The 62059-nt window shown below is 37.7% G+C and overlaps 1 protein-coding gene across 1 annotated transcript; it reads right to left on the reverse strand.

The window, feature by feature from the left end:
* Positions 1-5109: 5109 nt before the first annotated feature.
* On the reverse strand, positions 5110-35196 carry LOC132139467 (rho-related BTB domain-containing protein 1-like). The gene is made up of 11 exons (XM_059547825.1): positions 35000-35196; positions 24902-25103; positions 24226-24329; positions 20519-20704; positions 19365-20166; positions 19021-19240; positions 17502-17620; positions 7902-8052; positions 7449-7537; positions 7121-7226; positions 5110-6767 (listed from the first exon to the last, which is right to left on the reverse strand). The coding sequence occupies exons 1-11, from the start codon at positions 35026-35028 to the stop codon at positions 6586-6588; spliced, it is 2190 nt and encodes a 729-aa protein (XP_059403808.1). The 5' UTR covers positions 35029-35196; the 3' UTR covers positions 5110-6585.
* Positions 35197-62059: the final 26863 nt, after the last annotated feature.

A 62059-nucleotide genomic window follows, 5' to 3' on the forward strand; every position in this document is an offset into this window, starting at 1 on the left:
TTATGATTAACAGTTAACATTTCATTTTAAAAAACAGACGCGCACAAATAAATAAGTTCAAAGAGTTCAGTTAAGTTTTATTAAAAGCCAAGCAAACATTAATATACTGAAACAGATAACCTTTCCAAACCCTTTTTTCAGCTCCATTTTGTACAAATCACAGTTGTTCAAAAATATTACAAACAATTCAGGAAAAAAATTGTTTTTTTATATCTTTTATTTTTTTTTTAGCAAGAGCAGCAAAACATTCTGATTTTGTATTTTGAAAGCCCTTAGTAGTGTGTATGGTGTGTGTGCTTTTTCTAAGAAAAATAATAATACAATACTCAAATTAAGAAGTTAAAAGTGGGAAAAACAGCTTTAAATAGTCATAGATTCAAAAGAGGAAGAGAGGTCAAGGGAAGGCCCAGCAGTCAATGACACCCGCCTCAGCTCAAGACAGAAAATGGCAAGGACCATTTAAACAGATCACCTCACCACAAGCACAAGTTTGTCAAAGGGCATACAAGTGCTCCACTATAATTGACAGATGTTGTTCAGAAAAGTAATACGGCCCTTTTCTTTCATGGATATGAAGGTGGATTTCAAAGCACAGAAAGGAAGTCGGTTGTAGAGCCCCTCTGTTGAAACACAGAAACTAACAAGGGCTTGAAGTGGTCTCTGCCTATGACCTGAGGTCAGATTGTTAATTTTACAAGCCTTAAGATGTGGTTAACCATTCCAGTTTAATACAAATGTTGAAAAAAGTTAAAAAATAAAATAAAAAATAACATTTAAAAAAAAAAAAATCACCACAATAACTGCTCTCTGGTATTAGTATTTTACAAAAATACACATAAACCAAAATCATATACCATAAAAGAATGTTGTGTTACATATTTCCCTTGTCATACACCAATTTATGTTACCTTTAAAAAAGAAAATAATAAAATAAAATAAACCCCTGACCTTCAGTTGACTGTAGAGGGCGCAAGTTTGCTTCTGACACTCTGTTAATGTTCATGTGTTTACATTCACTCTCAATCCAAACAAGTATGATCACTGTTCACAACTAGCACAGGTTTCCACTCAGCTCAGCACAATTCAAGAGGGATGAAAACATCCAAATATTTAGAGGGAAAAGCATACAAATATTTCACATCACTTAAAAAACAAAGGGTATTGCTACAACCCGAATTCCGGAAAAGTTGGGACGTTTTTTAAATTTTAATAAAATGAAAACTAAAAGACTTTCAAATCACATGAGCCAATATTTTATTCACAATAGAACATATATAACATAGCAAATGTTTAAACTGAGAAAGTTTACAATTTTATGCACAAAATGAGCTCATTTCAATTTTGATTTCTGCTACAGGTCTCAAAATAGTTGGGACGGGGCATGTTTACCATGGTGTAGCATCTCCTTTTCTTTTCAAAACAGTTTGAAGACGTCTGGGCATTGAGGCTATGAGTTGCTGGAGTTTTGCTGTTGGAATTTGGTCCCATTCTTGCCTTATATAGATTTCCAGCTGCTGAAGAGTTCGTGGTCGTCTTTGACGTATTTTTCGTTTAATGATGCGCCAAATGTTCTCTATAGGTGAAAGATCTGGACTGCAGGCAGGCCAGGTTAGCAACCGGACTCTTCTACGACGAAGCCATGCTGTTGTTATAGCTGCAGTATGTGGTTTTGCATTGTCCTGCTGAAATAAACAAGGCCTTCCCTGAAATAGACGTTGTTTGGAGGGAAGCATATGTTGCTCTAAAACCTTTATATACCTTTCAGCATTCACAGAGCCTTCCAAAACATGCAAGCTGCCCATACCGTATGCACTTATGCACCCCCATACCATCAGAGATGCTGGCTTTTGAACTGAACGCTGATAACATGCTGGAAGGTCTCCCTCCTCTTTAGCCCGGAGGACACGGCGTCCGTGATTTCCAACAAGAATGTCAAATTTGGACTCGTCTGAACATAAAACACTATTCCACTTTGAAATAGTCCATTTTAAATGAGCCTTGGCCCACAGGACACGACGGCGCTTCTGGACCATGTTCACATATGGCTTCCTTTTTGCATGATAGAGCTTTAGTTGGCATCTGCTGATGGCACGGCGGATTGTGTTTACCGACAGTGGTTTCTGAAAGTATTCCTGGGCCCATTTAGTAATGTCATTGACACAATCATGCCGATGAGTGATGCAGTGTCGTCTGAGAGCCCGAAGACCACGGGCATCCAATAAAGGTCTCCGGCCTTGTCCCTTACGCACAGGGATTTCTCCAGTTTCTCTGAATCTTTTGATGATGTTATGCACTGTAGATGATGAGATTTGCAAAGCCTTTGCAATTTGACGTTGAGGAACATTGTTTTTAAAGTTTTCCACAATTTTTTTACGCAGTCTTTCACAGATTGGAGAGCCTCTGCCCATCTTTACTTCTGAGAGACTCTGCTTCTCTAAGACACAGCTTTTATAGCTAATCATGTTACAGACCTGATATCAATTAACTTAATTAATCACTAGATGTTCTCCCAGCTGAATCTTTTCAAAACTGCTTGCTTATTTAGTCATTTGTTGCCCCCGTGCCAACTTTTTTGAGACCTGTAGCAGGCATTAAATTTTAAATGAGCTAATTAAGTGGATAAAAGAGTAAAATTTCTCAGTTTAAACATTTGCTACGTTATCTATGTTCTATTGTGAATAAAATATTGGCTCATGTGATTTGAAATTCCTTTAGTTTTCACTTTATTAAAATTTAAAAAACGTCCCAACTTTTCCGGAATTCGGGTTGTACATGCTGTCCACGTGCATGCAGAAAGAGCAATACAGTGGTCTGCTGGCTGTCAGCTGAAGTGTGTGGTGTAATGTGTGTTTGTTAATTAAAGCACTACAATTACCTTGATCAAAACTAAAGGCAGTGACCTCTCTTCAGTGAGAAGAGATTAAAGGCACAGTAACACAACAATAGACCGCAATTCTCAAGTGCTCTCCCAGTTCTTAGACTGGGTTTCTAATGCTGTACTGTTATTAAATAAACAGAACTACAACCACAATGTGTCATTAATAATGAATATGATAAACATTTAGAATAACATTAAGTATATGTAAGGGTTTTGGATTAACTTTTTGAACTTAGGGCAGATTTTTGCATTTTTTCCAACAATGTGACGAAAGTGCATGATAATTCCTTAGTAATGAAAGCTACTGTTATTCATAATTACATATGCGTTAGAGCTTAGACCATTCCCATGCACATCTTACCTGCAAACGTGCAGTGATAAATACTTTACAGTTGGTTGCTAAAGACTACTGTTAAATTGAAAGAAAATCCTCAAAAAATATAATTTGTATCCAATTTTAAGGTAAAGTGCATATTTAGCAGTTATACTGTTAGCAGGGATCTTTTGTGTTGTTACTCACTGCCTCTGACTTTAAATGAATCGTTCATGCAAATATGAACATTCTATCATATACTCACATTTTAAAACTTATATGACCTTTTTTACTTCTGTGGAACATGAAAAAAAAGATATTCTGAAGAATGTTTTTTTCCATGCAATAAAGTTGAGTTGGATGCCATCGACTTCAATTATCTAGACTAAACACTTAAAGCATTTTTCAAAATAACTCCTTTGGTGTCCCGCAAAAGAAATAAATTCATACACGTTTCAAACACAATGCGGGAGAGCAAATGACAGAATTTGTATTTGGGGTGAACAATCCTTTTAAGGACTAATGGACATTTCTAATACTGTTTATTTGAAATCTACGAAACTACCTAATTTCTACAGAAAAACATGGATCACATGTCCTTGAAGTTAATGAAGGCATATTCGATTAAATTTGAGCTGCCAACATAAAAGTCTTATAGTAAGTAATAGGGATTTTTTTTTCATGTAAACACAAAATTTGCATGGCAAAAAGGAGCACCGTTTTAATGGAGGAAACCATTCCATGCTACAAAATGTTTTAAAAAGCCATAGTTTAGAAACCACATCTAAAATAAAAGTGCAAAAGCAAATAATCAAAGAACAAAAAGTGCTAACAAGCCTGAATTCACCACGGCAACAACGCTTTCTAATTCCATCCCAACAAGCATGCTGATGTTTGTAGTGTTCACAAATCACTCATCTGGGGTACACAATGGCCTAACTCAGAGAGGAAAGCTGTGATTAAATACATAATTCATTGCAGAGCCAGTCTGCAAATACACAGCAAGGTCATACAGTACATTACATATTTTTCTAATTATTGAGCCTTATTGAGGCATAGTGTGGCATCTATAAACATTCATTTATTTGTCTGCCCCTATAAATAAAGCATCTTAATTGGAAGTACCTACAAGTGAATGTCAAGACGGTAGCACACAAACGAGTGTCTGCTCTCTGCATTTATTTATTATTTGTGTGCAGATAGGCCTGTCTGAGCACATGGGCTCTGTATGTCTATTTTAGTAGCTGTTGATGATTTCAGCTCGTCTGGTGCGAAAAGCAGGGTGCAGCCTTGAGGAAGTGAAATCAGAAAGCCAGAAATAGAAAAAGGGTGGCATGGAAAACTTAAAATGTCTCTGATTTCTCATCCACCTCCAAAGTAGCTGTTAGAAACACTTTTGTTAAAAGGCACGAAACAGGCAAAACAAACATGCTTCACCGAGAAATACTTGAATGTAGAAGGGAAAGTGTAACAATGGTAAATAGGCACTCATGTTTTCAGGTGGAAGGCAGTCAAGACCAGACTCAAGCAAACGAATGCTAACACTCCACAGCGCATGCACATCTGAAAGGAGGAACCATGCTGAGAGTGGGTATGTTAGCATATCACTGTCAGTTTAACCACAAAAAATGTTTCAAAGTACAAAGCTTGAAATTGAAAGCTATTCAATTGATATAGAAGGATACACTTTTGATTTACAGCCTATGTTGGGATATTTTGTTATTAAGATTGTCAGAGCAGGTGAACTTGAATAAAGCGGCGGTCACGCTACACTTTTCTTTCCATTTACTTCCATTCATATGCATATAAATGCTGAACTGGAAGTCTTACATTTCACTGCATAAATATACAGTAGATTGTATATTTTTACATTTTGATTTTATTATTATTCGTTTGAATAATTTGTTGAATACTTTGTACTATGTTGAAAAAACAAATAACACCAGAGCGTGAGATCACATCACAACTGTTGCAGTGCTCAAAGTCCGAAACCGCCTCTTAAGGAGATGATGGGTGAGTGGTTGAACGCTGTGACATTTAGCAAGTTAATCCTGAGCACTGATTTTATCTGCATGTGTAAAGTGCAAAGGGAAGCATCACATTGCAACATATCAAACACTACAGGAAGTGGATCGATAGTTTCTCCCTCAGTTTGGCTAACTGCAGAGGTAGAGGAGCAGAGGAATAACAGAGATGAGTGGCGGAGGAATAAAAAAACATTGCAACCTACTTTTTGGTTTGCCAATAGCTAAGACTGAAGAAGTGCTACAAAAACAAGTGCATTTCACAAGGGTGTGAAGATCTGCAACAGGACCAACTAACAAAAGAGTAGCTAATACTTAAGCACTATAAACTTAGAAGGCATGGGCGCCCCTCAGTGGAGGAAGTGAAAGGCAAGCAAGTCAAAGAGCTTGCTAAAGGTCAAATCACAAAACTCAATCGACAGAATGTCATATAACAGCTGTGATTGTTATTACTCTCCTGGCAGTGGTAAAAATAGCCCTAATTTCATAGTTTACTTGCTGTCAAGTTTTTGTTTCTGCAGATTTTGGTAAGGCGTTTGTGTTTGAATGTGTTGTCTGTCTGTGTGTCTGTCTCTAGTGCTGTCCTAGAGTTTTTAAGTGAGTGACAGACCTGAACTACACACCCCTTCTGTTCTACCACATGAGCAAAATTTAGAAAGAGGAAAAGCAATCTGAAAAACAGTTATTCAGTAAGCAACACAATTGGTATTCCGAGCCAATATGGGACAATGGAAGCTGTTTTTCAACTGTTTTTAGTGAGCATGAAGGCAGGGGCAATAACCCCTTTATTCTAACAATTTTTTTTTCATGTATATCCCTGCCGCCATTTTAGTTGCTAGTTGTATTCAAAGCTAAGCTATGTTTCAGCTTGTAGGCATTGAACATGACGGTTTTCCCAAAAATAGGTCTCACAGAAAAAAGGTCAACACAGCAGCACCATGCAGCATCTGTGTGCCCGGGCGCCAGCGCTCAGACGGGGTGCTGGTGTGAGTGTGTGTGTGTGGTCTCGTTTAATAATAACAGTCTTTACAGGCGAAAGCAGGTCACTGCAATGATGCTGTTCCCTATGTGATGCTGCTGCGAGACCTGTTGCATTCGCAAAGTAGAACATGTAACACTGAGATAGAGAGAGATTTGAGACTTTCTCCAAACCTTCTCCCATTTAATGACGCTCTCGCGATGGGCAGTCCACTAAGGCCCAACGTGGGTAGGGAAGGGTAAAGCGCAGAAGCAAAGAGGACCCCGGACTCGCTTCCAGTAGTCAGGACAGATGCACAGAAACAGGGCTCCCCAGGCTTGGCTACACGCCTCTGGACTGAGATGAGGATGAGGAGTACAGGAGGGTTGAAAGGATGAATGGAGGCAGACCCTCAGGAAATGTGGGGTGCTGAAGAGGATGGATGTCTCCAGAAACACCAGCTCCGTTTAGTGTGCTGTTTGCGTAAGATCTGCTCCTCACGCTCTCGCTCTTTTTGAGAACGGAGGTAGCGGTCTTCATCCTTCAGGAACCACACAGGGGGCCAGCGATGCTTCTCAAAGTGTTTCTGGTTTTCTGGATGAACAAATAACAAGATCAAGGAAATACACTGGAATTTTCTCGCTTTAATAAACACTTTAAAATAAACGTTTTCTATTTTAATATATTTTCAAATGTAATTCATGTCATCATTATCAACAGAATTACTATCAACTTTGTAATCAGTCAATATTTTTTCGTGGAAACTGTGATACATTTTATAGGACCCCAGAGAAAGTTCAAAAGAACTGCATTAATTTAAACTAAATATCTTTTGTAACATTATAAATTTACTGTCACTTCTGATCAATTTAATGCATCCTTGCCGATTTTATTTTATTTATACATAATTTAAGTCAAATAAATAAATGAATAAAAAAAACCCTTACCAGGAGACATCATCTTCATGTCTTTAGGGAATTTTCGACAAACGCTGTTGTAGTTGGTGCAGATGTGATGCAGACACCAGGCAGAAAGCTGTCTGGCATTGTGGAACTACAGCAGACAGAAAGCAGAATTGGCACAGCGTGATTTCTCTCAATGAGGCTCATTTGAAAAGAAAAGTCTGTTCATCCTTTGAACTAGAATGAAGTAGGCTATGAATGAATGGTAATTCTGTAATGTGCTCCATTGGTAATATTGCTATTTCATTACTTGGTGTGAGTGTCCTCTGCATTCTATTAAAGGCTTTGTTTGCTTCATCTTTATTAATGTTACCTGAGCCATCTCCAGATAGGCCAGCACATGCCCATCAATGTCCACCCCTTTAACGGACAACTGCAATAGCTCCTCAACAGCATGTTGCTCTGTAGAACATGGCAAAACACCATACAGCGAGTGTTAATACGTCAGCCATGGAGCTTAATGGTTAACTATTTGCAAAATACTCCATAACAACAAAATCATCAACAGTGAAAAATGTCTTACCTTCACTGGTGTATTTTAACAAATACAACATGCTGTAGTTTAGCTGTAGATAATATTTATTTGGTTTATTTATTTTTCCAAATTGTTGGCCAGTGCCACATCTAGTAGCTTTGATGAGTTTAAATACTATCATTTGTAATATTAACCAACATTTTTGTCCATGGCAGCTAGACTGACCATAGAATTATTCAGCCATTATATGCAGTCTGCCTTCAGGTAAACATAGAGCCTTTATTAAACTACCTGTTAGAGCTACAAGGCGAGGAAGACAGAGGCGGTTGGCTAATATTATAAGGTCCATTGGCTCCAGTTCAGGACAAGGTGTTAACACACCACAGTAAAGAAACTCCAGAACGCCTCTCATGCAGGCACAAGTGGTGTTGGGGATAGAGACCTAAAAAGAGAAACGGAGAAAGAAAAAGACATGGTGCTTAGCAAAAAAACAGCCTAAATGCTTCAAGTTCACAGTAAATAACAAAAGCCCACGTTGAGAAAAGTTTATGTGAACAGATTTCATAACCCATGCTGAGAAATGTTTATTCATAGCTCATCTCCAGGATATGGAAACTGGAGAGGCAGATTGATCCAGGGATGAAACAATCTGCTCAGTAGCTCTCCCCTATTGAGAACTGCATGGTCCTGGCCACTGACCATTAGAGGAGGCCTTCGTGTTGACATGGCAGGACCCAAAGTGGCCAAGGAAGCAGTTAGAAAGGGATGTATGTGTCTAGGAAGGCTTGTGGAGGAAGGGGCCTGGGAGAGCGATAGAAGGGCGAGGGCAGCGGCCTCCACAAGGGGTCTTTCATCCTTCATGAGATTAAAGCACTGTGTGAAATCGTTGACAGTTTCAGCTTAAAGCTGTGGAAAAATAACTCTGTGGGCTTGTCGCTACGGGAAACCTGGCCTCTGCATAAACAAGAGCCAACAAGCCAGCCTACAAGAGAGACTGTCATCATCTAACAGTGATCACAAAATGCTTTACAGAACAAATACACAACATTCAGGAAGACTCAGTTCCCATATATCGATATGTCATATTTTGTCAGTGTATGCATAGAAGGATACTTATGTACATATTCAAAACAACCACTTGGTTCACCAATTTATGGTGTTTATAACATCGAAATAAAACTTTTTTTTACAAAATAAAAATACTGTATTCTTCTGCTTTTAATGAATGGATGTATATCATGTTAGTCCAAGCACACATTATCTTTCAAAAGTAAGGGGAAGTACGTTTTATTTAGGTAACATTTTCATTCAGCAAAGAAACATTAAATTGATCAAAATTGACAGTAAAGACATTTAAATGACAAACAAATTAAATTATATTTCAAATAAATGCTATTTTTAGCTTTGTATTCATCAAAGAATCCTTAACAATAATCATGTTTTTCACAAAACTATTAAGCAACACAACTATTTTCAACTTTGATATTAGAAGAAGTGATTCTTGAGCACCAAATCAGCATATTAAAATTATTTCTGGATCATGTGACACTGGAGCAATGGCTGCGGAAAATTCAGCTTTGCCATCACAGAAATAAATTACATTCGAAAATACATTAAATTGTATTTGTATATTTTAAACTCTAATAATATTTCATTATATCAGCGTAATATTAGCTTCTTTTTGGTGAACATAAGAGGTTTCTTTCAAAAACATTAAAAAATCTTACTGACCCCACACTTTTCAACAGTAGTGCATTTCACAAATACAACCCACTTTTATCATCCTTTGCAGAAAGTAGCAATTTTACCGCCACTGTACCATTATGGTGAATTTAGGAGCATACTTGACACTGGGAGATCCCTGGAGGCCACATGACATAATTTGCCCACATCCAACACCATTCATAACCAAAATCACATAAACCCAAGCTTAAAGGTAGAAGAGCTGTTGTTTTGACTCTGCTTTGGCTGGAGGGTAGAGAGCAAACAAAAGCATGCTTATTCTTTCAGTTCCAAGGAATGGCCAAGGAATTAGGGGAGAGCTTTCAGCAGGGAAACAAAGAGAAAAGTACAGAGTCTGTAAATCAATCCATGGCAACCGTCTCCTTATGCTGTGGCCATGCTCAGACTAAGCCGTTTTTCCTCTGTGAATTAGGACAGGACACAGTGAATTTAATTGCCTCTAACTTTACCCTGTTTGAGGGCTGAATGCTTATAGCATCCTAGAAACCACTAGCACTGGTGTCTTTATCTTGTGAAGGGGTAATCACACAATATAAATGGGGCTCATCATGAGTAACATGATTTTTATAATGCTTCAAATAATATTGATTACATACATCCAATTCAGGAATGACTAGACATTTCCACTTACCCTAAAGTGGACTGACCTTCTGCTTCTAGCTTATTAAGTCATGGGTTAAACTGATTTCAAACCACAAAAACTATCATAACAAAATATGTATGACTTTTGCCACACAAGTAGGAGTTTGTGGGAACAAGGGCCACAAGGTGACACAGATTCTATAGGTCAGAGATGATACATTGGGGGGTTGGGGGGGGGGGCACAAGATGACACTCAGCGGTACTTCAGAAGCCTAGCAGTGCCCTTCACCTGTCTTTCTCAAAGCCAATTAACAGAATGTCCGTGTAAATAGGACTGTTCATTATGGCTAAAGGGTTGCCCCCTGAATATATTTGCTCATGTTGAAATGATGTGATTCACAATATTTCACGCCATGTCAGAGAGAATTCTCACACTCACTGGTTACCGTCTCTGTAGATATGCAAGTAGTGTAGTGTTGCTTGATGATGCAGGGATCACAATGGAACAAACTTATTATTGGAGGATCAATACCTGTTCAACCAAAGAAGCAGAAAAGCTCTGAAGCCAGAAGATGACGGAGAAAATGGTGTCTGATTTGCTTCTTTTTCTTTTTCATGCTGCTCCACGTTGATAGATGACATTGAAGCATCTAACACCACTGAGGTATCAGTACTTCAAGTATATAAAGGACAGCAATACTCATGCTAGATAAAGAACTACTGAATGCACCATTAAATGTAACCTTTAACAAATTGCAAAATGATTATTAATTTTCATACTGAGAAGAAGAACTGAGAAAACCAATGCAATGACCATGAGAAGAAAATGGGGTCAATACCCAAGACAATGTGTGCTATGGAGGAAGTACTGTAGTCGCTTATCAAAAGCAACCATACTTTTTCTCAACAACAACTGCAATGCACATCGCAACCATGGCCTCCACCTTAATCGTCTCAGTTTTCACTTCATCTTTGTATCAAAGGGAAAATGTGACAGCTTCTCACATTTGAGCTTCCGCTCAGTCTTGCACCAATCACACTCAGGTGTCAGAATTCTTTTCAGCAACATCATATTCTGAGCATCTCTCGTATGTTCAGACACTTCCTTCCTTAAAAAGCAGCATGTTCAAAACAACAGAGAAAAAACAGACTTTCTGAAGTGTACTTACATTGAGTTTCATACAACATTAAAAGACCTATAAATAACATTAAAATACAGAAGCAGTGTAGATGTCTTTTGGATTTTTAAAGTTGTCTTCAGTAATAAGTATATGCTGCCTAACCTCAAAAACCTTGAGAGATATTTCTGCACAGGACTAGAATAGTAAAGCTTACATGTGGTAGATCAATCAAGGACAACTCTTGACTCACAAGAGTCACAAACTGATGCAACAATAATGTGCAGCTATACACAAGAAACATTTCAGAGTACAGACTGAAAATCCACTCATGGGTGAACGATCAGCTTTTCTCAGCTGAATGATACTTTATAAATATTTGCCACCCTGAGGTCTTGCAAGGACTTTATATCTGGTTATACAACACCTTCTGTGCCGACTGCCGCATAAACAGTAACAAGGGCTCACTCTATTCACAACCTCATTCTAAAAATAGTATTCACTACAACCAGTCACTACACTGAAAACAACAATTTTTGGTTGCTATGAGTTGACAACCAACAACACATCTCTCTCTCCTAGTGAAGTCCTACTGAGATTCCTACTGAAAACACACTAAAACTTCTTGCATTAAAGGGCATTTATTATGCAAAATTCACTTTTATGTGTTGTTTCAACATAAATGTGTGTTGCCAGTGTGTGTACACAACCACCCCTATAATGATAAAAATCCACCTGCTCCTTTTTTTAATTCCCATAAATCATAAGCAGTGTCTCAGAACAAGCCATTTGCAGAATCTGTAAAAAGAAACATCAAGTATTCTGTGAGGACCAGCAGTCTGCAAAGCATATATCCCGAATAGATGTGCCTTTAGACCAGGCCAATAAAGAAGCAATAGCCCTCGTCGTATAGGCTATGATGTTGAGAGGGCCTCCCTGACCCTGGCTTGCATAAGCTGACATGATAACATCCACTATCCCGTAAACGTCACATGAAAGCTCCACAGGTCCTTGCTCTGGTGCCATAACAAGCCATTCGCTTGAGACAGCAGGTCCCTCCAGAGGGGGATTCACCAAGGTGGAGCCACCAGCATCTCCCTGAGGTGCAGAAACCAGGGTTGATCCGGCCAGTTAGGGGCAAAGAGGATCACTGATGCTCTCACTTCCCTGATTTTGCATAGCACCAGAGGCAAAATCTTCACCGGAGGGAACATATTAAGTCTGGCTCTCAGTCAGTGCGACGTCAGAGTGTCTCCCATCAGCGGGAAGTGAGACAGCAAAAAGAACAACAGTCAGTGTGTGTTCAAGCTTGTCATGAACAGATCCACCTTTGTCCTCCAGAAGTGGTCCCAAATCATTCGAATCAAACTAGGATGCAGCCTTCATTCCCCGAGAGGCATTCCGTTGCTCGAAATCATGTCCCCTCCGTGGTTTAGGAGACCGGGAATATGACTGCTCTGATGGAGAGTAGATAATAATAAAAATAATACAAAATAATAAAAGAATCGCAGTCTGCTTGAAAAAGGCTCTGGAGTGCTCGTCGCTTCTGCCATTTATGTACGAAACCACAGACATATTGTTGGGGCGAATCAGCACATGTCACTGTTCCAGCTGTGGCAGAAAAGGGACCAGGGCTAAGGACACTGCTTTCAGTTCCAAACGGTTTATGCAGCACCTGCTCTGAAACTCTTACCAAAGGCCTGGAGTCGGTACACCTCACATACTGCTCCCTAGCCTGAGTTTGATGTATCTGTTGTAACCATGTGTGTGCTGTCACCAGTCCCACCAGTACTTTTCATGACCCACATGTTTGTCAGTATTTGCATTAATTTGCATAATTAACAACAATTGGCAAGTTTATTGTACTAGCGTTAACCTAAAAGTTTTCAGGATTTTGGGGGAAGGGGGAAACGTTCCCACCGCGAATGCTTCACAATGTAGAGTGAATGCTCGAAAGGGAATGCAGAATTTCAGCACGATAGACATGATAATCAAAACCAAACAAAGTATCTGAGTATCCGAGGTGTTAAGGCACAGCCCTATCCTGTAACAGTATCCTTTAACAGTAATGACAGTGCCTCAAAGATAGTTACTGTACTATTGAACATAAACATTAGTTACTGTACTATTGAACATATACATTATTTCAGTGTCAACCAAAACAGACATTAAAGGGATACTCAAAATATCAAAAAATGATTAGTCCATATAAGTCACTCTGAGTCCATATAATTTAAGTGGAAGAGATTCTCAAAGTTGACACAAAATGCGCAAAACAAACACAAAAGTAAACTATAAGACCCCAGTTGTGTGTGGGAAAAATACTAATACTAGTGAAGGGTGATGTAAGCACAGTGTTAAATTTCTTCAAGTAGTGATAATCCTCTGTGCTTCCATGGTGTCACACAAAACTATAGTTATGCTTCAGAAGATACTGATTCATCAGTTGGGGTCTTATGGACTTAGCGTTGCATTTTTTTCTGTGTGGTTTGTGAAGTGTCAGCTTTGAGGGTCCAATCCACTTGCATTATATACATGTAGACCCAAAAAGATGGATTATTTTATAATAATTATTTTTTAGCTCCCTGTAATGCTTGTAATGTAATACATGGTGATCCTGTTCACTGGCAGGCCTGGACACCGATAACCCAGCCAGTTGTCTCTCTACCTCTGGTGTTGGTTGGCTTGGTCCCGAGTTCCTGCCCTTAGAGAGCTTGTCTTTCTAGAACTTGAGCTGACAGCCGGTAGCCCAAGGAAATCAGAGAGCGCGCATGGGATAGACCTGGATAGAGTTTTGTTTATGTGAGATGGGCCTCAGAAAGGAATACAGCAAAACCTTACCTTTGACACCCGACTTAATAGTTTTGGATGAAAAAGACATGAGTTAAATTTGAAACTGTGATATGTAGGGATGCACCGGTTGACCGGCCATAAATCGGAACCGGACGGTTTTTGCTTAAAATACGTCATCAGCAATCAGCCGTTTTTTTGTCTTTTTCCGGATGATTTTTCCGGAAGTGCGCCCGCGTGCACGGACTATATTGTTATCATTTGCTATCATGTCATTTGTGTGGAAGTATTTCGAAATCTGTGTGCAGGACACGGGCCACCGTTCAGCACAGGCAGTGCACAGCTACATGTCTGAGGCACAGATAGCAGGAAGTGAACAGCCGTTGGTGTACTGGCACACAAATAAGAGCCCCTTTCCCTTAAAATTAAATTGACATAATTTGATTTAAAATTCACCTGCTGTAGCACACTGAAAAAAAGTGTTTCATTCATCCAATTAAAAAAATTTAGGGTAATGATTCACATCTATATTTTTTTTTTTACTTAAAAAAAAAATAGATATGAATCATTACCCTATTTTTTTTTAATTGGATGAATGAAACACTTTGCATCTTTGTTTTATTCACACCAACATTATTTGATTTTGACATTTTGGAATAATTTATTTATGAAGCATACTTTTATTTAGTTTCACTGGTAAAGACCTTTTTTAAATTTTAAGCCAAATTTAAAAACTAAAACAAATTCTGAATGCTGATTAAGAAACATCTTATTGAATGTGTGTTGATTGTGTTGTTTGGACTGTAGAACTATGCAGTTGTTGCCTTTAATTTCACATGGTTACAGTTAATGTTTTTATTTAAGGCCAGTTCTATGTAGCTTCAACCAAATCCAAAAACAAAAGCTAAATGCTGATGTCTGTACCAGTGATGCGCGGGTTGATCCAAAATGAGCGGGTGCCTGCGGTCACCCGCGGTTACGAGTCATCCAAAAATATTTTTAATGATATTTTTATCTCGGTCTCGGTCGGTCGGGTCCTTTGAAATAAAAATGCCAATTAAACCTTTGTCATTTATATAGTACTAGACACATTTTTGAAATACATAGGCCTACACTTTATTGGCTGAATAACCCGTGCGAAGATGACGCACGAGCTCAGTCCGTGCGTAGAGATGGAGGCGGCGAAGAAGACTGCATGGGGAGCAACGTCGCTGTTTTTGGTAAAACATGATTTTGACGACTTCATTAAGTTTTGTTAAAGAGAACTATTTTTAAAAGATTTTCGTTTTGTATAAATTGTATCTTGATTTTGATCAATGTTTTATCAATCAGTTGCCCGTATTTAATAAATAAGAAGCAAATATATATCCTAGGAGACAATGTAATAAGGCGCCGGCACGATCACTTGCATTGCATGTGAACTAAACTCAGCGTGTGCCTCAGATTTGAGAAATATAGGCTATATATTACAGAAAGCTTGAAATGTCTTCTTTTAAACGAAAATATTCAAACCAAAATAAATGGGCTACTCTCTGATGATGTAATCCATATGAAATGTGCATTTCTCTCTGGCGTGGCGAGTCTGCATTGTCAACTTCATCTTAGCAGCGACACAGAAAACACCAGTTTATTACTAAACAATGAAATGACTCCTTGCATATTTTCGAACCAGCAGGCCATTCTGGGTTGAGCGAGACCCCACGGAATGAGCGAGCAGATCGGGATATTCAGAAATGCGCTCTTTTTACAAATAGACATAGCCAGACTAGACTATTTTAGTACAAATTATGAGCTTACTGACGATTCTTGACAAAATTATAATATATTAAGTTTTTTATTTTTTTTTTGCCTAGTTAGTTTTGCCTACGGTCCTATGGCCCAATGATGCTACGATGAGCAGAGCATTTACTGCTTTTTAAAAATGCGTGTCAGGAAGCGGGTCGGGTACAATATTTTATTAAAATAATTTTGCGGTCCGAGTTGCGGGCGGGTTAGTTTAAAACGTCGGTCGGGTACGGGTTATTAATACATTGACCCGCGCATCACTGGTCTGTACCATCTATTGAATGTAGGCTACTTACTGTGCAGTTACTGCCGTTAATTTCAGATGGTTACGGTCATTGTTTTCAATAGCCAAAAGCCAGTTTGACCTATTAAATACCAAATAAACATCTTGTTTATGTATGCTTTGCTTCTATCTTGTTTGTTGCGTCAAGAAAAAAAATCGGAAATCGGTATCGGAATCAGCCAGTTTGCTTGTAAAAAAATCAGTATCGGAATTGGCCATGAAAAATCATGATCGGTGCATAACTAGTGATATGTTCGAATAATTCCATAGAACACAAGTGCAACTTAATCAAAAACTGTGAGGAATGGTTATCGTGGGCTTAGAGCCCAATAATCTAAAAGTTTACACACAAAGACTTCCTGTTCACTTTAGCATGACTGTGCTGAAGAAAAGAATAGAGGAAGTGCCCAGTCTAACACACTTCCTGTCACTGCAAACGAAGTAATGCACCAAAACACCCACACAAAGGCATGTGTTTTGGTATGAGCAAGTGCATAATCTAAAGACACAGTAGTTCACAGTAGTTCATGGATGATATATCGACTGCAACATCAACTTACATGGCAATGAAAAACTACCTTGTCTGGGGAAATATATTAATATACATTCAAATAACTTAGGTAATTAAAATAGATTACATAATGTCAATACTAGACCAAATCCTTAATTTGGTCTACAACTTTAATCACTGCAAATACATCTTTCTAGACCCCTTCTAGCTTGCTTCTCTTGAACATGGGAGCACAGACACAAAGCAGATATATCTCAGCTTGTGTTCCCGCTGGCACAGGTCCTCCTCTAACGTCTCAGCATCAGTCTGCCTGGAGCGCTCCCCTTAGAGCCCTGTTTAGTACTTTGCGGCTGTAAATTCATCTATATGGATTAGATGGTCTCCTGTCGCAGCTGCATTAATGTGGGTCAGGCTGTCAAAGAGGTGGCCTACTTTTTAACTACCTGTGCCACTTTTTTAGTTGGATCTGTCAGAGCTCCAGGGTAAGAAGGATCAAGGTGATGGAGACTAATTTGAAACTTTGAGAAATGTGGAATAGTTTTTAGTTAGCTTCAATCAAAAAGTAGTCTACCAAAAACTTCAATAAAAAGATGCTTGGTTTGGAAGCTACCTTATGCATCGCTACACTATTGACAATGGACAATTTTAGCCATTTCAATTTTGTCAAAATTTAAGAAGTGCATTTTGTCTTTAAAAAAAGGTCAGTGCAGTAAGACAAAATACACTTCTTACATTTTGACAAAATTGAAATGGCTAAAATTGTCCAATGTCAATCATCTAAATTTAAACACACAGTAGTTAATGGATCGTATATAGACAGCTGCGTCGCTTATCATGGTAATGAAATAAGAAAAATACAGACAGAAAAAAATAACCTACCTGATCTACCTTGTCCAGGAAAATATATTAATATAAAAAAAACTCTAACATGATGTCAAACCCAAATGACAGACTACTGATGTCAAATGTAGTCTGCTATAAACTTTGGTACCTAGTCGATACTAAGAGAATAGAGCCAATAGAAAGATGCTTGGTTTGGGAGCTATATGCATTGCTACAGATGGATAGATCTTGCTCACCTCCTCAGTGTAGCTCTCCATGAAGAATCCACGAAACATGGCTGCCATCCAATCACAGCTTGAGATGAGCAGTGGCTTGTGGGCTGGCAGATATCCATCGTCCAATCGAAACACCACATCTAAAACCAGGAAAAGAGCACACATCTCGGCGTGTGTCACAGAGTCGAGGCTACAGAGCTACAGAGGGGCAGACGGACGAACACAAAGAGACAGACGAAGAGACAGACAGACACACACACACACACACACAGACCAATAATAAATAGAAAGATTAACTAAGGATAAGGATAAGGATAAGAAGAAAAATGTGAAGGGAGGGCCAGACTGGGACCATATAGGGAGTGAATATATTTTAGCAGCAAATTCTTTAGAGACTGACATTTATGACTCCACGTGTTCAATGTCGCTCACTAATTATGTTAAACAACTGATGATGTTGAATAGGTCTTTTTTAGCAGTATACTGTGGTTATCAGAAAGGCATGATGACAAAAAAGCACCTATTAAATTCAATGCAGATTTTAACTCTATGGGGGAAGCAAATAGATCTCTAAGGATCCGGTTCATAAACTTCTGCATACCCATAGGGAATGTACAAGTAGTCTTCAGGCCACTATGGAGATGAAAAACGTTCTGGTTTTCAAACATGAGAGAAGCACCTTCATGGTTGGGTAATGAGATTATGACAATTGCAGATGATGCAATGAAATAAACAGGTGTAAGTGGAGAGTGCAGGAGTTTTGAAAAAAGGTTAATTATGACAAACATGCAAACAGCACGTGACAACAACAAGACATGACAACAACAGGGAGAAAGTGACAGAAAACCACAAAACAGAAAAGCAAACACATCCACAATATGCAAATATTCACTGAAAGCAATGAAGGGATATTTTAAAACACTCCACTGGGTATTTCCTTAAAAAATAAAAAAACAAAGAGACTAAATGAAGGAAAGGAAAAACAAACTGTGTAAACTGACTGTTCTAGAGTATTGAACTATTCTATTCCAATTCCACTGAATTCTGCAATTGAAAATAGAACTTGAGACTCAAGTCAGCTGTGTCACTAAAAAACTTTCTTTAAACTTTAGAATGTGACGCTGACAAGTAATGGGAATTAGCTACCCAATAACCCCAGAACTTCCTGAGGAATCTGCACTATACATTAGGACAGTTAATTAGTCAAAAAAAATTGAGAACTGTCCATTTATTGTTTATCATTCTCTCATCAACAGCAGCTTTTAAGTTGATTGTTAAAGGTTATTATTATTGGAGAAAAGGCTTGATTCAATTTAAAGTGTAAAAGGAGAGACCAGAGAGCAGGGTAATAAATGATATGAACTGAGTTTCCTTGTATGCAGCATTGTGTTCTGGTTGTTAAAAAAGTTTTAGGTTGACTCTTATCAAGTATGAATTTAGATTATGACAGTATTACAAGACAGATAGATTCCTTCATTAATGCTTCTTCACATAGATATATGTAATATGTAATGCTTGACCCTGATTTCAGATTGCATACCAGCAAAGGTGCCCTTGCTCAGGCACTCTTTGATGCGGTTGGCACGACGCACATGGAAGGCTTTGGTGATTTCCTGGTTCATGAAGCTCTCACGGTTCAGGACATTGGCCACCATCATACGCAAGTCAAAGACCTCCAGAAGCTCAGCGATGGTGGCCACCTGCATCAGGTCCCCACGTGTCTCATCCAGGTGACCTGTATAAAGGTACTGCAGCACTGCCTGAAAAAGCAGAGAGAAGGGATAACACGTTAATGTGACAGATATTTCATAGATATATCAAGTGAGATTCTTATAAAACATGCTACAGATTGCTATAGATTGTGTCACTTAAGTTTGTTCTTACCTGGAAAGGCCCTTTCTGAATGAGATCATCCATTGACACAACTGTCATGACTCTAGGCCGACCTGTCACAGGGTCATCCACCATCTCCAGGTACACCCCCAAGAAACCACGTCCCCAACCCAAAAGAGCACGGCCTGCTCCCAGGGGTCCCAAAGAGAACTGGCCCCTGGCAGGCAGAGCGTTATCACTCTGTGAAGTCCTCAGTGAGCCCTGCTGCAACATGAGCAGCCTATTTGAACCCCTGGTGCCCCTTTCCCCCTCCTTATCAATGTCCAGGCTCTTGGTACGCCCAGCCTGTTCTTTGGCTCCTCTTCGGCTCTGCTCTTCTTCCTCGCTCCCCTCTGAGCTCTCTTCACCCTCCTTCTCCATCCCTAATGCTCCAAGATCCATAGTGAAAAGGTCATAGAACTTTGAGCAGGAAGTGGCCAGGTACACCTTATGGGCAAAGAGACGAGTGGCACCAGCCTGGAGTAGAAACAGGACATCCGCACACAACGGCTGGCAGAAAAGAGAGTCTAGACCTTCTCCATCCATGGGAGGAGGATCCGGGATGCCCACCACAGGTCGTGGTGGTCTGGGGGGAAGGAACGGTGCCTGGAGTAGGGGATGCTGAACCCTCTTTAGATGGGACTTCCAGAACTGAAGGTGGCGTCGAGAGATGAGTGCACCACGGATAGCATTGTCAAACACATCCTTTACACCGAACTGAGCGACAATACTTGTTTCGTAGTATGGAATGCCGAGTTCCTTAGCGACCTCATGTCCTCGTTCTGGGGGAAGGATGTCTGTGGGTTTGATGGGTCTAGGAGGAGAGGGTAAATAAGAACCAGAAGCATTGTTAAAGCCAGGCAAAATATATACACTACCATTCAAAAGTCTCATTCTTTCAAATTTCAATAATTATTTAACAAACTGTAAAAACAGCAGAAACAACTTTTGTCCCAATTCGACAGGTCCAACTATATCTTTTCATTTAAAAATAAAAACATATAAATATAAATAATCTTTATATATTAAAGGAGTTATTTACAAGCCATCAAAGGCAAGTGCAGCAAATGCATAACTGACTACAAATATATAAAAGCATACACTTTTCATACTGAAGTTTAACAACAGAATAAGTGATACTAGTGGGTATAGGATGTGGTCTGTACTTGGCCAGAGGCCGGCGAGCCCGGTTAACAGCGTCCAGATCAGCATAGCGAAGGTCCAGCTGGCAGCCCACCAGGATGATTGGGGTGCGGGGGCAGAAGTGCTTAATCTCAGGAAACCACATGGTACGGACATGGCGCAGGGAGTTCGGATTGGCCAAAGAGAAGCACAGCACTACTACATCTGATCTAAACACACAAAGAGAAAGAAATTGGTTTAGTGTAAGAGAATACATCCAAAGTATAATGTAATAGGCAAGAAATTGGCAAACCCTGGATACTAATCAACCTACACAGAGGCTTTAAAATGGACAGTGAATCACTGTTTTTGGAATAAAAACTGTGAAATGGAACAAACAAAAATACTGTGAGCTAGTAAATCTTTTCGTTGCTTGCAAAATGTCATGAGACCAGACTTTTTTTTTCAATACACAAGTGTTACTTATGCCACTACTGTACACCAAAATTATATTTATTTACCACTATTTAAGATATGTAATTTACATTCAGTCATAATGGGATTTTTGAATAGATTCAAAGATCACTGCTCACTGATCATAATCATTAGTCTTTTTTTTATGAAAATTGCTGTAAAACCATTTTTCCAGAGGCATGAACAAACTTGAGTATGTATTAATCCATGTGTGCTCTTCCAGTGAATGTGTTGTGCAAGTCATTAAAGCATCTCGCCTGACTCTTACCAGCACTGGTCTAATAATAGCGAGTTGTCCGACCATGTCATATTTCACAGCTGCACTCACAAGCTCATCATGTGAGACCAGCATACACAAGAATGACTAATGGAGCTCTGCATTGTTGTTGTAATGTAAACATACTTGGTCTAGTTATGCATTTACACTGGAAACTGCTCCTGTGTATGTTTACAGATATAATATGACAGCCAATGTTTCTCAGACATTTAGAGTGAAAATCTAGAGGGATTTTCTTTAAAAAGTTATTTTATTATTGGCAATCTCCTCATGTGTGATGATTAATCAAAGGAATTTCCCTGAAAACATAACATTACCAAAGTTGACAATCATAACTATTCATTATTTTTTCCATGTATGTGTCACGCATCCTGTCCATGAACTTCCATCTGCTTGCCACCAGAGGTCGCCTTCCCATTATATTGACTCACACCACACAGACTGTTACACATCACCCTGGACTACATTTCCCATGCTCCATTGCACTAATCACAAGCTAATCTGAAACCAATCACACACAGCTGCTACCAATAGCACACACTATATAAATCACTTCCATTCAGGTATTGTTTGTGCTTATCTCTACGTTAGTGATATGTTACGGAGCCATTCTGAGTTTGCCTAGTTCCTTATCTTAGTCTTTGTCTCGCCTTGATCTGGCCTGTTTTACCCAAGTCTTGTATCACAGCCTGTCTCCTCGTTATGTCTGTTTTGCTGCCAGCCCCAAAACTCTTGCCTGCTGTGGATTATCCATTTGCCTCACCCTCTGGATTATGTTCGCCCTCCATGGACCCACACCTGTTTACCAAACTAATCTTTGTCTTGCCCTCAATATGCCTGTTTGCCAATGTCAGAACCTTGCCTGTTTTAAGACTAGATCTTTCTTTAATAAAGCGTTGCAGATGTATCCGCATACCTCTCATCTCATTCACCCTGTAACAGTATGTTATGTTGATATTGCAATGGGTTTGCCCATAAATGATCTACATGGGCTAAAGGCCCATTCCGCTGTTTTCATCATTGATCAGCTAGAAAAAAAAACATTCTGAAAGTGATTCCAATGATATCGTTCCTCTAGTCATGATGTGAACAATTTTTTCAATGATATCTTTCTTTTTATAGTTATCATGCTTCATGTGAATAGGCCTTAATACTCTTTACTAAACTAAGACACACTAAGCTATATGTGCAAATGGCTAACAGCTTTCAGAGGTCAAAGTCAACAACCCAGTGTCTTTGTTTCTATTAGTGTACATACGTGTATGTTAAACATTGGAATGTTGCAAGAATATGTGGAAATGGGTCCGAGATAAGGCAATAAAAAAACAAAACACACACAGACTAACACATCTACAGATCTATCCACAATCATTCACCATCTCTCAGTGAATAATAACCATGTGTGCTGTAAAAGTGAGTGTTGAGGGTCATAAAGGACTGTGTTATGTAATCAAGTAAGTGTGGTGTTCTGTACAGCTATGTAGACTACTACTAAGACTACTATGTAGATGTGTCTGCTTAACTACACTCTCTTGATCATAGGCACATATCTAAACATAAAAAACTGTAGTACACTAATGGTATCAATGGAAATAACATAGTACTTTACCATCAATGATATACTAATCTGGTCAGAATTACTTTTTTGCTGTTGTATATATGCATTTATGATATGCATATGTTTATGTATAAATATGTGTTAGCCAATAGAAGAGGGCTTCCCCACTGAGTCATGGTTCCTCTAGAAATTTCTAAAAGTTTGGATCTTTTCACTTGTGTTTTCCAATGCTTTTTGTCCATTTTTGTTCACAAATAATTAATGGACTCAGCTAGGCTTTGATAAACATTTTCAAGAAATGTTAAATGTGTCTGTGTGGGTGAGTAGTTAGCTTAAGAAGTAGACACCAGCGGTGAAGGACACCTGATTTTATATTTCCATAACAGGGCACCACCATTTATAGTGTTTTATCAGCTGACTGCATCTGCCTTAGCACTGTGCACACACTGGACGTGTCTGATCTCACAGACACACATCCTGTGGATTCATTCACACAGATTTCATCCGCTCTACTTCTCTGTCTGCTACACAAGTACATACTAAAACCACACCACATTCACAACGTTATTATATTGTTAAATTAACTTTATATTCATCAAATGATCAAAAGTTCATCAAACCACAAATTTATAAGACAGCACAACTGTTTTCAACACTGATGATAATAAGAAATGCTTCTCAAGCAGCAAATTAGCATATTAGAATGATTTCTGAAGGACTGGAGTACTGTAATGGCTGTTTGTCTGTTTGTTTGTTTATGTTACATAAAAATGTCTGCAAACCTTAAAATGGTAGTTTATCTAATGTGTGAGTACTTTGTGTGGTCAAAGATCTGAGCTGGGAACAAAATACCACAGGTTCAGTTCCAGTTTGCTTTCTCAGAAAACAAATGAGCATTTACTGAAAATCTTAAATATGATTCAGAAAAATATGGGAAACTAAAAGAAAGAAAAAAATAAATAGCACAATTTCTGTGCAAATGCCATATTGTTTGATATGGTGTATTTAATGCAACAAAATTCACTGTAAGCATTTAGCTACAGCGTCATTCTCTGACCCATTTCCCTTATTGGCTCAATGGCTGCTGTGATCTGCTGCACTACCCTGAGCCAAAGCACCACTGCTGATCCACTGATCCTTCACTGCACTGAGAATAAGAGTCTCCATGCAGTGCTCTTTGGCTAGGATTACAGCACATTACCTTCCCAGCTGGGAGGATTAGGGAAATAACCAAAGTCTTGGCAGGGCAACACATGCCACAGCCAAGAGTGGAGAGATAACAGAACAATCAAATGGAAGATTGATCTGAGCAACTGTATTGTGGGACATCCAAGTGTGTTTGTATCAAGGGGTTTAGTGCCATGACCTAATGGTTAACACAAGCATGTCAGGAGACATTGAGCACTAGGAGTTCAAATCCAGCTCCATATTGTGTAACTGACCTGCCATAAGCGAAGCGTCTGTCTTTGTGATGATCTCCAAATGTGTCCCACAGCCTGAGGGAGACACTGACCTCGTCCACCACGTCTCTTGACCTCTCCAGCACCTATACAAAATACTTTTGTTGAATTGTTTAATTTTATCAGTACACCAATGCAAACACATTTTATTCATATTACTATCCCTGCAATGTCATTTAAATGTAATACTAAGAAAATTGTAATTTGTTCGATTTTTTTCATTGCCAATGATGGCTTGGTAAAGTTAACATTACAGGAAATGTTTTATTTTGGAATTGTATTTATTGAATTCATATTTGACTTATTTTATTAGTATATTTTATTTTATATTTATATTAATTGCTTGCTATACACACTCACACACATGCATGCAAATATACAAATAAATAAATTGTATTATAATATTTATATAAAATGGAATATTTTACCAGATTTATTTTTTCCCTCTATTTTAACTATTTTATACAAGCTTAAGTATATAGTATATAAATGCACCAGTTAAACAGGTTGTACTCCATTGTGATGTTTACTTTATATGTACTTTTTAATTTGACTTTAACTACAGTGTTAGACTTCCGATAAATTAGATACAGTACAGTATTTATGTCAACACTTAATGCTCTTCAACATGTACACAATATGCCAAAGGTCTACCCACCTCCTGGCACACACGGTATTGGTCGATGGCCCAGACAGTTGGCACGTGGGTGGCAAGCAGCTGGTACTGAGTAAGGGTGGCATTGCAGGCACGGGCACAGATCAGTCGGGTCTTGCCCACCGCGTTATCACCCACCACCACACACTTTATGGTCTCCACATTAGGTCGCTCATAATCTGTGTCTATATCCATGGGGAGGGCCCTGAAAGACATAGAAAGAGAGAGGCAGTTTAAATGCTGCTAATCATCATTGTATTGATGAAAAAGATAACAAAACTCACTTTTCTAATAAATTTATATTTATATTTAATTAATAATGAATCAAAAATAACAGTTACAAAACAATAATAAAACATTCAATTCGGTCCATTCACTGCTTTGACTCAAATCAACATCCACAATAATGAATGGCGTCACCAAAACTGACTACTCATTCACAAAATGTTCAAAGTTTAAACAAAAATCTGGGTCAGGTGCTATTTCTGTCTGAGGAAGGAACAACAAAGACAGCCAACACAGTTCTGCACTTGGCTATAGAGCATCTTAAAGTGTGTTAGTTTCAAAGTCGATGTGAACAAGTGCATCTAGCACCTTTTTTTTCTTTTTTTTTTTTTTGAAAGTCTTAGAAGAATCCACCTAAATCTAACTGAGGTCAAAGCCCAGTGGCAAATGTTGATTTGTATGAGAGATGTCAGACAGCATTAATATGCACACTTTGTCCAGGATACTGAAACAAATATTGTTAATACAAACACTCACATAAACAATGACTTAAAAAATAGGTATCAAGACGGCAGCTCCCTGCAGAGAAAAGAAGAAGAAAACGACTCTGCTGAGGGATGCAGCTGAAACAAACCATTAGGAGACCAGCGTGCCAACACTGGACACTGACTGGAACTTAATATCCATGACAACTAGCAAGTTCTCTTTTAGGTTCAAACAAAAGTAAAGCAATGTGAGATCCCTTTTTTTCCCCTAAAACAATGACAGATTTTTGTTACGTAATGAATGCAGACATTTGTTTAATAAGATGAACTGCCTTGCTTCAGAAAGACGCATACATTTGAGCATGCACATATAGCTGTAAAAAAAAGAAATTAATTTATTTTAATACACCATTATAATAAAAGAGGACAAATGAAATTAAATACAAATGATTTTGGGAAACGTAACTCTTGGTCAACAAAGAGCAGTGCATTCTGTGATACAGTGATACAGCTATCTACATTACAAGCCGCCCTGAGCTCTGCTGTCCAAGTCAGCTAACGTTCCATAAAAAGAGCTCATGAAAGATTCATACAGCCACTGTTTACTGTTCGACTGACAAAGACGTCACAGTTCTGGCCTCCAATGACATGCTGGGCTCTAAAAATGATTCTCATTCATTCAATTCATTCTGAGTAGCAAGGTGCCAATTCTGACCATGATTAGCAAACTCAAAAACGTCCCATAATAGGTCAAGAGCCGATTAATCTAGAGCAGCGGTGCTCAGTTAATTCCTCATGAGGGCAATGTTACAGCCAGCTTTGAGATTTTGGATCAGTGAAGAAGGTTTCAGAGAACTGTTGTCTTGTCAGTGGGGGTTCTCTGAAGGAAGCTTCTTTCACAGGTTACACAACAACGGCGGCACAACAGGCTGATGAAGCTGAGCTGCAAATGTTACATCTTTGTGTTATCTAACAATAATCTTTATAACTGTTCTGTGAGAGTCGCCAACATGCACAGAGGATGTAATAAAGGTGAAGATTATTAGGACTGCATATTAAAAATGTTTACTTACTTTTTAATTATATTTTTATTAAATATTTATTTGTGAAAAATACTTTGTCATCTAAAGTATAAATCTGCTTATTTTACACATTTATTTTTCATCCATTGTGAAATGATTTAAAATTTCAGAATCAGAATCAGAATCAGAATGAATCAGAATCAGAATCAGAATCAGAATGAGCTTTATTGCCAGGTATGTTCACACATACGAGGAATTTGTTTTCGTGACAGAGCTCCGCAGTGCAACATAACAGCGACAGAACAAAAAACACAATAAGGAATAAAAAATACAAAAAAATACAAATAGGTGGGTAAGGATTGACAATATACAAATTGACAAACAGTCAATTCCACTATTCAGCTCTATTTTCTTAAATATAAATACTAATTTAAAAAAAAATTATATCGGCTTTATAGCAGCTTTTGCCCCGATATCGGCATCGCTGATCAAAAAACCAATATCGTCGACCAAATTAAGGAAACAACCAAAATGTTTCCACTATTCAGCTCTATTTGAATATGTTTAAAAAAGCTATATTATGGGGGAAATTAAATTCAATGGATAGTTCATTGAAAAAAACAAAATTATTTCATCATTTACTTATCATACTGTATTTTCAAACCTGTATGACATTCCTTCTTCTTTGGAACACAAATTTTAGATTTTTATAATTTTTTTAACAGTACCATTCAAATGTTTGAGGTTAGTAATTTATTTATTTTTTAAAGGAATGAGTACAGTTATCAAGCAACATTGAAGACATATATAATGTTGCAAAAGACCTCTATTTTTAAATAAATTATGTTATTCTGAATAATTGAACTTTTCATCAAAGAATCCTGAAATAAATGTATCATGAAATCTATCATTTCCTCAAAAATATTAAGCAGCACAACATGGATAATATTTAAAAACGTTTTCTAGAGTTCTAAATTAGCATATTAGAATGATTTCTGAAGGATCCCGTGACACTAAAGACTGGAGTAATGGCTCCTGAAAATTTTGTTTTGCACCACAGGTATGAATTATATTTGAAAATATATTTAAAGTTACTCTAATTTGTAAAAGCATTTCGCAATATTACTGATGTTTTACTGTATTTGCTGCTTGAGAAACATTTTCAAAGTCTATGCAGCCTTGGATGAGCAAAAGAGACTTTCATAAACATTTAACAAAAATCTTACTGATCCCAAACTTTTAAACGATATTGTCATATAACAGATGTCAAGATGTTCAGATAAAAAAAGAAAAAAGAGTTTGACCCACAAAAGAAAGAAATTCTTACTGGATTGAATCAGAATGGGGGTGATTAAATGACATAATTGACATTTTTAGATTAACCTTTTAAGAACACTTGGTGAGAATGTCTACAAATTGACTATACATTTTCCTTTTGTGACAGACACAAACAAATGTGTATAATAAAAGTAATGATACCAGAGACATGTTGTCTCATGAAGCTTTTAGCAGTCAGTTGAGTGAGTCAGTGTTTTATCATGGGGAATGAGACGTGCAGTGTGCCACATTAACGCTTGTTTTAGTGACAGGCAGTGATAGAAACAGTGGGAGGTGAGGACTGAGAATGAGCGAGAAAAGAAAGAAAGAGAGGGATGAGACGCGTGGCAGACGCCCACTCCATTCACAAACACTGTATGGCCCACACAACAGTTTGTCTGCTTGTATTCAGTCCTGCTAGCCTGTGTGTGTGTGTGTGTGTGTGTATCTGGATATGTAGGTAGGTATACAGCGAGAAGACTATCACAGCAAGTGGACCAACTACACACACCACAAACAAATATGGTAATGAACAATAAACTGCTTTGATAGGCTATAATCACTTTGTATAGCGTATTTAAGCTTTCTTTCTCCACATATTTCTTTTGTGGTAAAATTTAATTTTACTTCAATTAAAATTGAAATATGGACTCAAACTAAATATTTTAAATATTTAAATATTCTTGATATTTTCTCTTCATTAGATAAATCTCAACCAAGACTATTTTTCAGTAAGTTTGACCGTCCTTTCCCTCTCTGTACATCTGTCTTTCTAAACAGCCATGCAGTAAAGACTGTGTGTGTGTGTGTGTGTGTGTTACATAACAGCTCCAGTGGCAAAGGCTGCTCTCTCTGCCGTAACATAACCTGAATCCACAACTAACCCTTGCTCTAGATAGCACCTGCAAAGCTCTACCCTTAAAAAAAACATCCATATATATAATCTAAATCAACCCTAACCCATAAATACATACACTGGGTGTTAACCCCTGCCTGTCATAGTAACCTAATTTCTGCAGTTTGTGCTAATGCCTCATGCCAGGTTTTTCGCCCTGAGCTTGTCTGCATGAATGTTTCTAAAGGCAAATTTATAAGCATTTAAAGAGGGGACATGTAAAGTAAAGACAGGCTCTGCCATGAGTGCAGAAATCTTATGTAACGTGGTGTTCTCCTGTTTGCCAGTAAACAGGTTAAAGTAGAGCAGCGTTTTGCTGCGCACCAGATTTGACACAGTGTTTACAAATACCCAACCGCTCCAAAATACTGTCCTCTAGCAAATACTGAGCTAACCAAAGCACCACCGCAGATAGCAGTTTCAGTGAAACACATTAAGTGCATTTTCACATGCAGTGGTCGCAAAAAGTCTGGATGCTTAAGTCACTTTTAATGTATGAATGTCTATTCATTTTATAACAAAATTTATAATTATTTTAAAGAAATATTGCACATATACTTTTTTTTTTTTACAGCAAAATATTAGACAAAAACAAGTTTGTAGGGGTTCAAATTATAATGTAGGGCTGCACGATAGAGTTGTGACGTTCGCGAACGAACCGATTCTTTTGAACGGCTCATAAACATGAACGATGGGAGCCGAGTCGCGGCTGGAGGGGAGCCGTTCTTTCTGTCGTTCTTTTTTCCTATGCGTATTTAACACAGATGAGCTCCTCCGCGAGACAGAACAGTTATAGGGGGAGGGGCGCACCCAGCGCAGGCCAACCCTTTATAGCGTTATGTTATTAGTTGTGCATGTTCATTGCAGCCCACTTTGTTATTGTTTATTGACTTGAAGGGGCTGATGTCCTATTTGCAAAGTTTACAGTAGTAATAGTATGTAGTATGTAGACATTTCCATTTTATTTATTCTAATTTTATCTACTTTAAATATTTTTTGTTTTCTATCAAAATGTTCTTGTGTGATAACAATGTTCTTGTGTGAAAGTGTTTGTAGTAAAAGCTGTTTTGCACAGAAATTCATTGCAGCCGGCTTTGTTTTTGATGTTTATTTGAGTAGGTATTGTATGAATAACATAAGTCAACGTAGCTTTACACACACACACACACACACACACACACATTTTGTACTAAAGGTAAATCCAAAATAGTGATGTCACTGTCTAAGCAGAGGGATTTGTGCAACCCTATGGAATATAGTCCACACATGACAAATGAGGTAATAATCAATATTTCAGAATAATTCAAACTCAGATATTGGTGTGTGATATCTGAGTTTTAATTATTTGGCTACAAATCTCCCCTCATCACTCCTCCCAGTGATTATTTCCAGGATAAACTGAGATGCCCCCAAGCTGGCTTCTTAAAACTGACTAAATATTTAAAAAGAGCCAAAAGAGCCGTTCTTTTGAACGGCTCTTTGAAAGGAACGGATCGCGAAGATCCGGATCCCCTCAAAGAGCCATAAATCCCATCACTACTGCACGATATATTGTTTCAGCACTGATTGAGTACAGTGATCGTTAATCTGTATGGACCATGTACCAGGGTTCGAAACACAGGTGATTCTTGGATTAATTGCAAAGTTTAACCATCATAAAATCAAGGGTCATAATTTTCATGCGTTTTAGGTCCTGTCGGTTTAAATATTCAAGCGATTTTAAACCATTCGAATGCGACAAGGTGTAAAATAGAGCTCAGTTATGAATATGGTTTCTTTTCTGTGCTCACACACAGAACCATGCAGATGCACATGAACACTGAATTCAGTTCACTTTGTCTATTTGTGCCTGAAATGACACGTTGCAAAATTATGTCAAAATGCATGTATGTGCAAGTAAGCAAAGTTGCTTACAGCTAAGGTGAAGGTAAACAATTGAGAAAGAAAACGGATGTGTAACAGTATACTGGTTCACAGCAGTTTATGTTCCTGCTGCTTTCTGTGTCATGAATGTTAATCAAACAGCAAAACACAGTGAAAAGAAAAACACTTTTGTAGCTCTAACACAGATATATTAGATTTAATTTGTACAGTGAAGACTATGCAGTGTTATTTTAAATTGGATTGTATCTTTGTTCTATTATATTTATCTATGCTTGCAATTTGTTTATTTCCTATGAAGATTTACTCATCTACAAAATAACCCCAATCATAGATTTTTTTTTCAATTATAGATTTTTTCAATGTCATCTGCTGGTGTTGGTCCATTGTGTTTTTTGAAAACCAAAGTCACTGCACCTGTTTACCAAGAAATTTTGGAGCACTTCATGCTTCCTTCTGCTGACCAGCATTTTGAAGATGCTGATTTCATTTTCCAGCAGGATTTGGCACCTGCCCACACTGCCAAAGGCACCAAAAGTTGGTTAAATGACCATGGTGCTGGTGTGCTTGACTGGCCAGCAAACTCATCAGAACTTAACCCCAGAGAGAATCTATGGGTTATTGTCAAGAGGAAAATGAGAACCAAGAGACCAAAAAATGCAGATGAGCTGGAGGCCACTGTCAAAGAAACCTGTGCTTCCACACCACCTCAACAGTGCCACAAACTGATCACCTCCATGCCACGCTGAATTGAGGCAGTAACTAAAGCAAAAGGAGCCCAAGTATTGGAGAACCAAGTATTGAGTACATGTACAGTAAATGAACATACTTTCCAGAAGGCCAACAATTCACAATTTTTTTTTGTATTATTATTATTGGTCTTATGAAGTATTCTAATTGGTTGAGATAGTGAATTGGTGGGCTTTTGTTAAATGTGAGCCAAAATGATCACAATTAAAAGAACCAAAGACTTAAACTACTTTGTCTGTTTGCACTGAATTTATTTAATACACAAGTTTCACAATTTGGGATGCATTACTGAAATAAATGAACTTGTCCATGACATTCTAATTTATTGTAATGCACCTGTAGGTGCAACCTTAATATCCATAAGTGTCCAAAAAATTTCCCATGATCCTTGAAGTGACAGATTCGCAACTGCAGCCTTCTCAAACTCGTTCTGTTTACACTATATGCATATGAGTTCATGTCAACAAGAACAACAATTTACTACAATTACACAGTGAGATGTGCTCAAGTCAAGATGATTAATAACAAAGTGTCCCACAAATTAAATCTTAAGAAAGAGTTTAACTATTTAGCACAGTGGCCCACATGGACTACAGCGTCATGAGTCCTATGGACCTAAGCTGTCATGTGCACTATAAATACAACCGTACCTTTACCCTTGAGAGCAAACTCAGCAATGAGAGACTCATTAAAGTCAGCCACAGAAAAAAAAGGAAAGGCTTCAGCTCTCAAAGGACCATCTGAAGTGAATTTATTCAAACAGTGCTGATAGTGGTGGCTTATCTAAGATCACTTTTTCCATGGATGATTGCATAGTATTTCAATTTGTCTTATTATTATCAAAACTCAAATATTGTCAGATAAGGTGAGCATACCAAAAAAGCTTGCTTCAAGTTGTAATATAAGATGTGAGTCACAGCAAAAGAGAAAGCACACCACAATTGTGTTATCAAGTACTGAACAGCATGACAGAGCGGGATGTTCACTGCAGTACGTAATGAGTGTATAGCAGCAGTTGATTGCTGACAAGTGATGTTTGAACAGTATAACAGTCACATGATAAAATAATGATTGCTGAATCAGCATAAGACTAAAACGCTTCATTTTGTCCCTGGATTATAATAGACAAAGAGTCAGTAAGATCTCACAATAGCATTAACATGAGAATATGGCTCATGCGTACAAAGAAACAAACAAAACAAAAACAAAAAGCATTATGGTGGAATTTCAGATAATTCAAATGCTCAAGATATTTCCTGCAATTAGATCAGGTTTAAAGGCATTGTGTAAAATACCTTCCATTGACAAACCCCTATTCATACTTCTAAGAAGCCCTAATTCAGCACCCATTCAGAATGTGCTTCATTGAGAAACATAAACCAGTAGTGAGTTCGTTCAGTAAGAGGATTTCTCGCTTTAAGATGAAAAGGACTGCCAGTGAATGAATTGCGAGTTCATTTAAAACAGAGAGAGAAAGATGCAAGAAAAGATGAGCCAAGCCCATGCTCGCCACCAAATCAGAGTGTGCAGTGGGAAATGAATACATACACAAATAAAACACAGTACTATGATGACTGAGAAGATGCATATCAACGAACTGGTCAAATTGAAGAGGTGGTGAGTTTCAGCAACCTCTATGTGATACAAAGACACACTTCTTATGGCAAGCTATTTTAGCATTTATTCCTTAAGACTAACCAGTATCTACTGTTTTGTTATTAGTACTTACTCCACTAGTGACTAGAATTATTTGACATTTTATTAGAAACTATTCATTATATACTTGTTCTAATTCATTATATACTAACAATCATCCCAACAGTGGCAAGTATATATTCTATGTTATTTTGCATGTTATGTTTGTAAATTAATCATATCCACCTTATTTTTAATGTAAGAGTGGGTGCTGCCATTTTTAACATGCAATCGTTAGGGCTGTGCAATTAGTAAAGCCGGTTCTGTGATTAGTAGTTAATCTCCATCACGCTACACATTTACTACACAGAGCTGTAAATCACTGACAAGCTATGCAATAACCAACTTCACCAACGAGACGTGCATGACAAGTGCATGCGATTAACTGCACAGGCCTAGCAATCACTTACAGTTACTTTAGCTGTACAAAACAGTCTGTTATGCAGCTGGTTTCTGTAATCACACTATTTTATATATTAAAGTAATCCTAAGAACACTGGTTTGTAGCACAAATAGTTTTACTAATTTAGTTTAACTCCACTGTTATTCTTATTAATATATATCTGTAGTGGGTAAAGAGTCTGAAGTCGTAGGAATAAGCTTGCTTACGCATTGAAAAATTTGATGGATAGGAGTCTGTGGTTCAGATATCATCTACTGTGTTACCTATTCCTGCTTTGATAGTGCTCATAAGTGCAAGTTTGTATTCCAGTAGTTCAGTCTTACTATACTAACTGAAGACAACTTAAACTGGGCTCAGATTACAGGAGAATCCTAACCGATTATGAAATCTGGCTGCAGCACAAGGAGAATCTGAGCCGATTTTCATCTTGTTTACATGTTAGCTATCATGTTAGCAGCTTTCTAACATTCTCCCATTAAGTTTAAAATTGAGGCGATTTCAACCCAGCTCTTCTCTTTGTCTTTACGGTTGTGGTACCTTTTTGACACATCTTTTGTACAGACAGTCGCGTTACTGCAAAACTTCCTCCATCTCCACAATACAACGGACCCTACCACAGCTTGTTTTGCAGTCGTGTACTGGCTATTGTGAAAGTACTGATGTAATCATAGCCATAATCATCTCTATTTAAAATCAGGGCGACCCCGATTTGTGTGCAAGCAGATCACGAGGTGCAAGATTTGATCTGTAAACGCCTCACATTAACAGATAATCCGCGCCAAACTTTAGAACCGTCCGAGGCCCTCGACAATATTTTTTTTTCTCCGATTTTCAGGTGGGGAAAATCAAGAATAAATCGGCCTTAAACTCCTGTTGTGTGAGCCCGACTTCAGCATGAATTTACGGGACACAAAGGTATTCTAATTGTTGCTAGTAACACTCAAAATCTTATAAGAAGTATTTTTACTTAACTACATTAATTCTGTAATTCTATCAATTCTAAAACAGCAATTCTGATTACTTAAATGCAAAATGTTAATAACAATAGAGATATATATTACTGTGTAATAAACAAGATGAGTACATAGAAGAAGAAAAAACTTACTATTAAGAACTGAGATAGTGACTAGTAGAAAAGGCTTAAGGTTGAAATGCATGAGTGGTGACTAACTGAAGATACTGATCAGTACTAGTTTATGAATGAATGAGTAATTCAAATTAAATATTTGAGTGAATTCATGTTAAAACGGCTTGCCATGTTTCCAACATTAAGCGTTTAGGATGGGCGGTGGTTAGTGTGTGACTGTGTTTTTACTAGACGTGTTTGATGCAGTGTTGAGTTTAAAAATGCAACGGTAATTGGGAATCTGCAGATAAATGCTGCACGATTGTCGCGTGGTAAAACAAAGTGCAATTTCTCCACCCTACCTTCCGACGCTTTCAGAATTGACCCACATGCCAGTCCGCGCGTGGTTCCCTCCTGGCTCCCGTTAAACCGGGTGCAGGAGATCAAATTAAACCGTTAAATGACTGAGACGTCTCTTGAAAACTCGCGACTGTTTTGCGTTCAAGTCGCTGGCGTGTCACGGCTGACACAAAGGAAACATCTTCACACTCGCCCTCTCTGCTGAAGTTTGCAGAATGCAGTACAGAACCTTAAACAATACGTTTGCTACATCTATCCCTCGCTGTTTCAACGATTCCTCTTTCTCCTGAAATTACTGACATTTATAGGTAAGCTCTCATTTTGGGGCGTTCGTCTGTGTGTTATTGTTTCTACAGCTGATTTCGCCATTACACGCCCCTACTCGTGCGTCACGTAAACTGAACTCGCCCCAAATCCATGTAACTGTCACCGGCAGCCAATCAAATCCATCGCAGCCAATGGCCCCGCCCCGTCTGGAACGGTCGCCTCGGCCCGTTAACCCACAGTCTACCAGTCATTTGTTTAGACTCAAACACACTCTGACAGGAGAAGCGGTTACAAAACGTTTTCTACGGCAGAACGGACTGTAGTTATGTTTGAAAAACTGGTGTCATACATTGAATCACTGGTCCAGATATTCATGACGTTATTTTATTATGATAGCACGCGTAACTTCAGTTTTCAGTCACACATTGCACATTCGCGCGTCACTACAGACCGGAACACTGCATTGTTTCACTGTACACTTTTCTTTTTCGTAATTCAGTTTCACGTGATGTAAACACCCTTCCAGGAACGCCCACATAGAGGACAAAACAAGGCTTTCATCCGATGACTGCCAATTATTTTTAGGGGGTAATGTAGTAAGGCAGTGATTTTAAAGTCCAAATTCAGTATACACCTCGATGATGATGCATACTTTGCACAGTCAAGCAGATGATCCCAGAATATAAATGCAACGTTTCACATGAAATGTTTTCCCATAGCAAACCTTTATAAAGTTAACACTTCACCATTTAGCGCATTGCGTTCATATTCCAAGCTCATCTGCTTGCCTGTACGACTCATTTAAAGGTGTTTAATTAATTTGATCTTTTAATATACTGTTCTAAAGCCACTTAAGTGTTTCACATTAAACATTAAACGTTTAATTAAAATATAGCGGTGGGTGTTTTATATGCATAAAACATGCATTTTGTTCACTTATCTTTGTTTTATCCGTAAGAGAGATCATCTAAATATCTGTGGAATGGAAACAGATGGAAAATTGACAGGCTGTTCTGCCCGCGGGTCTTCGAGACAGTCACGTGACTGAAAACTATGATAACATTGTAAAACTAAAATGCTGTCTATTCACAATTAACGGTGTCATTTCCACATAAGGGTGGCAGCTGTACAATAAATGCATGAAATAAAAATGATGTGCAGGATCATTCACCAAACAGAATCTTTTTTTTTATGGATCCAAATGGACACTAAGCATGAACTACTACATAGTGTGTGTGTGTGTGTGTGTGTGTGTGTGTGTGTGTGTGTGCGCGCACCCATTAGGGGGACTTACATTTATTTAAAATAATGTTATTAAAATAATTTAAAAGTTATAGGCCTAATGTTAAATCTGCTAAATAAGATATTATGTTTAACATTTCTTGCACTGGAGAAAAAAAACATAAGTTTAGCTTACTATACATGCAAATTTGAGCTCACACTGTGATTTTTTTCTGCATCCAGCGTTCAGCTTTGGCAAACAATATTAAGACGTTTTAATGCCATTTAAAACATTTAATGGCTCTCAGCAATTGCTAGAGGATCTTAAACATTTGTATTGGCAGATTCTGTGAATTTGTTTGATATCTGGTTACTTGTCGGATATATTTACCCATGTAATGTTTAACATCATGTTAACCAGTTTGTGTTAATAAAAAAAGATACACATTAAAATCTTAACTTATGTTTTTTTTTCCCCCATTATGATGTCAGCAGAAGTACAAGAACGTTAATTATTAGTAGCGGGAGTCTTGAAAAATAAATGTATTATTTTATGGCATATAGTGTCAGGGGAACTCGTTGATATATTTGCCCCTGTTATTTGCTAAAATAGACACAGAAAGTAATGAATACTGACCTCTAGTGATTTCTACTGGTATAAATCACAACACAGACCTTTAGAAAGTGGAGAGAAAGAGACAAAAAATCGCTCAACAGCATACTGTTCCCATTTTATAGTATTCAGATTTTGGACTACATTCACTGAAACAATGAGCACGTAAAAAAAACTCTCTTGGGGTCTGAATGGGGTCTGACCATGATGTCACTGCACAAAGCCTGGCAGCGATGTCAGTCACAGGCATACAGAGCCTGTTCCCACACTTCAGTCAATACAGCCCTTTCTCCCATCCATCTAAAACCCAGCTGGACTCTAGCAGGCATGCCAGTGCCAGTGCAGCAGTGGGCCCTGAGAAAGTGATGCCCCTGTGGCCCCTCTGGAGCCCCCGGAATAAGAGTGAGAGATGGAAAGTTGAGTGAGACGTGCAACTCAGAGCTATGAACATGTAGGCATTGTGGGATTTGTCTATGAAAGGGTTTAAATGGAATGATGTATTATAAGTTGAGGTTAGTGAAAGTGTCTGAACCTGTAATTTACAGTCAGGCTTCTTATACTGACATTATGACATTGCAAAGCGAAGGAAATTGAGAGCAGAAACATAAATTAGACTGGGTGGATAAAGGGAGAGCCTGGGGAACATTATAAAGTGTCTCCTGCCGAGTGGAGCTATGTTTGTTATTGAGGCTTGTGGATGTTTTAAACAAACTTACACATACTCTCACTTGGCATAAACACGCTAACATGCATCCACTGTACATTTAAGATGGCTGGGCCTTACAAACTGTGTTTACATGCTCCCACAGTATGTTCAGCTATCATAACAGGATGCGTAACACTTTCTACTGCAAACATATTCAGCTTCAGACTAAGCAAAGTAGGTCAAACCTGTTATAGAATGGGGAATCTTTTTAAGGAGTATAAATGCAATGAAGTTGATTCACAAAATGGCATGAACAGGAAGTCGTAGGACAGTACTACATCAGTATAGCGATACCAGCAGACAAACTGTTATTGTGCTTTTGTTAAAGAAGGGATAAGATTTAGCACTATGAACACAAAGTCTCTAAACAAGTCTTAAGGCACATAATGTGGAGAAAAAGATGAATTTGACATTCTGAGAACAGGGGGAGGTTTCCTGGTATCAGTCCAAAAACAGTGGCATGGTGTTGGCCATGCGAGAGGCTTGTAAGGTTGTGTGCAAAACCTCTAAACAAGGATAAGGTTTAGAAAAGCAATGTAGATAAAACTAAAGAAAAGGGGAATGAGTGTAGAATGAAAGGGGAAAAAGAAAGAACACTTAGATACAGTTCATGGCAATTAATTAAAATGGTGCTATACACTGTAAAAATAAATAATAAATAAATATAAATTTACAGCACAATATACTGTTAATATAAAGGAATTTTCTGTATTTTTACAGTGTGAATGCTGTAATATGGCACTAAAATTAAAGTCATCATGAAATGGAAATCTATTTTCTAAATGCATATTACAGATCTTATTGTAAACAATAAATCTGTGCACGTTTCAATTTAATTTTTTATTAATTTTTTTATCAAAATGTCATAACTGGTCCTTCCGGAGAAAACATCAGACTTCTCATATGTCATATGTGTATGTATATATGTTTGTGTGTGTATGTGGACTGTTTATTAATTTTTGGCAATGTCCGCTTTTGTTAATCAGGTCAAAAAAAAATTTGTAATCTTGAATCCTTAAAAGCGGCAAAAGACAGGCAGAGGACAGGCGTATAATGGAGGAGAATATTTCCACAACACTGGGACAGGCAATACTGTCTTATCAATGCACAATTTCAAACTCTCCAAGTATGTTAACACTGTGAGTTTAGGCCAGCTGTCAGTGTGCAACATGTGACCTACTTACTGTTCTGATTTATGTACAGCACACTAGATGTCAGCTTTCAACCAAAGCATGTATAAAGTTTATTCCCATCCAGTGGTAAATATATTCATATTTTAGTAACTCAGTTATAGATTTTGTGTATACTGTGTTCATTTCAGAAACCTTGCACTCGTCCACTATGCTGAAATATATTCCCATCTCCTCAAATATGTTTTCATATCAGTCTTCCCACTGACAAGAAACAGGTTCCTGAGAGCCTGGTCATCACACACAAATACACCTACAACAAACTAGAGCTGGAAAACAATACTGACTTCATCTTCGTCAACAAATGACTCATTAACTGTAGGCTCATTCGAGGTCAGCAAAACCTGATTACTGGGGACCACCATGAGATTCATGCTGGTTAGAAAAGAGTCAGAGTGATGTCGGACTTGTACTGATGTCATGTGGATATTCCCAAACAGCGCAACATTGTGATCTCTGTGTGGGATATTTGATTGTTGTCGTATATTTAAAATATGTGTCTCCATCAAACTAAAAATGGCAACATAGTATATAATTATGAATCACGAAATTTCTGCCTTTTATCTTGTAGATGTCTGATCTTCTATGAGAAATCCGACCTGTCTGTCTCATCTGCATTTGCTTCACTCCTCCCCTTACTGCAGTTGTCTACACTTTTCAACTTTTAAAGCAAAGCTAAGTGCATCTCAAATGAGCCTTGTTTCGTTTTAATGAATCAAAAACATACAACAAAACCGGTGTGGCCTAATTCATTAACACACGACTCCAATAAGGCATAGTTTGGCCCAGTTAATTAATTAATGATTCTAATGAGATGGTTCTTTTGAGTAAATCAGAAGACATACAGTGTGACCAATGTGTCTCAAGAGCCAGTTCTTGACAAGTAAGCACCTGAAACACTGTATAATATAGTACTATCACAGTGAGAATTTCTTTCATTTATAAGCATTTTAACTCAAATTTAACTCAAATTACTCAAATGTGTTTTGATGAAGATGGAGTGAGCTTATCCTTGCTCTAGGCTTCACTCAAGTCTAACTCACCAACCCTCATTAGGATAGGGTTATTAATAATACCTCCAAGTCACTGACAGACACTGATCTAAATCTGCAATCAGTTAATATCTGGTTGTTGTTGTTTTTTTCAGTGGAATTTTTTATGACTATTTCACATCTAACTTTAGATGATAAATGCTTTTACAATCACTCTGAGCTACTACAGGCCTTATGTGCTTATTCCATAACATGTAAGACATTGTGAGTCAGATGTGATTTTGATAACCGCAGCCTCGTGGTTCATGTTTTTACTATTATCAGTACATCTAATCTTATAGTGCCCCTCTTAGCAGGACATGACTCATGTTTTAAATGTGAACATCTTTAAGCAGAACCAGCTCAAATGAAGAGGCCTTCACTCCGCTGTTCAATCATGGGGCCACACTGAGCGTCCTTCAAGAGAACCAAACTTTAGCTTGAATTAATTTAGTAATATAAGTTTGTACGTATAGGTTGAAATTTGAGACTATAATGACTGTTATGACTCAGAGGGAACGTTTTTGAAAAATGACACGGGACATACAAAAGATGATGAAAGGCATATCAAGTCCACTTTTCAGGAGATGTGGACCCTTCCTTTTTTCCTAAAGCTTTATAACATGTAAGTGACATCATTACCAGTTGATTATACACCCAGTTAAATTTAAAGAACTGTGTGATTAGCCTCAAGTCAAATGACTGTCTTTCTGAAATAATGTTCATTTGAAACTGCATTCTAGAAAGTTTTAGTCATACAAAGACAAACAATTTTATTTTGTTTTTTTATCCACAGGTTTAAGGGGATTATGTTAAGGGAACAGACAATAAAATTTACTTTTTTTTGGAAATAATCAACCAAATGATTTATAAGTTTAGCCCTTCAATCACTGTTGTTACGTATGGATTAAAATTTCTCAGTGCTGTCTGATCATTTGTTCTAGTTGTAATGATGCAACACTCTTTACCAGTCAGACCTCTGGATGTGACTTTGCTGACCATCACATGTGCGAGTATAGATTCACTTCAGGCTGTCATCATTTTGCCAGGAATATTTAATTGTTTACTTCAAATGAATGAGATGGTGGAATATCTAATGGTAAAACTTTACTCTGAATCCTTTGGAGTAAATATGTTAAATTCATTATTCGAAATAAAAGCAAAGTTAAGAAAAGTAGAAGTCATCATGTAATGCATCCTGTACAACTCAACCCTAAATAGCCTTACTAGCTTAACTGGTATATCTACCTGGGGCAACGAGATTAACTGCCATCAACATGGGCTGTGCCGGATTGAACCTGCTAGTTTAATCCAAAACAATCAACCAATTTGGAATATCATGCAAATCTTGTCAGTGGGGTGCACACCTCATAGAAAACATCTAATTTATATAAAGCAAATGGAAAACCAGTATAACGTGACATTAGAAAAATGTTGTAGAGCACAGGAGGATAGGCACATTTGATCAGCAAGTTAATTAAATGTTAACATTCCAAAACAAACATCTCTGAAGCACCAAAGGCCAAACTGGAACCTGGCAGTCCACCGCCGGGAGAATGAGGAAGTTATACAGCACTCCTGTTGTTCTGCTGGGAGCTAAATCCTGAAAACAAAACACTAAATCTTAAAGGCAATTTTGCTGCTGTGATTTTGTTTCATAGTCTCATTTCTCTATTTTGTTTTAGGCAAAGGGTTTTCAGAGAAAACAGGAAGGGATGTTAGTGAGATAACTGGTAAATGTAATGCCTTGGAATGTATTTCCATAGACTGTTTAAAACTGGAATAAGAGGAATAAATAAAATGAGCTCCAGAAATATAAATAAATGACCAAAAAGAACTGTTGTGTAAACAGAACACAAACAAAGACAAAAGCTAATAGAACATGGAAACAAACACATGCCCACACAACAAATTGACTGTCTGGCAACCTGCTGAACACTTAAAACAGCATCTCCGAAAGCACTGGAAAAATCTATATTGGCGTTATTTCTGTGCCTCTCTCATTCTCCAACAGTAACCGATCACATTTCATTACCATCACAACATAGCAAAACTGCATGCAGTTTTAATTCAAATCTTTTTCAGCCTTTTATTTTTTTAATAAGTAATGTTTACAGTGAAAATAAAACACTATGATCAATTGTTAGCTCTAGAACAAGCAGTACCACTGTCATTGGCATATGCTAATGTATTGATCACATAATGTTTGGGAGGGACTGCAGTAGAGTGGTACGGCAAGATGCCAGTACACACCCTGTTATGTGAATTTTAATGGACTCAACAATAAAACCTGCTCTTCTGGCAAGACAAATTGGGGTTACAAATGTGTACTTGCCAGGCGTCAAAAAAGTACAGAGAAACTGTTCCTCCTTTAAATTATGTTATGTGTACTGCATAAAAAGCTTTACTCAAATTATATATGTATTTAACCAAAAATGTACTTGAGCGAAAGTAAAAAGTGTCTGTTTACTTGTACTTGTAAGTTTTAAATATTAAGGTTTGGCTTTATAAATTGACTCATGCATTCAAATGACAAAGGAGACTTCCTCATTAGCCCAGAATAGACTTTTTAGTCATTTTGTGTCATTTTATGCACATTTAACCTGGAATAGACTTTCTGCAGAATGTTTAATTTTCAAGCCAAGGTCTAAATGAAAGAGTTAAAGGTATATTTTTCCCTCCTTGGAAATATAATTAAGTGTGCATTTTCTGTGCCATTAGAAACATTGCAAATAATGATTGTTTGACTGTAAGCAGGTTTCCTGAACATGCTCCAATTATAATTAAAGTAATGAAGTACAATTATTTTGCGTACTGTACAGCCCAGTACTTGCAAGTATATAATGCAGCAGCACTTTTTGGACACTAAAGTCAAGGAAGACTTAAAAATATCTATTGTTTTATCATTTAAAACTGACTTATATTTGTGAAATGTAGTCTTGAAAAGTTTGTGATGTTTTATACTTATGGTTACTACTACTAGGTTTTCTACTGTTATATCATGCAATGACATCATACATTTGTATGTGTAGTATAAAGAAAACCTCATATGAAAGCAATCTGTTATGTCTTGGATGACAATACGGTGAGTTGCATTGTGTGCAACTGTACAAGTGACTCTTCTTGTCTTTTGTGCTTCATTATTGGAGAAATTAATGCATCAGCAGCCATTTCGGAGTTGTGGGTGTTCTGCACAAAATGTCACACCAGCCACTCCCAGTGGTACAGGGTTTTTATGATGACTCACTTTGTGTGCTTGATTACTACTACTGTATATGCTTTTTAAGGGATCAAAGATCATGTTGGGTGTGCTATTTTGGAATGTGGCTTTTAGCCACTGCCAGGTCAATGGGTGAGGTTGCATTTGCATCTACTGTAAAGAAAGTAAAAGATGAGCAAGTTATTTAATTTCTATATTCTACACTGAGTACATATGTGTGTCTTCCTGCACTCTGCAAATCAGAAACTATATAGTGACTTCATCACCAAATGTAAAATAAAGAATATATAACAAAATAGAGATGTTATGATAAGTGGGTTTTTAGTTATTAACTCTCTCACACACACAAAGCTTAATGTAGATACAGTGCATACAGTACAATATACAGGAATACCATGCTAAAAGTGCCTCTTAATACTTATTAAATGAATCCCACACCTACCCAAGCAAGCTTTATGAAAACATTTTTAAATGAGTCACAATGTTTTGCACTGTTTTTTTGGGCTCAGGAAGTTATGTGAGATATGTGGAGTAAAATAGCCAAGGAAACATGGGCATTTGCTGTAGCCACAGTGGCATGAGCAACTGTTGCATGACTTGATAAAAATGCTGCACTGCCTGGACCTACAGACCCCATGGAAGCCTCTCAATTTGAAAAGATTATTACACTTAACAGGCCTCATGGGGGGCATCAAATCTATGCTCATATGTTGGTTTTGTGCAGTTATTTGTGCACCTGGATTACACCTATCTGTCATACCGAACAAGCAAATTACTACCCTCTTTACATCTTGGCAAATCAGAAACCAAAGCTCCTAAACCACATATAAACCACAGGCCACACCAAAAGGATTATACTGATTATGCAAAACTAACGACAAGCTCTGGGCTTACTGATATTACATATTAAGGAAAACATTCAGACACCATGGTATAACAAGCACACTCACACCTTAAAGGCAGGGTAGGTAAAAATGTATAAACAACTTTCTTCCAAATTTGTTTAAACTTTCTATATATATCAATGCATAATTAAAATGTAAGTACTCTGATAAAAAGAGTATAAAAATCGAGTGACTCTAGACCGTTTAATCTGTATTAAACACAGCTCATTATTTCCATTTGGGACGAAACATAGGATTGGCTTGGGCGACTGTCACTCTCTCGCAACCATGGCAACCACCCTTTTGCCACACATGACCTGCCCACTTGCGCGCGCACGTTTGATTAGAGGAATTCAAGAGGCACGGATCCTAGGAATACCAAAACAATGGCAGAGAAACAGCAAGCAAAATTCACAGTACCGGCCTAAGCAGTTAGTGAAGGCAAACCAGGCAAAAAAAGGAAGACAGTAACAGTACAAGAAAAGGCAATGAACAAAATGTCTTTGGATAAACAAAGAAATAAAATGCGAGTTAATATCGGCGTGGCTTTCCAGCGATGGCGAGAACTGAGGGAACTCAAGGGGCTGAAAAGTGACTCCTTGATGGCTTTATTTCTGCTGGACAGGTAAATCTTTCTTTTTGTATTTTGATCATACATATTTTTTTGTTTATTTTTTCATGAAGCATGTGTCATTAGCACACATAGCTGCGTAATATAGCTAACATAACATTACTTAGCGAGCCGTAGTAGAGGCTTTGGAAGGAGCCCAGAAGGGAGGGGGTGGAGTGAATGGAAATAATGAGCTGTCTTTAAAACAGTCGTGAGAGGTCTACAGACACTCGATTTTTATACTTTCTTTTTCAGAGTACTTACATTTTAATTATGTATTGATATATAAATAAAGTTTAAACAAATTTGGAAAAAATGTTTTTTATACATTTTTTACCTACCCTGCCTTTAAAAAGAGCAGCCCAGACAATGCATGAGCACAGCTGAAAGAAAACAAAATTAGAGGTATTTCATATTGCATGGCAGGAAATTACTTCTACTTATAGAAAAGCTCTAAAAACAGCTAGATCTACTTATTTTCCATCGCTCTTAGAAGAGAACAAATGCCACCCCAGACATTTATTCAATACAGTGGCTAAATGAACAAAAAATAAAGCATTAAACAGATGCAGACATTTCCCAACAGCACAAAAGTAATGACTTCATGTACTTCTTTACTTCAAAGTTAAACTATTTAAGATAAAATTATAACCATGAAGCTGTCAGGCACAGTATCACACCAGATCATAGTGCACTATAAATCCCCTGAGGAACAATTCCACCCATTCTCTGCAATAGGACAAACTGTATAAACTTGTTAAATCATAAAAACCAACAACATGTATGTTGTGTTAGACCCTACTACTCCATTTAAGCTACAAAAAGAGGTGCTTCCAGAAGTAATAGATCCTCTTCTGAATATTATTAATTCATCAATGTCTTTAGGATGTGTCTCTTAAACCTGTCCCTAGGCAGCTGTGGCCTAATGGTTAGAGAGTTAAACTTGTAACCCAAAGGTCACAGGTTTGAGTCTTGGTGCTGGCAGGAGCTGTGGGTGTGGGGGGAGTGAATGAACAGCATTCTTCCACCCTCAATACCCATGGCTGAAGTATCCTTGAGCAAGGCACTGAACCCCGGATGCTCCCTGGGTGCTGGATATAGCCACCCACTGCTCTGGGTGCGTTCACTACTCACTGCTGTGTGTGTGTGTACTTGGATGGGTTAAATGCGGAGCACCAATTCCAAGTATGGGTTACCATACTTGGCAAATATCATGACTTTCTTTCTTTCAAATTGGCTATTATTAAGCATCTTGTTTAAAAAAAACACACACAACTTGATCCTAGAGAATTAGTCCATTACAGGCCGATCTCAAATCTCTCTTTTCTGTCAAAAATATTAGAAAATGCAGTATCCTCTCAGTTATGTTTTTTCTTAGAGAGAAATGGTATCTCTGAGGATATTCAGTCAGGATTTAGACCATATCATAGTACTGAGACTGCTCTCATCAGTTACAAATGACCTGCTCTTATCATCCGAACATGATTGTATTTCTCTGTAAGTGCTACTAGGTCTTAGTGCTGCATTTGATGATATCTACAACACCATTCTTTTGAGTAGACTACAAAATTAAGTTGACATTAGTGGAATTGCATTGTCATGGTTCAAATCTTACTTATCTGACCGTCATTATTTTGTAGTAGTAAATAATTAAATATCATATCGATCACAAGTATATCACAGTATAGAGTGCCACAAGGCTCAGTACTAGGACCATTGCTTTTCAGACTTCACATGTTACCCTCGGTAGATCATCAAGAAACACTGTGTTAGCTTTCACTGTTATGCTAATGATATGCAGCTCTATATTTCTTTGTGGCCCAATGAAACCTACAAATTTGCAAAACTAACAGAATGCATAGTTGATATAAAAACTAGATGACTAGTATTTTCCTACTGCCAAATTCTGAAAAAAAAACAGAGATTTTAATTATTGGACCAAAAAGCTCTTCATGTAATAACCTAAAACACTGTCTATCACTTGATGGCTGCTCTGTTAATTCCTTGTCGTCAGTTAGGAACCTAGGTGTGTTATTTGATAGCAATAGTTCCTTTGAAATCCAAGTTTCTTGCAATGCATTTGTAAAATGCATTTGTAAAACTGTATTTTTTCCATCTTAAAATATATATCTAAATTATGACCTATGCTCTCAATGTCAATTGCAGAAATGTTAATTAATGCATTCATGACTTCAAGGTTAGATTATTGTAATGCTTTATTGGGTGTTTGCTTTGTGAACTTAATCAACAAACTTCAGCTGTTCCAAAATGCAGCAGCAGTTCTTACTAGAACCAGAAAGTATGACCTGTGTTGCAGCCTGGAATTAAACCACCCTGTGCTAGTTTCACCAGGCCAGAGGAGAAATGGCCTCCCGACTGAGCCTGGTTTCTCCCAAGGTTTTTTCTCCATTTCTGTCACCGATGGAGTTTTGGTTTCTTGCCGCTGTCGCCTCTGGCTTGCTTAGCTGTAGACACTTGACAGATTGCACAGACACTAGTGGAAGAGATTGGAACTACATGATGATGACATGACTGAATTATCAATGAACTGACTTTAGCTGGAAAAATGATACAATTATTGTCCTTGCATTGTTGACAAACTATTTTCCTTTTAGACATTTTAAAGCTGCTTTGACATAACCAGTATTGTATAAAGCACTATAAATAAATGTGACTTGCCTTGACATGACTTGGAAGGATCTGCCACTACAGATAGTGTGTTACTTTTATTTTGATTGGCAAAATTCTTCTAAAATTTTGCTTTAAATGTTACTAGTCATCTTTCAAATGTTCGTCATGATATGGAAAAGAAAAACAAAACATGACAAATCAACATCTGTCAACTGTTTTGTCAGAGCAACCAAACCAGTAAAATTTTAATGCAACAAAATTTGACTAGAAAAAAAATCTCCCACACAGACAACAGACCTTGGAATGTATTATAAAAAATGAGAGAATCACTTCATGCAGCACCCAAAAGTTTTTTTTTTAATTGTCTGTGATTGTATGAAAAAACTTCATACATCTAATTACAGTGGGCGATAACTGTAGTGACAAGCGGTCTTGGGTGACTGAGTTCAAGCTCCCCAAAACTGCATATCTGCAGTCTCCAGTGATGGAAGCAAACGCAGATGAATAGATTGACGGAGAGTAGGAGCTGGAGAGGGAATCTGGAATAGGGCAGGGAGGAGACAGGAAAGGCATGGGGCAGGGGTAGTGTACCTTATCACTGGACAATTTCAGCATAACACTTGCCTGTCCTCACATCTGTCAGCACTGTCACTCATGTACTGCATGTGTCTATATACAGGAAACATGCTAATGCCACTAAAAGTTTTACAACCAAAGCAGTGAGGTACAGTTTTATCATTTCATAATATTTTTTTAATTGTTACAACTTTATCAATTTAAAAATTAATTAATTATCTGGCAAGTGTGCATTATAAGCTGTACTTCCATGTATGGCCAAAGGCTTCTGTATCACACTATTTGCTCAAACAGGGACAAGACAAAGAGTGACAAAATGTACCACCATAAGTTTAAAAAAAGATAGAAAAGAGGTGAGAAGGTGTATAAGACTTTTAGCAAAGTTTCTCAATAACTAGTCTCAGCTTCAGGCAACATGTCCACAGACCACACAGTCTGTTCACTGAGAGTCTAATGCATATAACTCACAAAAATGGCAAGCACTGCTTAAAATATTATTTTCTGGCACTATGGCTGGCACTTCCTAATAAGTAAATTTGATACATGAGCAGAATCTGATTTACACTTGTTTTTTGATATCTGCCAAATACATAAATAGAAAAACTGTGGCTGGTCACTGTGCATGTCAGATGGTCTGTCTCTTTCTAACTGAGTGGGCAGTTCTTTACCAGAATAAGCTACAATAAGGACCAGACTTTTACCGCAAGTCAAAAGTCCAGCTATGTGAGACTACTTAAAAAGTTCACTTACTCACTGCATTACTAAAGTTTACAGTTGTCTCTCATTCTCACTCCCCTTTTTAAACCCTCTTTTTTGTATGTTACCGAAATTCTTTTCCCCACAACCCCTTGTGAGTCTTCCCAAGGATCTACTTTCTTCTTTCTCTTTCCACTCCCTCTCCCACTCTTTTCTCTCACTATCAGCCTGCTGTCCTGGCCTCAACTTTCTTTGCACACGGACTCTCCCCTTTCGAAAACAACTGCGAGAGCAGCCAAAAACACAGAGGGAGACAAAACACTGTACAATGACCGTCTCTCTAAACTGCATTGCTCCGGCACAGACACCATGTGCTTTGGGAAAAAGATGCATGTTTGTTTTTTCCCATGTTTGTATATGCGTGTGTGCAGAGGTCAGCTGCTGACAGGCACCAAGAATGAACAGCACTTGTCTCTGTGTGATGTTATGTGTGTATTTCTTCTCATGTGTCGTGTTTGCATGCTTCACCCATCCTGTCTTGTGATGACACTTCCCTCTAACTGCACACTGGAATTTCTACCTCTCTGTGTATTCCTAGTGGAATCTGGATGGCACTTTGTCCCGGTAGAGAAAGTGGAATATGGAATGCCCCCTCTCCCCTTTCTTGTATCAGGCCATAGGGAGCCCAAGAGCAAGTTAAAGATGTTGTTCAATACACTTTTATATAGCTCCGAGCTGTGTGGAGCTGACCAGATCCTTGGTGCTCAATTGGCCTGGAATGTTTGGAGTGCAAGAATACTGGAAAGCTCAAATCACCAACAACATCTCTTGGAGATGGAGTAGAAAGAGAAAGAATGAGAGAGAGAGAGAGAGAGAGACAAAGAGAGAGAAAAAGACAAGGGGGTAACATGTTCCACACCTAAAAAACAGTGGTTTGAGTTCCATGACAGCACAGAAGACAGCTGGCCCTGACAGAATACCTGGTCGTGTGCTTAAATCCTGTGCGGAGCACCTGGCTGAGGTCTTCATAGACATTTTCATCCTGTCCCTGGCCCAGGCAACTGTCCACAGTAGTTTCAAAACCTCCATCATCATGCCAGTTCTGAAGCACTCCACTGCCTCGGCCCTTAACGACTTTTGTCGCACTCACCCCCATCATTGCCAAGTGCTGAGAGGCTGGTTGCATCCCATTTAATATCCTGTCTCCCTACTACACTAGACCCATTCCAATTTGCCTATCACTGCAATAGGTCAACAGAGGACACCATCTCTACGGCACTTCACTTTGCCCTCACCCACCTGGACAATCAAAATACACATGTGAGAATGCTGTTCATTAATTTCAGTTCTGCATTTAATATTATAATCCCCTTCAAACTGATCTCCAAGCTCAGCCAGCTTGGAATGAGCACATCCATCTGCAACTGGATTCTAGATTTTCTGACTAACAGAACTCAGTCTGTTAAATCAGATAACCACTCCTCCACCATCATCACCCTGAACACCGGTATTCCACAGGGCTGCGTACTGAGCCCTCTTCTCTACTCCTTATTCACCCATGACTGTGTTCCTGTTTATGGCTCAAACACCATAATCAAATTTGCAGATGACACCAAGGTGGTAGGTCTGATCAAAGATAATGATGAGTCAGCCTACAGGGATGAGGTGCAGCACCTGGCTGTGTGGTGTGCCACCAACAATCTGGAACTAAACACCCAGAAGACAAAGGACATCATTGTGGACTTCAGGCGGACTGGGAGTCATGCACACACACCCATTTACATCAACGGAGCTGTAGTGGAGCGTGTGTTGAGTTTCAAGTTCCTTGGCATCCACATCTCTGATGACCTCACCTGGTCCCTAAACACCTCCACCCTGGTCAAAAAGGCGCAGCAGTGCCTTTACTTCTTACGGAGCCTTAAGAAAGTTCACCTGAGTCTCAGGACCCTTTTGAAATTCTGCCGCTGTACCATTGAGTGCATTCTCACAAACTGCATCTCAGTCTGGTACAGCAATTGCTCCACATCTGACCGCAAAGCACTCCAGCAGGTAGTGAAAACTGCTCAACGGATCACCGGCACTCAGTTAACGACCATCGAGAACATTTATCATAAGAGCTGCCTGGGCAGGGCAAGGAACATCATCAAGGATGCCTCTCACCCTAACCATGGACTTTTCACCCTCCTTCCATCCAGCAGGCGTTACAAGAGCCTACACTCTTGCACTAGTAGGCTCAGGAAGAGCTTCTTCCCCGAGGCTGTGACACTTCTGAACTCCACACAACCAATCTAACCTGCACCTGCTTTCTTTCTGCACTGGTCACAGTACTTTACATACATGTATTTGCACTACTCCTATTTTGCACAGACTACACATTGTTCAAGCTATCACACTGTAAACTATCTAACGTTGTTACTGTACATAGCACAGTAAACTATTTCTATAAAAATATTATTGCACTACTGATTACTTTGCATAGTTTAACAATTTATTTATTGTTTATTATTAACAATTTATGTATTTATTACCACTGTTTTTACATTGCTGCTGTTCATAATGTACATATAATCTCTACATTGCATTCCTATTTATATTCTGTACTTACTCTGCCCTTATATGTATATAAAACACTATATTCTTGCACTTCTGGTTAGATGCTAACTGCACTTAATTAGCTCTGTACTTGTACTCTGCATAATGACAATAAAGTTGAATCTAATCTAAAAAAAAAATCTAAAATAACAAATGAGTGGAAAGTCATGCAACTGTGTTCCTTAACTGTCTTTAACTGCTAATAACGTTCCTGTGGCTCAAGTGGTAGAGCATTACATTAGCAGTGCAAGGTTGTGGGTTCAATTCCCAGGGAACACATGTTAGGTAAAAACTGTTAACCTGAATGCATTGTAAGTCGCTTTGGATAAAAGTGTCTGCTAAATGCAGAAATTTAATTATGTATTTACTGTTATGTACACAATCAGCCTTAAACCTATATATATGAATCTAAGTTTAAACATTTTTCATGGCAAGTTTCATTAATTCATGGACATTTATCATACCATAAAAAGTTATTGATTAATCCACAAATCATAGTGAAATAACACAGAACGTCCTTCTGTAACAGGTCTTATTATTGAAATGTAAATTCAGTTGATGGGCGTTTCACACACAAAAACTATTGTTTATCATGTATTTAGTCTTGCTTTAGAATACTCTGATTCATTTTTAATACAATACAGCAGGGTGTGGTGTGGATTATGACCAGACAGTCAGTGTTTAATCAGCTGTGCGAATTCCTCAAAATTTACTTGGAGAAATATGAATTCATTAAAGTGCCATGCACATCAATTATAAAGGGAAAGACTGAGATTACTCTAACTGTAAATGTGCATTACGTGTTGCTGAAGCACAGGAGTTTCTTAGCAGTGCCAGGATCTTTCAGCCAGACTCTTACCTAACCCATGGATTCATAGGATTAACAAAACTACATTTTCTTTTGCAATGATTAAAAACATTATCTACAGTATAACATTTAACAGATTGTTGGAAAGTAAAAAAATAGATATAGTTGGGCTGTCATGTCATGACCCACTAACCCCTGTGAGCATTTTTAGGGATCCCTGGTTGAACATCCTGGGTGTAACGGAATCCTGAACCTATGTAATTTACACCATTGACACACATATATTTGTTGTGTGTGTGTTTTCAAAACCGGCTGTATCTCAAAACATACTGAGCTGCCTATATAGACAGCATTCGTGGGCATTGTGCACCTGGAATATTTTTAACAAGAATGCACCTAGTGAATGTTGTCTACAAAGGCATTTGAATAGGTTTTAAGACACAGCCAGAGCATGACAACAGATTAACAGTCCTCCTAATGGACAGTAAGCCCATGCAAAGAAATTGCCTAAAATGTTTTTGTTTTTTTTTTATTGTAGAATTTTAGAATGTTTAGCATTAATCATTACTGATTAACAGTAACAGTAGATTATTCATTTTTGTGTTTTCTATCTATTTCATTTCAGTGAAGAACGACTGAGAGGGGTTGAAAAAGTGCAAAGAACAGTAGGTTATCAAGTTGTCACTGGTACCAAAATTTAAGGCAACAATTAAAATTAATTATTTATACTGTTTTATTATGTAGCAATTTTCACGGCGAACTAATGAGAGCTTTCAATCTTCACAATTCTTTCTCGAAAAGAAAGAATTGCATTTTAAAAACTGAGAAAAACTACAAACAAATGCACCTATGGACTAAAACAGTAAAGCATACTAAATACAGACAACAAAACATTGCATAATATTTAACACTTAAAGTTTTTTTTGGGGGGGGGGGGGGGGTGTTGACGTACCTTTGATGTGATTTCGCCTTGTGAATCTTCCGGATTACGCGCGTCAGTAAAGTGCTCACTGCCCTCTACTTACAAAAGCTCACGGTTTTTTGTTCTTCTTCCATAAAGATAAAAGAAAAATGTGTTAGCAATTGAGCTGGGACAGGCCAAAACTCTTGAGAGGGACAGCAGATGCAGAACAACAGTTCTGAGATCCTTTAAGATGGGCTTCGGTTCAGAGTCTCCTCCAAACAGACCAGACGAAGTGTGCTCGCGTGGTGCTGATGCAAGTTTTCTGTCTCGCCCTTTTGCTTCTGTCACGCCTTTGAAAAGAGATTGGTACAATTATCTCTCTGCTTTGCCACAACTATGAAGGAATGCAGTTCGGGATGTCCAGATATAGCAACGTTTACCACAGACCCCCAAGAACGACCAAACAAAGCAGGTCTCAGCTGGTTTTGGAGGAAAATGAATCGCGCGAAACAGAAAGTCGCTGTGAATCATGTGAGACCATCAGCGCGATAACAGGGAGTGTTAACTTTTTTATTATGCAGTCCACAAATGTGCCCAAGTTGTCTATGGATGGCCAAAAAACTACACGCTTGCGATTCCTTTGTCTCCCCTAACCCATCCTCCCATTAAACATGTGAGCTGCCGCTGTCTGTCACTGTCGCGTGCTCACCGTATCGCCTCGAGACGCCTTTTGCCCCTAATACCCGACTCTGTGTCGCTCTGGCTCCTGTCGTATGCTGTCCACTTGCTGTTCTGTCAAGTCCAATGACGAACGCCAGCGCATATTAACAGCGTGACGACATTGACGCTGACACTACAGCGCCACTCCCATCCATTCATAAAGTGGAGCGCGAATGATTCAGTCTCCAGCTCGCGCTGGAGCGCGCGGACAGTCCACGGCGCGTGTTGGGTAAGAACGCTGAAATTTAGCTTTAAGGTTGAAATTGCGCAAATGATGGCGTGGGACGTGTGTGCAAACAATTGTGTTTGCTAACATGGCCAATAGTGTGTTCTAAACATAGACGAAATATATTTATTATTTTTAATGTAAAAATTGCAGTCGAAAATGCAGTCGATTAATTTATTTCCATGTAATCAGTGACTTTCTCTCAAGGAATACATGATGACAAGTAAATATTTACAGTGCCAGAACAAAATAAATTAAAGAAATGTAAATATTTTAAATCTAAATATAACTGTTGTTATCAAAATATGAAAACGAGGATAAATAAAATATTACAAAATATATATTTTAATTGTTACTCTAAGTTTATTTATTTTACTTGTGGGTTTTATTTTTGAATAGTGATGGTTTAACTTAACGTAATACACATAAATTAATAATAATAATAATAATAATAATGATATAAAGAAATGAATAAAGAATTATTTTCTAAAGCACCTTTTAAGGAGCTTCTCAAAGCACTTTACAATGTAAGAGTATAGCTACATGTTATATTGCAACAGGAATACAGTATAAACAAAAGAGCACAAGAAGATAAAATAAACAGAAACAGCAATGATTATCACAATCAACAATATGCTTGCTTAAAAAAAAAATGCGTTTTAAAAAGCCAAGTGACTGTCCTTCCCGAATTTCAACTGGAAGTAGGTTCCAAAACCTGGAAGCATATACAGAAAAAGCTCTGTCACCCATGGAAAGTAACCTTGTTTGAGGGACAACCAACAGACCCTGCTGAGAAGAGCGAAGACTTTGATTTGGAGTATAAGCAGTGTTGGGAAGGTTACTTTGGAAATGTAATAGGTTACAGATTACAAGTTACCCTGTTTAAAATGTAATAGTAGTGTAACTTTTTCAATTACTTTATTAAAGTAATGTAACTAATTACTTTTGAGTACTTTTTGATTACTTTTCTAAATTTGTGAAAATTAAAGAATAATAAATAAAAGCATATACATCAACTTAAATAAGCATGTAACGTATTCTGTGTAATAAACTCCTGAAACATTGGTGTTTTTTTTAAACTGCTGTCTCTTTGTATATGATGATAGTTTTCTCAAAATAAGTAAAATGCACATTAAGTGACACAAAGCAGTTCTTGAAATTATGTTTATATGCTCGTGTACTCCTATATTGAGATGGCAGAGGTTGAAAACACTGCGAGCTTCAGTAGGCCTATGTGTAGTAAATGAAACCATGTCTTTGCCATTAATTTACAGGAGGGAAGGACTGGGAAAAAAATTCAGACTGGAAAATTCAAACTCATACAAACAAATTCATGGACAAAACTATTTTTTTGTATGGACCTGACATAAAAAAAGGTTTAAATCTTTAATTTGGGGACATGCAAAATAATTAAAAGTTATCTCCTGAACTGCACCTTCACTTTAAAGGGAAGTCGTGGCCTAATGGTTAGAGAGTCGGACTCCCAATCGAAAGGTTGTGAGTTCGAGTCCCGGGCCGGCAGGAATTGTGGGTGGGGGGAGTGCATGTACAGTTCTCTCTCCACCTTCAATACCACGACTTAGGTGCCCTTGAGCAAGGCATTGAACCCCCAACTGCTCCCTGGGCGCCGCAGCATAAATGGCTGCCCACTGCTCCGGGTGTGTGTTCACAGTGTGTGTGTGTTCACTGCTCTGTGTGTGTGCTTTTCGGATGGGTTAAATGCAGAGCACAAATTCTGAGTATGGGTCACCATACTTGGCTGAATGTCACTTCACTTCCATTTTTCTCTTCAGTCTCTTTATTTTGCCCTGTTATCCATCTCTCTCATGACTTTAATACACAAGATTGAACAAAACTATACTTTACAATACAATACCCTACAATACTACAATATCTTTATAGAAAAATCCTAATACTGTACACGAGTCATGTTTTTCCCTTACAAAAATTAACCTTGCTTTTATTAGCCTATATAAAAGTAAAATAACCTTGTTATGTTTTTGCAAATGGATTTGTATTTATTTTCAAATAAATACATTTGTAAAATAATTTTACATTTTTGGTTACCACATTTAAACAATAGTAACCATTTTCTCTGGATTTATAGTTAAATATTAAAATGTTAATTTTCGTAAGGGTTGTGTTGTTGTCTGTCGTAGCTCCCCCTAAACCTATAAAAAAAATCGTATTTTTTTTTCAGATAAATTCCTACTGTAGCATTACAACAGATAATAATGATGTCCTTTATATAGTATTTTGAGTGATGACTGGTGAGCAACGTGCTGCTGCTTGAATAAATAAAAAAAATAAACAAAGACAAAAAAGCATCTTTACAGATGAAACTGACCTGAAACCCTGAACAGGAGTTCTGCTTCTCTGCTCCAGCAGTCCACTCTCTCTCTCTCTCTCTCTCTCTCTCTCTCTCTCTCTCTCTCTCTCTCTCTCTCTCTCTCTCTTTCTCTCTCTCTCTCTCTCTCTCTCTCTCTTTCTCTCTCTCTCGCATTGATTACTCTGAGTCTGATCCAAACCGTTTGGCGGAGGCGCGGAGAGCGCGCGCGTCATGACTAACACTTCATGATTTATTAGAGATTTAATTATCAAATGGCGGATTCGCAAATGATCGCTTTAGTACATTCGGCAGGCAATTATACAATAATGATATTAAATAGTGGGGCAAAATCGGCTGCCAGGCCACCGGGAATTGTCCCGGTTCTCCCGGTGTCCAGTCCGCGCCTGATTTTCACAGACACGCAGAATGTGCAAAGTCATATATTGAATTTTTGGGGCTTTATATTCACAGACACTAGTCAATGACATATTTTGATTCAAGTGTACTGACCTACTTTTGATTTACTCATCCAAAATGTGGCATATTCCGTCCGCGTTAGGCATTTCGTTTTTATGACTGGATTCTACGAACCAGACTGTATTTCCGCATCCCGGAAATTATTAGGGCGGTATGTCTCAGAATAGTCAGTGCAATTTGGGAAAGAAATAAGTTAAATCTGTATGTGGATGTGTGTAAATATTCAAATGTAATCCCCTTTGTAATCGTTAAAAATTTCATAAGTAACTGTAATTTAATTACTCATTTTTTCGTAGTAACTGTAACTAATTACAGTTACAATAATTTTGTAATTAAATTACGTAACGCCGTTACATGTAACCAGTTACTCCCCAACACTGAGTATAAGGTATTAAAATGTGAGATAAATTCTCTGGGGCCAGACTGCGGAGACTGTGGCATTTCAGTAGCTTGCAACACTTCCCAATTCAGTCTGCTGACTAGTCACAGTGTCTCCTATCATTCGGCAAAGGAGAGGCTTGTTCTATTATACAAACGTTTTGCAACAAATCACATTTTCTACAGAAAACAGAGATCACTACCTGCTTTTGAATATACTGACAATTATGGGATATTTATGAGTAGCTGTCACTTTGTTATCTTTCACACAAAGTTTAGCAATTTACTAAACAAGTACTGACATAGTACCCACAGGGGACACACTCACCGGTGAGCATGTTAAACGAGCTCCAACTGTGCAGTTGGTTCACCTCTGCTGGACCCGTCAGAGTGCTTCACATATGGCCTACATCAGTGACATGCATGCAGCTCCATCTCATTACAAATGCACCTGGGGCACATTCAGCAGGGTTTGTTATTCTAGAACATTTCAGCAAATTTCAGAGAACAGAATCCCACATGTGATTTGAGACTGATCCATTCTGAAGCAAAACTTAAACTTAAAGAAACACTCTTGGGAAAATATTTCCCCGTCAATATTAAAATGGTAAACTGGCCTGAATGAACAATAATATAAATTAAAAATAAATAAATAATGCATTTAAATCATTTTAAAAAAATCAATTTAATCCAAAAATGTGTACTAAAAGATTTGTTAAAAATAAATAAGTACAATGAAATATATATTGTATGTCATCACACTGACAAAGCAAGATTTTTTCATCTGTTTGCAAAACAGAACACTGTTCCATAACGAATGAGCATTAGGTGATGCTGTTTACTGTTCATTGAACTTAGAACTTTCTGAGAATTGACCTGATATTCGCTCTTGTTCTTAAGTATCATCCTTGAGTTTTTCGGAATAATTATGTCACACACTGTTTTTTTGCTGAGGCTGCATGACAAGTGAACAGTGTAACAAAAAACATGTCAGGCGATCCAAGTTTAATACCCATTTATTATTAATTTGGACAGATATTTGCAAATTGCAAAATATAGAATTATTTCCAAAAAATGGTATGAGCTATCTACTTAAAAAATTAACACACATAATATTTTTGAGTAGTTTTTAAGGCTTGATTTATTTAATGAAATCTACCTGAATAAATAATGTAAAATCTACTAAATTGATTAATCTATGACACAATGATTTTAATAATATTAGTGAAATGTGTTCATTTATTTTAAATTGATTCTCAAAAGTTTATTTTGAGTAAGGCCTGTTTGTATTCGACTTTGAATTATTTTGTACAATAAAAGACTGTATATAGCCAAATACCTCAGGTAGGAAAAACTTTACTACATTAGCATTAGCAAAACTGCTGATTGAACAAATAATTTGCCTCATAGTGGTAGTACATGCAGTTATCCATGACCATAACCTCTACTTTTCTGAACAATGGTAACAATAGAAGCTTCAATGTAACAGAAACACTTTCAAATGTTAAACATAACTGAACATTAAACATTAATAGATATTTCCCTTTACTCAAAAACACATAAATTAACACTTAATTTCAATATTTACTCTCCATATCCAGCCATATGTAAAGCATGCTGGGAACTTACAATCACCACCAAAATAAAACAGCAAAACTGAGCTTAAAATAAGCACATAGCTATAATAATTTACTTTATTATTATTATATGTATTATTATTATTATTTATGTATTTAATTATTTATTATTAATATTATTTTAGTGTAATCAGTTCTTCATTTCAAGACTCAAAACTGCTCAAGTTTCCTTAAAAATATTGGGAAAAATAATCTCTTGGTTTTATTAGTTCTCAATATTTTCTGTACAACATTGAATTACGATTTCTTTAATAAAATATACACTACTTTTAATTGTCACCTCATTTTTTTTAATGAAAGTTATCCAGGGAACTATTCTTAGTTGGTTCAAATCATAATTAACAAATAGAAGTTTCTCTGTTAGACTGGGTAATTTTTCTTCATCGCCTGCTAAACTTTCCTATTTAGGGCTCTATTCTCGCACCCATTTTTTTTTTTTCCTTCCTTTGGGCTCTATTTTCAGAAAGGATGGTGTAACATTTCACTGCTATGCAGATGATACCCAAATTTATTTACCACTAAAACTAAATAAACATGCTGCTCTTGGATTCTCTCCTTGTATGCCTTGATGAAGTCAAAACTTGGTTCTCTTAATTTTTTTTATTTATTATTTTTGAATGAATCAAAACCGAGGTTATGGTTTTTGGCCCCATCAAAAATTCAGGGAGCAACTGGACTACCTTGCTCCCTTTACTACTTCCTGTATCAAGAACTTCTGGGAGCAGAGTCTCAAATTTGCTAAACAATAAATGTGGTTATTAGTTCTTGCTTTTTTCAGCTATGTCTTCTCTCCAAAATTAAATCTTTTCTCTCTGAGAAGATTTTAGAGATTGCCATCCATGCACTCATTACTTCTCGCTTGGACTACTGCAACTTCCTTTACCTCAGCATTTCTAATCATCCATCGCTCATCTCCAATTAGTACAAAACGCTGCAGCTAAATTCCTCAAAGGACTGAATAAATTTGACCACATTATTCCAATAATGAAATCATTGCATTGGTTACCTGTGCTTCTTAGAACTGAGTTTAAAATTCTTCTTCATGTTTTTTAAACTATAAATAATCTGGCCCCAAGCTATCTATCTGATCAACTTAATCCATACAATCCTTCACGAAATCTTAGGTCTGGTGACCAAAGCCCTCTCTCTGTCCGCAGATCATGTTTTAAGCATAGAGGGGATAGAGCCTTTGCAGTTGCTTGCCCTAGGCTGAAGAACACACTTCCAGACTATATCAGATCAACACAGTCTTTAACTGTTTTTACATCATCTCTAAAAACCTATTTCTTCTCTTTGGCTTTCAGTTCTTTGTGAGTTTATGATATGAATCTGTGGGTTGCTCTGTGTTCTGTGTTTGTGTTTGTTCAGCACTTTGATCAGCCGTGCTTGCTGTTTTTAAATGTGCTATATAACAAACTTGAAACTTGATATATTTTGGTAACACAGAATCAAGTCAGATAAGTCACATTTATTTATTTCTGCCAAAGCAGCTTTACAGTGTTAAACAGGAAAATAATTTTTCATTATTTTAGTGACGCCAACATGCAGCTCAGTTCATTTACATCTAATAGTGTCAACAATAATGTCAAATATTAAGTGTCCTCAACTAAGAAAGTCAAAAGGCAACAGTGGCAAGGAACCCAAACTCCATCGCATGACAGAAATGGAGAAAATCATTGGGAGAAACCACGTTTAGTCGGGGGGGGGGGGGGGATGGGGGGGTGTGGTTGCAGCTCTCCTCGGCCAGATGAACCAACATGGTGTAGTTTAGTTTGACACTGCATTAGAAGTCAGACTGGCATCACTCTGAACATAGTGAAGGGGACGGAGTCAAAGCTAGCCACAGGGTCTGTGCAGAGGGCTTGCATGTTTCTCGTGGTCTTTGCTGATGATTTCTGCTGATGACTTTTCTAGTTGAAGAGGTATTTACAATGTATTTATGTAATAAATAAATTTATCAGTGTAATTTTCCAAATTTAAAGTTCAGGATATTTTGACCCGCTGCTTTGTGCTTGCTGTGAACGAAGTCAGAATGAACGTACTGTATATAAAGAGGTATTTTCAGGTGGGGTTATTTAAAATACCAGTCTGTGTCCAAACTAAATGACCCAGTTTATTTAACCTTGTGGCAACTGGCGTTTTCACCAGAGTTTTCAGACATCCTGGGATCTGTTCCAATATAAAAGCTCCCTCATGCTTGCCACTCTGTTCCACAAACTGCCGTCTGAAGTAGGCCAGTAGGATGTGTCCAGACTCGTCCCTCTAAGTTAACATATGAAGTGTCCCCGAAGCATTTGAAAAATCTGTCTTCATCTTATTATCTAGAAATAATTGAGTATTGTACCTGATTCATGGGTTCCACACAATCAAGTGACACTTTTGGTATTTCTAAATCTAGATTTTGGTGTAAATACTGAATCTTACCAATGATACTCTGCAAACGTTCATGATGCCTATTCACAGCAGTGTACCAAACCTGATATATTTTGTTTACCAAGATGAAATTATATTAGAGAAAAAAAATTAAATATAAGAACATCATAAGTCATGAGATATAAAGGTGAAAACCATAAATACAACACCCTTCAGTGTCGCTATAATAATGTTTTTGCTGCTAGTCTATTTTTGAGTGATATAAGTATGAATAAATATATGAATTAAGCATTTATAACATGTGAGTTAAAAATGGCTCACTATTTGTCAGGTATTGCATTAAAACAACCCTTTTTATTCATGCATTTAGAACTGCTTATCAATTATTTATATGCATTTGTAAGTTATTAGTCATTTATGAACACCTTTGTTAACCCTTTACAAAGGGAACCTTAATGTAAAGTGTTACCTATATTTCATAAACAATTATGGAAAAACTGAACAATCTACTCATCATTCCAAATACACGAGGGCACTTTTTGCAACTTGTAAAACAGTTCGTATTGAGTGTTTTCTGTGTATAGGCAGCCTTCAATACAACAACAAGCTTTTGCTTATTCCCTTATTCCAAAGTGTCTTTCCCAGCAGTTTTTTTGCTCAGGCTTCTACCCGAAACTATTGATGTATGTACCCGTGGGCACAATGGGGAATAAAGGTGGCTTCAGTGCAGTCCATGCCTCCCCAGGGGGGTAAAGTGCTGATCATTGGGTTGGAAAGACCTTGTGTAGGTTGATTAGCCATAGACACATGAAAAAGAGGTTATGCCTGGCCAGATCAATTTCTCTCAGCAACTAACTCTCCATGTCCCTGGCACTGAACAGACAGAGCCCACAATGGCTTGTTTTCTGTGGTATAGAGCCGTGCCATTCTCCTCACTGATCCACTTTACAAAAGCCCATTACAGAGGTGCCAA

Source organism: Carassius carassius, chromosome 4, assembly GCF_963082965.1.
Source record: "Carassius carassius chromosome 4, fCarCar2.1, whole genome shotgun sequence".
Lineage (NCBI taxonomy): Eukaryota > Metazoa > Chordata > Actinopteri > Cypriniformes > Cyprinidae > Carassius > Carassius carassius.

Excerpts from the sequence above, each read along its gene's own strand:
- LOC132139467 (XM_059547825.1), bottom strand. The coding sequence starts at position 35,028 with ATGTGGGTCAATTCTGAAAGCGTCGGAAG. Across the intron at positions 17,621-19,020 it reads GAGCAAGGGCACCTTTGCTG|ATGTGGTGTTTCGATTGGAC; the intron begins GTATGCAATCTG and ends TCCTGGTTTTAG. Across the intron at positions 8,053-17,501 it reads TGGAGAGCTACACTGAGGAG|GTCTCTATCCCCAACACCAC; the intron begins GTGAGCAAGATC and ends TTCTCTTTTTAG.